The sequence below is a fragment of the Perca flavescens genome, chromosome 14 (assembly GCF_004354835.1).
Source record: "Perca flavescens isolate YP-PL-M2 chromosome 14, PFLA_1.0, whole genome shotgun sequence".
In the NCBI taxonomy this organism is placed as follows: Eukaryota; Metazoa; Chordata; class Actinopteri; order Perciformes; family Percidae; genus Perca; species Perca flavescens.
Window position 1 is genome coordinate 2,473,779 of NC_041344.1, and position 55,819 is coordinate 2,529,597.

Consider the following 55,819-nt stretch of genomic DNA (forward strand, 5'->3'; position numbering starts at 1 on the left):
TCCACCTTTTACTCCTGTTTTCGTGTCAGTCAGCAGTACTCGTGTGTTTCCATCAGAGATAACTTTGTACTGTGTGTGAGTTGTGTTGCCAGGGAAACGCTGCACAATGCCGTGTGACATTTCACCGTTAATGAGTCCAGATCAAAGTCGGAGCGAGGCCACGATATGCACATCAGACGGAGGAAAGGGCACACCGACGCACGCTTCTCCTGCGTCATCGACGGCACAGTTGCATGATGGGACACTTCTGATACGCTGAATCCTTAGGCCCTGTTTACACGTACATGGTTATTTGTTTTACAAACGGAGACAATTCCCTTCGTTCGTGCCCTTCGTTTACACGCAAACGGAGAATTCGGCTCTGAAACCGAGTCTTTCTAAGTTTGAACTCTTCGTTTGCGACTCCAAGCGACTACAAACGACCACAAAGACAAAACAACCTAACAAATGGACTTCAACCGACCACAAAGACACAAAACAACCTAACAAATAGACTTCAAACGACCACAAAGACACAAAACAACCTAACAAATAGACTTCAAACGACCACAAAAACACAAAACAACCTAACAAATAGACTTCAAACAACTATAGGCACAAAACAACCTAACAAATAGACTTCAAACGACCACAAAAACACAAAACAACCTAACAAATAGACTTCAAACAACTACAGGCACAAAACAACCTAACAAATAGACTTCAAATGACCATAAAGACACAAAACAACCTAACAAATAGATTTCAAACGACCACAAAAACACAAAACAACCTAACAAATAGACTTCAACCGACCACAAAGACACAAAACAACCTAACAAATGGACTTCAAACGACCACAAAAACACAAAACAACCTAACAAATAGACTTCAAACAACTATAGGCACAAAACAACCTAACAAATAGACTTCAAACGACCACAAAAACACAAAACAACCTAACAAATAGACTTCAAACAACTACAGGCACAAAACAACCTAACAAATACACTTCAAATGACCATAAAGACACAAAACAACCTAACAAATAGATTTCAAACGACCACAAAAACACAAAACAACCTAACAAATAGACTTCAAACGACCACAAAAACACAAAACAACCTAACAAATAGACTTCAAACGACCATAAAGACACAAAACAACCTAACAAATAGACTTCAAACAACCACAAAGACACAAAACAACCTAACAAATAGACTTCAAACGACCACAAAGAAAAAACAACCTAACAAATAGACTTCAAACGACCACAAAGACACAAAACAACCTAACAAATAGACTTCAAACAACCACAAAGACACAAAACAACCTAACAAATAGACTTCAAACGACCACAAAGACACAAAACAACCTAACAAATAGACTTCAAACGACCACAAAGACACAAAACAACCTAACAAATAGACTTCAAACGACCACAAAAACACAAAACAACCTAACAAATAGACTTCAAACAACTATAGGCACAAAACAACCTAACACATAGACTTCAAACGACCACAAAAACACAAAACAACCTAACAAATAGACTTCAAACAACTACAGGCACAAAACAACCTAACAAATAGACTTCAAATGACCATAAAGACACAAAACAACCTAACAAATAGATTTCAAACGACCACAAAAACACAAAACAACCTAACAAATAGACTTCAAACGACCACAAAAACACAAAACAACCTAACAAATAGACTTCAAACGACCATAAAGACACAAAACAACCTAACAAATAGACTTCAAACGACCACAAAGAAAAAACAACCTAACAAATAGCCTTCAAACGACCATAAAGACACAAAACAACCTAACAAATAGACTTCAAACGACCACAAAGAAAAAAAACAACCTAACAAATAGACTTCAAACGACCACAAAGACACAAAACAACCTAACAAATAGACTTCAAACGACCATAAAGACACAAAACAACCTAACAAATAGACTTCAAACGACCACAAAGAAAAAACAACCTAACAAATAGACTTCAAACGACCAAAAAGACAAAACAACCTAACAAATAGACTTCAAACAACCACAACGACAAAACAACCTAACAAATAGACTTCAAACGACCACAAAAACACAAAACAACCTAACAAATAGACTTCAAACGACCACAAAGACACAAAACAACCTAACAAATAGACTTCAAATGACCATAAAGACACAAAACAACCTAACAAATAGACTTCACACGACCACAAAGACACAAAACAACCTAACAAATAGACTTCAAATGACCACAAAGACAAAACAACCTAACAAATAGACTTCAAATGACCATAAAGACACAAAACAACCTAACAAATAGACTTCAAACGACCACAAAGACACAAAACAACCTAACAAATAGACTTCAAACGACCACAAAGACACAAAACAACCTAACAAATAGACTTCAAACGACCACAAAGACACAAAACAACCTAACAAATAGACTTCAAACGACCACAAAGACACAAAACAACCTAACAAATAGACTTCAAATGACCATAAAGACACAAAACAACCTAACAAATAGACTTCAAACGACCCCAATGACAAAACAACCTAACAAATAGACTTCAAATGACCATAAAGACACAAAACAACCTAACAAATAGACTTCAAACGACCACAAAGACACAAAACAACCTAACAAATAGACTTCAAACGACCACAAAGACACAAAACAACCTAACAAATAGACTTCAAACGACCATAAAGACACAAAACAACCTAACAAATAGACTTCAAACGACCACAAAGAAAAAACAACCTAACAAATAGACTTCAAACGACCACAAAGACACAAAACAACCTAACAAATAGACTTCAAACGACCACAAAGACACAAAACAACCTAACAAATAGACTTCAAACGACCACAAAGACACAAAACAACCTAACAAATAGACTTCAAACGACCACAAAGACACAAAACAACCTAACAAATAGACTTCAAACGACCACAAAAACACAAAACAACCTAACAAATAGACTTCAAACAACTATAGGCACAAAACAACCTAACACATAGACTTCAAACGACCACAAAAACACAAAACAACCTAACAAATAGACTTCAAACAACTACAGGCACAAAACAACCTAACAAATAGACTTCAAATGACCATAAAGACACAAAACAACCTAACAAATAGATTTCAAACGACCACAAAAACACAAAACAACCTAACAAATAGACTTCAAACGACCACAAAAACACAAAACAACCTAACAAATAGACTTCAAACGACCATAAAGACACAAAACAACCTAACAAATAGACTTCAAACGACCACAAAGAAAAAACAACCTAACAAATAGCCTTCAAACGACCATAAAGAAACAAAACAACCTAACAAATAGACTTCAAACGACCACAAAGAAAAAACAACCTAACAAATAGACTTCAAACGACCACAAAGACACAAAACAACCTAACAAATAGACTTCAAACGACCATAAAGACACAAAACAACCTAACAAATAGACTTCAAACGACCACAAAGAAAAAACAACCTAACAAATAGACTTCAAACGACCACAAAGACAAAACAACCTAACAAATAGACTTCAAACAACCACAACGACAAAACAACCTAACAAATAGACTTCAAACGACCACAAAAACACAAAACAACCTAACAAATAGACTTCAAACGACCACAAAGACACAAAACAACCTAACAAATAGACTTCAAATGACCATAAAGACACAAAACAACCTAACAAATAGACTTCAAACGACCACAAAGACACAAAACAACCTAACAAATAGACTTCAAATGACCACAAAGACAAAACAACCTAACAAATAGACTTCAAATGACCATAAAGACACAAAACAACCTAACAAATAGACTTCAAACGACCACAAAGACACAAAACAACCTAACAAATAGACTTCAAACGACCACAAAGACACAAAACAACCTAACAAATAGACTTCAAACGACCACAAAGACACAAAACAACCTAACAAATAGACTTCAAACGACCACAAAGACACAAAACAACCTAACAAATAGACTTCAAATGACCATAAAGACACAAAACAACCTAACAAATAGACTTCAAACGACCCCAATGACAAAACAACCTAACAAATAGACTTCAAACGACCACAACGACAAAATAACCTAACAAATAGACTTCAAACGACCATAAAGACACAAAACAACCTAACAAATAGACTTCAAATGACCCTAAAGACACAAAACAACCTAACAAATAGACTTCAAACGACCACAACGACAAAACAACCTAACAAATAGACTTCAAACGACCACAAAAACACAAAACAACCTAACAAATAGACTTCAAACGACCATAAAGACACAAAACAACCTAACAAATATATTTCAAACAACCACAAAAATACAAAACAACCTAACAAATAGACTTCAAACAACTACAGACACAAAAACAACCTAACAAATAGACCACAAAGACAAAACAACCTAACAAATACACTTCAAACGACCACAAAACAACCTAACAAATAGACTCCAAAAGACCACAAAGACAAAACAACCTAACAAATAGACTTCAAACGACCACAAAAACACAAAACAACCTAACAAATAGACTTCAAACGACCACAAAGACACAAAACAACCTAACAAATAGACTTCAAATGACCATAAAGACACAAAACAACCTAACAAATAGACTTCAACCGACCACAAAGACAAAACAACCTAACAAATACACTTCAAATGACCATAAAGACACAAAACAACCTAACAAATAGACTTCAAACAACCACAAAGACACAAAACAACCTAACAAATAGACTTCAAACATCCACAAAGACACAAAACAACCTAACAAATAGACTTCAAACATCCACAAAGACACAAAACAACCTAACAAATAGACTTCAAATGACCATAAAGACACAAAACAACCTAGCAAATAGACTTCAAACGACCCCAATGACAAAACAACCTAACAAATAGACTTCAAACGACCACAACGACAAAACAACCTAATAAATAGACTTCAAACGACCACAAAGACAAAACAACCTAACAAATAGACTTCAAACGACCACAAAAACACAAAACAACCTAACAAATAGACTTCAAACGACCACAAAGACACAAAACAACCTAACAAATAGACTTCAAATGACCATAAAGACACAAAACAACCTAACAAATAGACTTCAACCGACCACAAAGACAAAACAACCTAACAAATACACTTCAAATGACCATAAAGACACAAAACAACCTAACAAATAGACTTCAAACAACCACAAAGACACAAAACAACCTAACAAATAGACTTCAAACATCCACAAAGACACAAAACAACCTAACAAATAGACTTCAAACATCCACAAAGACACAAAACAACCTAACAAATAGACTTCAAATGACCCTAAAGACACAAAACAACCTAACAAATAGACTTCAAACGACCCCAATGACAAAACAACCTAACAAATAGACTTCAAACGACCACAACGACAAAACAACCTAATAAATAGACTTCAAACGACCATAAAGACACAAAACAACCTAACAAATATATTTCAAACAACCACAAAAATACAAAACAACCTAACAAATAGACTTCAAACAACTACAGACACAAAACAACCTAACAAATAGACCACAAAGACAAAACAACCTAACAAATACACTTCAAACGACCACAAAACAACCTAACAAATAGACTCCAAAAGACCACAAAGACAAAACAACCTAACAAATAGACTTCAAACGACCACAAAGACACAAAACAACCTAACAAATAGACTTGAAACTACAACAAAGACACAAAACAACCTAACAAATAGACTTCAAACGACCACAAAGACACAAAACAACCTAACAAATAGACTTCAAACTACAACAAAGACACAAAACAACCTAACAAATAGACTTCAAACGATCACAAAAACACAAAACAGCCTAACAAATAGACTTCAAACGATCGCAAAAACACAAAACAGCCTAACAAATAGACTCCATTCAAATACAGACATAAAACAACCTAACAAATAGACTTCCAAAGACCACAAAGAACAGCAAAAAAAGACACAAGGGACTAATCTGTGGCCATTTGTTCAGTATTCAGAAATGAACACTTTCAATCAATCGATCACGTTGGGGTGTGTGTGTGTGTGTGTGTGTGTGTGTCCGTGACTTTAAAGGATGATTGTAAATCAATAATGGGATCATTAACAGAAGAGAAACACAGGACCTTCAGCTGGGAGTTGGTCTGACCTCTGACCTTGGGACATCGGCGCCGCGTTTCCACGCCGACAGCCGGCTGTTTAATATTAACCAGTCAGACAGCTCCATCCATCACAGTCAAACGCGTGCGCACGCTGCATTATCTGATGCTGGGAGGGCGCACAAACACACCGGGAGAGGATAAATACAGGAGGGCGAGCCGAGCACCGACACACACAGACATACAGGAGAAGAAGAAGAAGAAGAGATCACACAGAGGAGAACAAGAAGAAGAAGAAGAAGAAATCACACATAAGAGGAGAAGAAGTAGCTGAAGGAGAAGAGAAAGTGAAGATTTGTAGAATATTCCTGCAGGATCTCAAATCATTTCTACGGCATTTAATCGTGAGTTCAAGCAATCGTCATCCAACCTTCATTCCATTTTTAATACTTTTCCATTTCCTTCCTAGAAATGCATTTTTTATTATTATTATATTAAATATGTGTTGTTGTTTTTTTAATTCTAAACACATGATTTTAACTTGCAACAGAGTATTTTAACAGTGTGGTATTAGTACTTTTACTGCAGTAAAGGATCTGAATATATCTCCCACCACTGCTTTTTCTGCACTTTTATTTTGTGGGTTTTTGGAAAGTGTTGTTGGTGCTGGAGAGCGTGCTTTTATTTTGTAGCTTTTTTGGAAGGGGTTGTTGGTGATGGACAGTGTGCTTTTATTTTGTAGCTTTTTTTGGAAGGTGTTGCTGGCGATGGAGAGCGTGCTTTTATTTTGTAGATTTTTAGAAGGTGTTACTGGAGATGGACAGCGTGTTTTTATTTTGTAGGTTTTTTGGAAGGTGTTGCTGGTGATGGAGAGCATGCTTTTATTTTGTAGGTTTTTAGAAGGTGTTGCTGGCGATGGAGAGCATGCTTTTATTTTGTAGGTTTTTTGGAAGGTGTTGTTGGTGATGGACATCGTGCTTTTATTTTGTAGGTTTTTGGAAGGTGTTGCTGGCGATGGACAGCGTGCTTTTATTTTGTAGGTTTTTTGGAAGGTGTTGCTGGTGATGGAGAGCATGCTTTTATTTTGTAGGTTTTTAGAAGGTGTTGCAGGCGATGGAGAGCGTGCTTTTATTTTGTAGGTTTTTAGAAGGTGTTGCTGGCGATGGAGAGCGTGCTTTTATTTTGTAGGTTTTTGGAAGGTGTTGCTGGCGATGGAGAGCGTGCTTTTATTTTGTAGGTTTTTGGAAGGTGTTGCTGGCGATGGAGAGCGTGCTTTTATTTTGTAGGTTTTTGGAAGGTGTTGCTGGCGATGGAGAGCGTGCTTTTATTTTGTAGGTTTTTGGAAGGTGTTGTTGGTGATGGACAGTGTGCTTTTATTTTGTAGGTTTTTGGAAGGTGTTGCTGGCGATGGAGAGCGTGCGTGCTGCTGTCTACCTGTCCGTCTGTCTGTCCGTGCTGACTACGTCACTCTGTCAGGGTCAGAGGTCGGCCGACAACCCGCTGCCGGCTGCACCGGACGAGCCCATCCTCCGGCTGGTGAGTCATCCGTCGTCTGCACACAGGATCTCTGCATCTGTAGTTCTCACACACAGGATCTCTGCATCTGTAGTTCTCACACACATGATCTCTGCATCTGTAGTTCTCACACACAGGATCTCTGCATCTGTAGTTCTCACACACAGTTTCTCTGCATCTGTAGTTCTCACGCACAGGATCTCTGCATCTGTAGTTCTCACACAGGATCTCTGCATCTGTAGTTCTCACACACAGGATCTCTACATCTGTAGTTCTCACACACAGGATCTCTACATCTGTAGTTCTCACATACAGGATCTCTGCATCTGTAGTTCTCACACACAGGATCTCTGCATCTGTAGTTCTCACACACAGGATCTCTACATCTGTAGTTCTCACATACAGGATCTCTACATCTGTAGTTCTCACATACAGGATCTCTGCATCTGTAGTTCTCACGCACAGGATCTCTACATCTGTAGTTCTCACATACAGGATCTCTACATCTGTAGTTCTCACATACAGGATCTCTGCATCTGTAGTTCTCACGCACAGGATCTCTACATCTGTAGTTCTCACATACAGGATCTCTGCATCTGTAGTTCTCACATACAGGATCTCTGCATCTGTAGTTCTCACACACAGGATCTCTACATCTGTAGTTCTCCCTTTGTCTCTTAAAAGTCTTTTTATTGGTCGTCAGTTCTGAATAAAAGAGGAGCTGTACTGGGGGGAGAAAAGACATAAAAATAAAGACAACAACACAGAGAAAAATGTCCATAATATAAGTCACGCGGAGACTACTAATTAATATATATTAATATGTATGTATACACATACATATATATATAATACAATTAAAAAATAACCGATAAATAAGAACATGTACATCTCAGCACAATCTTCCAAAATTATTGTAAGTGATTCACATAAGAAATTCCCATGTTCAAAAAGGAGTAGGAAGAAGTTAAAAAAAATTACTTTTCTGGTCCTACCCCCTTTTTTTTTCTATTTTTATTCTTTAGTTAAATACAAAACAATGTGATGTTTCACTTATTAATATATGTTAACATACACATACATGTACCGTATATATCTACCTACCTACACGCACATAAACACATGCACACACATTTACACAGATACATACACACATGCGTACACATACACACATATGCATACACATAGACACACATAGACATAGATGCATACACATAGACAGACATGCATACGCATATACACAGATACACACACATACACACACATTCATAGACATACAGACATAGACCCAGATGCATACACACACACACACACACACACACACACACGCACACAATGGAAGTGACATTGGAGCCCGTTAAATGACAACTACTAGATGTAAAGGAAGGTCATTTGGAGCGAATGAAACGGAGGAGAAACTGGAACATGAAAGTTACCTGATGAAAAGATAAGAGCTGTTTCTGTCTGAAAAGGTCATCGCTGTCTCACTGTCGCCGGTCTCTAAAGAGAAGGATCCATAAACCGTCTTATTTACATGAAACACAACATGTCATGTGTTTAAAGCTTCTTTAAATGGTATCTTCTCAGTGGGGTTACTTCTGTATGTTTCACCCTGGGACCCTATTTCTCATGTTTTTGTGTGAAAGTGTCTGATGGAACAACGATCTCTGAAACTGGTCCGGTATTAAAGAAGAAGAAACCGAGCTGTATTGTAACCTAAACAGGACTAATGTTCAGCAGCAGTCAGAGTCCACTACAAGTTCTGTTGTTGCTGCTGACAGACTCAGATTATTATTCTAAGAGTCTGACAACATTATGGGATGGATCCCTACAGAGATAGACCTTTTAGTTAAAGAGTAAGATCCTTTTAGTTTAATATCAAACAGCCCCGAAATCACCATCACCAAACTCCACCAGACTCCATGTAAATAATCAGGACTTTTAGCGTGTATAGAGCCAGCATATCTCCACCAGACTCCATGTAAATAATCAGAACTTTTAGCGTGTATAGAGCCAGCATATCTCCACCAGACTCCATGTAAATAATCAGGACTTTTAGCGTGTATAGAGCCAGCATATCTCCACCAGACTCCATGTAAATAATCAGGACTTTTAGCGTGTATAGAGCCAGCATATCTCCACCAGACTCCATGTAAATAATCAGGACTTTTAGCGTGTATAGAGCCAGCATATCTCCACATGTAAATGGGTGAATTAAGGGTTCATTTCAACCAAACCAGAGTGGTGATTGTTGGAACAGTGGAAAGATGAACCAAGACGGCTTTTGGTAGTTTTGTTTAATTTCTGTCCACTTTGAATGAAGTGTGTTTTATGATGATAAAAGTCCTGATTATTTACATGGAGTCTGGTGGAGTTTATCTGTAATTAGAGAATGTGAACTGCTGTCATAATATGACAAAGGTTTGTGTGTGTGTGTGTGTGTGTGTGTGTGTGTGTGTGTGTGTGTGTGTGTGTGTGTGTGTGTGTGTGTGTGTGTGTGTGTGTGTGTGTGTTCAGGCTGAAGCTCTGCAGGGTTTCCTGGATGAAGCCGACAGCAGCGCCGGTCTCTCCGTGGAGAAGAAAGCCAGCGTCATCCCCCGGGTGAGAAACAGACAGACAGCTGTCAATCATGTGTGTGTGTGTGTGTGTGTGTGCGTGCGTGCGTGTGTGTGTGTGTGTGTGTGTGTGTGTGTGTGTGTCCTGCTTGTAAAAAGTGATGAATGTTTCCTGACAGGTCTATCAGCTGCACGTTGTTTAATGTCATGGCTAACGTTATTATTTCATCGTTATATTTAGTACATTATCACACTCTTTGTATGCTGGAACATACCACTAATGGGGAAGTTTCGGAGAGAACAGTCTCTGAACAAAATGTATATACAGTTTATTACATTCCACATTTTTTATGCAATGTCTGTCTGTCTGTCTGTCTGACTGTATGTCTCTCTCTCAGTGTGATGTGGGCGAGCGCTGTGCGATGAAACACGGACCTCGTATCGGCCGACTGTGCGACTGTCTGCGAGGAGCGGCCTGCAACACCTTCTTCCTGCGCTGCTACTGAACGCACACACACACACACACACACACACACACACACACACACACACACACACACACACACACACACACACACACACACACACACACACACACACACACACACACACACACACACACACCTTGGTCTTCTGTCCTTGTGAAGACATCAGCGTTTTGTCCTGATTAAAACCTACCCATGAAAACAGTTCACTCTCGGAAGAACTAATGTCCTCACAAAGATAGAAGTACAGGAGCGCACACACACACACACACACACACACACACACACACACACACACACACACACACACACACACACACACCTGTCTCACCTGGTTGTCTTTGTTTTACAGTTTTCAGTGTCTGTCGCTCAGATTCATTTATTTTTGTTAAATAAAGATTCTCCATAAAGCTGCTGGGCTCCGACGACCTCCTGATTTGAATTGACGTCACATTTTAGGATTCTCAACTTAAAACACAGTTATTTTCATTCATAAGGGTTCATCAGTTTTCATATTTCAGAGTTGATCTTTGCCTGTAGAATCTCAGCACTAAAATAAATGTTACATAACCTGGAAATGTTCACGCAAAGTATCCAAACGTTGAACTAAAGTAAATGGACTTGGAGCACACTTATCGAAAAAACCTTTGGGGCTTTCAAGGGGAGTCGGACACGTGAGTTCTAAGAATTGGCTGCAGAACAGGTTCATTAAGTCTGGAGTGCGTCCTGAACTAACGGAAGATTAAAACTGCTGCGATAATTCTGTTCCCACATGTCTTCTTCATGGAGAACTAAACCCAGATTCCTCCTGTCTGTGTAAAAATACATTCTCAAGTTCATCCGTAGATTTGAAAACCTTCGAGTGCTGGCTCTCTTGTGTCTTTGAACGCACCATCAGGGTGAGTGACTGTGTCCAGATGTTAACGTTTAACATGAACGAAGACATGTGAAGTAGTGAACTTACGTCTGTCTGTCTGTCAGCTGATCCTCCGTGCTGTGGAAACACAACTCAATTAATAATAATAAAAAAAACACCTGGAAACAGCTGTAAAACAGCCGTGTGAATGCACACTCCTACAGCCTCATATTAGTACAAAAGTATCAGCATCAAAATGTGTTTAAAGTACTCAAACTAAAGGTCCTGATTCTGCAGAATAGCCTATATGATATTATACTATTCTAATGCTTGAGTCATTCATGTGTTGGGAACTTTAACGTTGCAGCTGGTAAAGGTGTAGCTCATTTTAATGACTTTATAGTCTGCTGGGTAACTTTCTGTGTGTGATTTTAAAGAAGCTTTTGGCTGAAGGAGTTTTCTTCTCAGTTTAGAACATCGCTGCAGCGCTCACTCAGTTCACTTGTTTTGTCTGCAGGCTGACCTCAGATCTGTAACGATGGAATAAAGACATTTTCATTGCACCAACTAAGTCTCCTGATAGTTCATCGATTCATCTTTTGTTGTGTACAAATGTGATAAAATCTGTTTTTTAATTTAGTTACGGGGAAATATGCGATGTGTATCAGTGTGATGTATGGATAGGCGACGTCTGTGTATATTGCTTGATATAAGACAGACTTTCTTCCTCCTCAGGCCACCTCCAGTGGCCTCCAAACGGCCGCAAAGGCAAAGGCGGGCGCCAAACTCAGCTACAGTTTACTCTTAAGAGTTCAGTTTCACGCGTCGCTTTCAGGAGGAATACAAAAGTAAAAACTTAAAGTAAACAGAGCAAGTGCAAAAAGAGTAGCCTGTATTTGCTTTTTTTTTTTTTTTTAACAGTAGTAGGTCAAATAATGAATAAGCTCTTGTTTAACATCCTAGCGCTTTTCCCTTTTAATCTTACAATAATCAAAAGTGCAATTTTAGCAACATATGAAATCAGATGTATCAAATAAATGCAACAATAAAACAAATTCAAATTTCAAGTCACTTTAAAGGAGGAACACACAAATAAAAAAAACTTTTTTAAAGTGCCAAAGTGCCAATTTTTCTCTCTCCTTTCTATGGGAATTATGATTTTAACCCAGTCCAGTTTACCTCCCGCTCAAGTCAGTGCAGGACATCCACCCAGAGATACGGGAGAAGCTGGAGAGTTATCTATAGGTGAGCAGAACTTAACGGTGTTTAGCTGCTGTTCTCCAGACTCAGGGATCATTTAACAAAGTCTACAGACTACCATGTTGTTGTTGTTGTTGGTATTAAGAGTAAAATACTCCCACGCTTTAGAAGACTGTGTGCGAGCCTTTTTCTTTTTTCGTGTTGTTGAACTCACGAGGAATCCATACTTTTCGTTACGTTGCGGTTATTTTTAGATTTCTACACGTCACGCGCATAGACAGTTAAAGACGCATCGACCTAAATTATTTGTGTCGACGCATTCGCAAAACATGTAGCAGCATCACTAGCGTCACTTGCTGGCCAGACAGAGAGGGGATTAAAGAGGTCAAGAGAAACTCACACACACAAACACACACACACACACACACACACACACGACTTCTTTAAATAAATACATACATTTATGTTGTTAATAAATAACAATACATTGTTGTTGCACCAGCAATGTCTCCCAGTTTTGTTTTTCACTGTTGAAATCTTAAATGTCATAATGATTTGCCAATGCAATAAAGTACCAGCACCTTTTTATCCCCACTTCAAGCACTGGCTATAAGCTAACTGAATCAGCAAAATGACTTCAACCAATGGAATTTCCCCAAAAGGAGGCTCTTTTAGACTCAAAAGTAGCCAATGGAAATGTTTCACGAATGTTTTCCGAAGGTCACTATTGGAGGCAAAAACTGGTCTGTATTAGTGTTCATGCAAAAAATGTCCTGGAAGAAATATAATTTGAAACTGTTGAACTAAAGTAAATTAAATTACTTTTTATTGGGTGTCAAGTATTGCATTCACACGAGTATATAAACATATTTTACTATGTGGTGGGACTGCATTAGCTGAAAAACGTGCAACATTGTGATGAATATCATTATCCAGATATGACATGACCGACATCGGGAAAAGAGATTTTGGGGCTGTACAATATATCGTTGTTTCTATCGTCATCACAATATCAACTGGTGCAAAAAAAACACACATCGCGAAAGGCTGTGACACATCGTAAAATACACTCAGGTTTTGTAGAGTTACAAGAAAAGTTTTCATTCTTTTTTTAGTGCTGCCTATTAATTAAATGTTCAATTAGTTCAATAAAAGAAAGTTGGAAATGATTTCCTTTCATTAGTTTTAAACTCAACAAACAGTTTGTTGTATTTTAGCAGAATCCTGAAAGCAGCAGAACTGAGAACACTGTAATATCTGATTATATAACACAAGTTAATATAGTCATCAAGATATTCAACATGATCTCATATTTCTCTCATATCGTTCAGACCTACAAGATTTTGGTTAGTTTGATTATACTTACAGACTTTTACTTTTAGTAGTTTACTGAAGGTCCGAACACTTTCTCCACTGCAGTCACGTCAGGACATGGACCCCCCGCACACCCCTCACACACACACACACACACACACACACACACACACACACACACACACACACACACACACACACACACACACACACACACACACACACACACACACACACACACACACACACACAATAACTTCACTTCAGAGTGGACTGGACTTGTGTGAGTGGACTTCCTGTAACGTGGCTGATCTAAAAATATGTTCAACAGAAAAAAACAAATCAATCAATCAAACAATCACCTTGATGGCTCCATCCTCCCTTATTAGACCCCCCAGAGAGGCTGATCGGCCCCCGAGGCCTCGTCACGCCACGGCTGACACACACAGAGCACCAGCTGCACTCAGCCGCCTTCTCACCATCAACCTCCATTTAAACACCGACCATGACGGCAGCAGCTCAGTTTAATTTAGTTTAGTTTAGTTTATTTAGCAGGACAATGTGCAGTTACATTAAAAAGATGGCTGCACCAGATTTAGCATTATGCTACTTTCCATCTGTAGTCCTCCACAATTATAATGACATAACAGAGTTGAGTTCATGACAAAAACAATAAACATAACATGTTTATACAACAAGACAGTTAAGACAATATAAATAGACTATTTACACCAAAGGTGTAACAAATATACACAATTTAATTTAATTTACAGTTTAATTTGGTTTAATTGCACAAAGAAGTAAATCAACATACAATGGATTTAAATAAGAAAGTTATTTCAGTGAAAATAAATTATAATTCCTCTACAAAATAAAACAAGCCACACAACAAACAAACAGCATCATCCAACCACTAACAAGCTGTTCTAGCTTTGCTAGACCTGATAATTCTTCTACAAAAAATTGAAAAACTAAAACAAGCAACACAACAACAAACAGAAACATCCAACCACTGAGAAACTAACATCAGCAGGTGAATAAGTTGTTAATTTTATTCTTCTTTCTTTACTTTATTTTGAAGGTTTGTTGTTTTTTTGGAGTTCTTCTACTTCCCGTCTTTTCCGTGTGTCCGACTTATTTTATTTTTGCCACCTGGGGGGAAAAAAACTTGCATTTTATTGGATTGGATCCGTCCTCCTCTGATACTGCCTCCAGCTGTGTGTGTTCTCATCAGCTTGATCGTCCAATCACAGACGAGCTGCGTGTGACTCAGAGAACCTTTGAAATCTGAGCGTCAAACAGACAGACGAGGGTTAATCGACGAGGATCACAGAGACAGGATGGCATTCAGCTCCCGGCGTCCAGAGATAAGACTAATTACAGCCTCTGACACACACACACACACACACACACACACACACACACACACACACACACACACACACACACACACACACACACACACACACACACACACACACACACACACACACACACACACGGCTACAAAACTAGCTGCTGGCTGGAGGCTCTGCCTCTCTTTTCTCCTCAGTTTGACCAACACATTTGTCTTTTGAGCGCCGTACGAAATCCTTGGCCTGCAGCTGAATGGTTTCTCTCCTGTGTGGATTCTCATGTGATTCTGCAGATGTGCCTTAAAGCCAAATCTTCTTCCGCACTCAGAGCAGCTGAAAATGTTCAGTCCTGTGTGAGTTATAAAAGAAAACAGCGTTCAGAGAGTGCCAACCTGGATGAGATTCTCTGGCTGCTCCTGGTCCCCACTGGAGCTCCACTCCTGCTGCTTCCTGATGTCACCAACACAGGAAGTAGATGGTTCCTCTCTTGTGTGTTGTTTCAGAGAGTTTAAAGCTGACTGAGGTTCTCTGGTCTCCTTCCAATCAGCACTGTCATCAGTCTCAGGATCAGAAGAGTCTCCAGTCTGGTCTTCAGTCTCTGGTTGTAAAAGTGGATGTGAGTTCCTGGCTGGTTCTGGTCCTCCACAGTCCTCTCCATCAGCTTCTGTTTCCATGTGTTGAGTTTGTCTCTGATGAAGCTGTGAGGACTGAGCTTCCTCTTCATCATCTTCACTCTTCACAGGGACAGGAGTGAATGGGAACTTGGTGATATCAGCCTCCTCCAGCCCTTGAAGCTGCTCTCCCTCCTGACTGATACACAGTTCCTCCTGTTCCTCTTTAATGTGTGGGGGGGGCTCTGGCTCCTGCTGGTCCACACTGGAGCTACACTCCTGCTGCTCCTCTTCACCAACTATCTGTTCTATGTCTGAAATATAGAAATACAATTATTATTTATTTAATAATGTTATTTAATATTTATTTATTATTGTATATTTTGAACTTTTCAATAAAAACAAGTTCCTTCCTGAGACTATTTAGCAGAGCCACCGTCGCTGCCTTCGGAGCTTAACGCAGCCCAAGATGATTGTAATTGGTTTTAAGAAATGCAAACAAGCAAGAGCGTATTTTTCTCCTATCCCAGAATGCATCCGTGGTATAAACTACGGAAGTTACTCATCTGCCAATGCAAGACTCTCGAACATAACCTGTAGGAGCCAAATATGTTGGTTTGAGTATCCAGACGTTTGGTGTCGCTGGGTTACTACTAGGGTTGGGTACCGAAATCCTACGCAAACGGTAGTATTCGGACAGGATTAGAACGCACATTTTGGTGAAATATTTTCCCTCTGTTGCTCCGGACAGGGTCAGACTCTTTTTTTCTTTCTCCCTTTTCCGCCGAGTGGCGCACGGGCCTGCTCGCGGTGTGAAGCGCGTGTCGGGGCTATCCTCCAACATTCACTCTACAATCACTGCTGATAGATGACTTTTTGTACACGCTCCGAAAAGTAAAAATATCACGCTATCGTAAATGTAGGCTACTTTAAAATGCCATATTTTCCCTCTGGGCTCACCAAAACGGACATAGAAGCATATTAACCATTCACTGCACGTGATCGCTAGTAAACATATTACACTTGTCTGCTAGTCTATCGTTCAGGACAAGAGCCTGTGGCTTGGTGGTGGGGGAGGCAGGACAGCCTCCGCAAATTGTCTGCCCTTTCATACCTGGGTGTGTACAGGCCTCTTGGACACCGCTGAGAGAGTTTTCTCCTGTGCAGGACATGCCATAAGTCAGGAGAAGTGTCCTATCTTGCCAGAGAAGGCAAATATGGTCAAAACACAATCAGCATTTTCTCAGTCACTTTGGTACATTTCTCAGTGAATCCTGACTTTCACTAATGAAGGGAGATTATGTGAAACATTAGCCCGACAGAATGGAATGTAAGGACCCCATCCCATCAGGATTGTACAATAAGAAGCATTTCCTGTGGTAACCTTTTCTATGTTGACATAGTGTTCTTTGTTCTATAAATAGGTTTGTGTTTTTCTTTTTGAATCCCAATGACACTGTAATTTGTTGAAAAACCAAAAATAAAAGCATAAATGTGAATCCTGTCTTATCTCTTGCAATCCTAATCTCATATTGTCAATGTTGTCAATAATTTCATATTGACAAAACTAAGCATCTTCTTTGTGAATAATGACACGAGGACTGAAAACGTTCTGATCGACATAAAGGTTTACTTGGCCTGGAGATTTTGAGCAAGTTACAGGCTTTTGCAGGTCATCCATTGTGTGGTGCGGTTTGTAATAATTGGTTTGAGAAATGGACTTAGTGATTTGCAAATGTCAACCCTTGTGTTTCCCTCGGGTCAAATTTGACCCGTTTTCAAAGTTTTTTATATGAGAAATATGGGTTTGTTTCAACCAAATTGCCCAAAATAACATGGATGCATGCATGTACGTTGTATTGAACCTAGATACAACATTGTTCGCAGGTGAAATTAATTTATTACTTGTGTTTTATTCAATTTTATAGCATTTGAAAACTTTTTTTTAATGGTTTCAAAACAGCATCCTGACCAAACTTTGACATGTACCAGTGTGTGGTTATCCAATCAACATCCTCTGATATTAATTAGTCAAAATAGTTCATAATTTCTGCTTTTTTTCAAACTCAAAAATTAGATATGATGTCATATAAATTAGGTTTATTGATCATGAATTAAAAAGCGTTGAGAAAAGTGACAAAAAAAACCTTTTTAAAGCATCAATAATTGCAAAAGCGACAAACAATGTTGTAAAAAGTGCCAAAAAAAAGTCAGGAAGGACATCAAGTTTATAGGTGACAGGAAGACAACACAAGGGTTAAGAATGATTCCAGAAATGTACCAAAGCGACTGAGAAAAACTGTAATCTTCCCTCTTCTTCCTCACTTCCGAATTTAAGGCAGTGTTCAATGTTGGCCAGAAGCATCCTTTTGGTTATCTTAGCCAAAAGGAAACTGGAGCATGTAAAATAACCCAATGCTGCCCTCTTCTGGCCAACATAGAACACTCCCTTACATGTACTTACCAAAAAGATATCTTTTGTACCTTCTTTTAAACTGCATTATACTTATACGTTGTGTGACTGAAGGGTAATACCGTCTCCTTGTGCCGTTTTTTACAGAAAAAGCAACATGCGGAGACTAAATATGGCTTAAAATGATACCATGAGACTGCTTCTTACAATGTCTGGCTACGGCCCTGAGCAGCAGAGAGGAAAAAAAAAAAGCCCAGAGCCGATTACAAGATCCATCTCAACCGGGACACTCTCGGTTTGATGCTGCAGACGTTTCAGGACAGTTAAATCACAGACAAAGAGACTCAAAGAGTTTTTATCCAAAAAGGTTTTTAGGATGATAATGCAGTGTATGTCTTGTGTGTCTGTGTTTTTGTGTCTTCACCTTCTTTTTATTAAATCCTATCTCTTTTATACATTCTATAGTGACTTTTAGAGGCTCTATTAGAGGCTATTTATTTATTCACCTATTTTAGCGCTGTTGCTGATGTTTTGAACTGAAAGTACAGCATCCAATTTCATTGTACATTGGCAATAAAGACTATTCTATTCAACAAAATATCTAAAAGCGATCATCATCTTACCTCGATGGTTGAAACAGTGCGAGGACGCGTGGTCACTGGGGCTCGGGTCCATGTTAAAGGGTTTCTCGGGACTTTTCTCCACCAAACTCTCTTTGAACGTAAAATCAAACGTCTGTCTGGCACCGTCCTCCTCGAGTTCTCTCCGGCCTGCACTGGAGAAAAATATATATATATATATATGCAACTCACAACGAGGTGAAGAAAGGTGAATAAATGGAGCCTGTCCATCTCTCTGAGACTCTTCACACCAAATACAAATCTTTTGGATTTCACCGTGCAGGTTTTGTTTTTTCTGAAGCTGTTTCGATTTTCGGTGGTTTTCAGACGCTGACAAGCATTTGGAGACAACAAAAAAAAAATCTTGTTTATACACGTCTGACACATACATCACATGATCATTCACACACACTGGGCATGTGCGTGGCGGTGTAAACAGGAAGCAGACTGTCTGACGTTACTCTGCAGTTGATAATCACGGATTTAGAAGTTGAAAATATAGTAAATACTTTTGGAGAAAGACCAACAACGGTGAAAAGTGAGAGCAGGGATTTATTATCTTGGAGCGAGAACGAGGTGGAACTGTTACTGAAAGGTCTAGAAGCCTATCTTACGGATAAGACTGATGGACGTGTGTCCTCATTTCCAAATGTCTCCGTCCAGATTACAAGGCCTCCTGCACACTGGCTGCGTGGCGTTTATGTTGCGTGGCGTTTGCGAGGTGTTTTCTATGTCTTTGCACACCAGAAACGTGTCTGACGCATGTATGTTTCCCATAAACATAAACATATACACTGATCTGATTACAGCAAAGACAACGCCGGCAGTATTGACGGCAGAATAGGCTCCAGAATATTTGGTTCTGTATTTACAGGTGCAATATTTGAATTTTTTTTTTTTAAATGACATTTATATATCTGCATTTTTGTCAAAACATAGAGACTTTCAAACATCAACATGTCATTTATTTATATGTATTTGTGTCTAAATGACATCTTTTCCTATTCTATGGAAGCTGAAATAAAAACGAACACGCCACGCAGCTGACACGCAAATATATATCACAAATATATTCTCACTGGTCAGAATAGTAATAAAATATATCCACAACATTCTTACTAATCCAAATTCTAGATATCTTCTATTTGAACCAGGCAAAATGTATTTTACCTATTCATAACATTGTTGACTGATTGTAGAAATAATGTCATTGTGGATATCTGACATGTTCATGTTGAATCACAGATGTCTACAATAAATACTGTATCCAGTGAACCAATACACTGGCCCACTGTTTACCATATGCACAAGCCCTCCCTCCTTCCCCCAGCCTGGACTGAGGTCTAACTTAATACTTGAACAATGGCTGTAACCTCTAATACTGACTGTTGATTTGTGTCTATCCTACGGTCTACTTTATTCCCTTATAATGTCCATATTTAATGCTGTCTGTTTTAAAACTTAATCCATGCACTGCTATAGTTTTTATATTACTATGTCTACATTATTCTCTTATATTGTCCATATTTAATGCTGGTCTCTAGACTTTATCCTTGCACTATTGGACTTATTTGCACTACCACCATGACACCCCCTCTCATAGAGCACCTTACCATGCAGACTGAGCCATAGGGTCAGTCCCTGCCCTGTCACTGCAGGCCTCTCATGCTTATACATCCCTTAGTACAGTCATTTTTTATTTAGTATCTTTTCTTTTATTGTCCATATTATTCATGTGGATTTTATCATCTGTTTATGATGTATGTGTATGTTGTTGTGTCAATAAAGTATCTATCTATCTATCTCTATCTATCTATCTATCTATCTATCTCTCTCTCTCTCTCTCTCATTGGTGTAGTCTACGTGATACGCAAGTTTACGCAGCATACCCACTAAGAAATCTCCGGGACTTCCATATGCCCACTACACTACATTAGACTACACCACTGATCCATCAATCTATTAAATGTTTAAACATTTTGCCGTACTCTGTGGCAGCTTGTGAAGCAGAAGTAATCAAATAAAATCAATGAAGAACAAAGATAGAGCTTTACAACTAAATCTACAAACCATTCAGACACAATAAAGAATACATTATCCAACAAAAATAGACTCCTGGGGCTTTTCCCAGGAAACCTGCCGCTGATCTGAGCCCTGCTGGACTCAGTCCGGTCTAATGAAAACCACAGCAGCATTTCTGTTTCTCTGGAGCAACCCAGCCTCCACAAACATGGCCACATAGTGACTTGTCTACGGTATAACTACTCCTAACGCTACAGGACATCACTCCTGCCTGCTACCATTAAACTCTATAACTAAATATAATAATCTGCCTTTAGAGGACGACTATTAAGTCTCCATTACCTCAGCAGTACAGATTCATTACTCAAATGTGTATCCCTCCTTTTTGTGATTATAGCTCACCTGGTGCAACAGCTGCATGGTGGTTGTTGCCATGACAACACGCTGGCCATATGGTATGTTCCTTTCTGTAGGAAACCGAACACTGCGCGCCTTCTGCTTCGGAAGCTTCTTTTTCTTCATCTTCTTGGTGTTTTTTTGGAGGATTGAAAAATCACCGTCTGCACCGGAGAATTCTCGCAGCAGTTCATCTCGCCCTTCAAAATAAAAGCTCCTGAATATTATACATTGATAGAAGAGAGTCTTTGTCATTGAGTACTCTACATGCACACCAATATTCCACTATAATAATATTATTTTGAATATGACAATATTATGAATTTGATACAGGTCATTTAAACAGCATATTTCTGCCTTTTTTGAATCCCAGTTAATCAGTAAGTACTTATTAACTAACCAGTCGTTACTTGTTTGTTCCCCATTCGGTAAGGTACACAAAAATGTAGGTAGTTACTGAGGAACGAATAAGGAACAACTGGTTAGTTAATGAGTAGTCACTGATTAACTGTGAGTCAAGCACCAGTGATTAGTTACTGGTAAACAGACTGGGAGTTATTGTATTAATGAATCATTAGGAAATCAGTTACTCTGTTCACGGGATTTCACAAGTAAAAAATGTAGACATGACACAGGATGACTCTCATAATATATTTCAATAATGATATTCACAACACATTTACATTCACATCCAAGGTATATTCGGTATCGGGTTGCAAAGGGGCGGAAACTGACCGGAAACTTTAGATGGAAAAATTAGATGGGAAATTTTGGAAACATTCCAATTTGGAAACTTTCATATAAACTCCATCTTATACGAACATAAATATAAACATTTTGTTTTGAAATAAGCAGACTGGCATATACAGTGAATACAAACGTTGAGTTATTTGTCAGTAGAACTTTGATATTCTTTCGGTGAACAACAATAAGCCGAAAGGCATGCAAGCAAATAAAAATGTGAAAAAAAAACACACGGAGTTATTCGTCAGTAGAACTTTGATGGGCGCGCGCGCGCACACACACACACACACGCTTAAAAGCAATTGTACGCTGCTGCAGGGCACGCCTTAATTCGGCCACCCTTGGTTTCGAGTGCTGTTGAGCGGTAGTTAAGGACCAAAGCTGGCTCGGTTAAAATCCAAATAATGCTAATTCATATATATTACTCATAAAAAAGTCACCTTCAACTGCTTTTATAGTTTAAGCAAACATGAAAAGATTTAACAAATAATACATAGAGCTGCCAACTCTTAGTCGATTAGTTGACTAATCGGTAGTTTTGGTCTTAGTCGACTAAGATTTCTTTAGTCGATTAGTCATTTTTTATGCTTATTCATGCTTAATTACTTATTTCCAAGAAACTTCTGAGCACATTTATGGTAAACACAAGATTTAAAGTGGTGCTTTTGCAGGATTAATTGTGGAGAAACTCAGTTTTACAGATGGTTAATTAACTACATTCATATTGTGCTTTTCTAGTCTTAACCACCTCTCAAAGCGCACAGCTCTGTCAATTAAATCAACTAATCGATTAGTCGACAAAATCGTATAAGTGTTAGTGGACTAAGAATTTCTTTAGTCGAGGACAGCCCTACTAATACATAAACTGAACAATTTTCACAGACATGTGACTAACAGAAATGGAAAAATGTGTCCCTGAATAAAGGGCGGGTCAAAATCTAAAGTAGCCCTCACTATCTGGTGTGGCCTTCAGCTGCATTAAGTACTGCAGTACATCTCCTCCTCATGTACTGCACCAGACTGGTCAGTTCTTGCTCTACCTGTCCCGCAGGTGTGATATTCAGATGTACCGATCCTATGCAGGTGTTGTTACACGTGGTCTGCCACTGCGAGGACAATCAGCTGTGCTTCCCTGTAGCTCTATCTAGGCCACATCTGCTGTCCTCAGGCCTCCTTGCACCATGCCTAAGGCACATTCACGCATATTAGCAGGGACCCTGGGCGTCTTTCTTTTGCTGTTTTTCAGAGTCAGTAGAAGTGTCTCTTTACTTCCCTAATTTCCCCTCTAACTGTGACCTTAATTGCCTACCGCCTGCAAGCTGTTACTGTCTTTTTGACCATTCAACAGGTGCATTCTCATTAATTGGTTATGGTTCATTGAACAAGCATAGAAAATATTGTTTAAAACCTTTACAATGAAGAGCTCTAAAGTTATTTTGATTTTTACAAAAGTATCTTTAAAATACAGTGCCCCGAAAAAGGGCGGTTTCTTTATTTTGCGGAGATTATGTCTTTTCTTTATGACAGAATATCAAACTTGATTATTAAGAAAGCAAAAAACTGAACAAAGAAATCATGGCAACCGCTGCGTCTCTTGGTAGACGAACATTGGTGCAGTCCAACCTTCCTACCCAAATCACAAACAGAACAAAATGCTAATTGAGTACATTTTAAATGTTAACACATCTCCACCCTATGCCGCAGCGCTGCGGAGGAAGGTCTGGCTAGTTCACACAGCATTCCTGGATGGGAGAACAACATGCTCTGGTTTATTGGCTTTTCTTTAAACCAATCACAATCATCTTGGGGGCGGGGCTAAGCTCCGGACGGAGTCACGGTGCCTCTGCTAAATAGTCTCGGGAAGGAACTTGTTTTGGTGGAACATCTGTACGTTCAAAAGTAGTTATAGTCGTGAAACAGAAAACTCGGATTGGACAGATAGTCTAGCTAGCTGTCTGGATTTACCCTGCAGAGATCTGAGGAGCAGCTAACCATAGTCCTCACAAATCCACCGGAGGTTAGAACGCCCAACACAAAGACAGAGGAAAAGGGACGGACATCCGGCCGAAATGAAGGACATCCGGTGGAATTTCCAGGGCAATCCTGGAAGTGGAAGGTCATGGATATAGACTACATACTGGATAACCGCTGAATTTACCGAGTTGACGGATTATAGTGTTCAGAGAGTTCAAACCTGACTGAGATTCTCTGGCTGCTCCTGGTCCACACTGGAGCTCCACTCCTGCTGCTTCCTGATGTCACTAACACAGGAAGTAGATGGTTCCGCTCTTGTGTGTTGTTTCATGTGTCTCTTTAAATGTTCCCTCTGTTTGAAAGATTTCTGACAGATTGAGCAGCTGAAAGGTCTTTCTCCTGTGTGGACTCTCATATGTCTTTTCAAACTCGTCCTGCAATCTAATCTTTTCCTACATTCAGAGCAGCTGAAGGGTTTATCTCCTGTGTGAGTTCTCATGTGTTTATTTAAATGTGCCCTAAGTTTAAAATATCTATTGCAGACTGAGCAGCTGAAAGGTTTCTTTCCTGTATGAGTCATCATGTGTGTCTTCAGACTTGAGCTTTGACTAAATCTTCTCCCACACTCAGAGCAGCTAAATGGTTTCTCTCCTGTGTGGATTCTCATGTGTTTCTGTAAACAGCCATTAAGTGCAAAAGATTTCCTACACACTGAGCAACTGAAAGGTTTCTCTCCGGTATGGACCGCCATGTGTCTCTGTAAAGTTCCACCCTGACTAAAAGTCGTATTACAAACAGAGCAGCTGAAAGGTTTTAATCCTGTGTGAGTTCTCATGTGTCTTTTTAGATTTCTCCTGTCGCCAAATCTCCTCCCACACTCAGAGCAGCAGAATGGTTTCCTACATGTTGAATCATGTTTCAGAGAGTTTAAAGCTGACTGAGTGCTCTTCTGCCAATCACCATCACTGACTTCAGTCTCTGAAGAGTCTCCAGTCTGGTCTTCAGTCTCTGGTTGTAAACGTGGATCTGAGTTCCTGTCTGGTTCTGGTCCTCCACAGTCCTCTCCATCAGCTTCTGTTTCCATGTGTTGAGTTTGTCTCTGATGAAGCTGTGAGGACTGAGCTTCCTCTTCATCATCTTCACTCTTCACAGGGACAGGAGTGAATGGGAACTTGGTGATATCAGCCTCCTCCAGCCCTTGAAGCTGCTCTCCCTCCTGACTGCTCCACAGTTCCTCCTGTTCCTCTTTAATGTGTGGGGGGGGCTCTGGCTCCTGCTGGTCCACACTGGAGCTACACTCCTGTTGCTGGTCCACACTGGAGCTACACTCCTGCTGCTCAGGGGGAACCTCTTCTTTAACCACCAACAGCTGCTCAACATCTGCAGGAAAGACACAGGGACGTTACAGAGAAATGTTCTTCATTTAGGGAAGGCGTAATGAAATATGAAATGTGGGATCTCGTCACACCTTTCCACTGACATAGGAAGACAAATCAATACTAGGGCTGGTATAAAATGATCAAATCTCAAACTATATCTTTGAGTGATCTGATAACGATTAATAAAATCCAAACATTGATCTTTTAATATCAGCTTTTTTTTACCATGTAAATATAAGTAAAAAGTCAGCTTCCTCCCACTAATCAGTTTTACGGAGTTTGAATCAGTCGAGCACCCTATTTTCCTATGTTTTTATGTCTAAGTGACTGATGGGAATCGTTTAGTTCACATGCTTACCAATCACCAGTTAGCCTTATCCTCCATAATGTTCCTACAGTAGCCTACAGTCTCATAATAGTCTCCAAAATACTGTAATACTTTTATAGTATGTCCCAAAATACTAGGCCTGTAGTGGCAATCTGTCCACAAAAAATGCCACTGCAGGGAATTTGAAGCCATTTCCAACTCTTGCTGTTGCAAAAAATGAGGTCCGCCATCGCCGTATAGTTAATTCTTTATTGTAGAAATGTATTTAAAAACACATACAAAAAACTGACTTGCAAGATTAAAAACGAACAGACGAGATCTAAAAACCATCACTATCGCACAGCTGAGGTTGAAAAACTGTGTGGCTTCCCAGACTAGATTCTCCCTCTGGCTCACCTGTGATTCCCTTACTACCTTGGCTAATTAGCACATACACACAGGTGCGCAGGTGACGTAACGATCAAACCATTCCCACAAACCTACCACCCACACACACACTATCCATGCACACACACACATCCAAATTGGCTGCAACAAGGCCTATAGTAGCCTATTTCTATAACATTACTATAATATTGTTCCAAAATTGGCCTACTATACAATTCCTATAATTCTTTTTCATCATGGTTTGTACAGCCTAGGCTAAAATGAAAAATTCACGTTTATAACAAAGAAACAATATACAGGGTAACCCCAGGATCCTGAATTTAAATTCAAAGCTTTTTAAGACCTTTTTAATACCATTTCAAATTAAATTCAATCCAACTTTGTACCCATTCCAACAGAGGTATGAGGGGAAAATTTAAAATCTGTATACATTTTAAACCTTAGAAAATAATGAAGTACAAGTAGGCTACTTGAATAAAATAAAACATTTTATTTAAATCATATTTAATACATTTAATTGGATCATAATATAATCCAATAAAATAAGATATATTACACTGCAAAATGAGCACTTTTACTTTTGGCAATTTAAGTATATTTTGCTCGCTCTGTTTGTTATAAGACGCACACCGAGCAAATGAATGCGCTCACAGAGCCAATCTTTGCAGATAATAAGCTGTTAGCACGTTAGCTCCGCTCAGTTTAACCACTAACCCCCCGTTACCGGTCAGAGAGGCGGGTTTACTTTGTGTCTCGGTCCTCCGGTGCGTCCAGCGACGGGCTCCGGTCAGTTTTTAATTAGCCTACATTAGTAACAGTTAATTTTTTACGGTATGAACTTAATCCTAGGAAAGGGAAAAAAATATATAAGACCTTTGTAACGAAATCCAAGACTGAGACGGCTACTGCATGTCAACCGTCAACAAATGAACTCAAAGCAGTAACTTGATTTTTGTGTGGTTTAAAGTGATGGTTGGGAGTAATTTCACCCTAGGGTCCTTTGCACCATGACCTCGAGCCAAACACCCCCCCAGAAGCTTTTTTCACCTGGGTCTAACATTGGACGAGTTAGCGTAGAGTAGCGTTATCAGCTGAATAGCTTAGCGCAGGGGCTAATGGATCCAGTGATGTATCTCTTAACATTACCCCACTAATAATGCCCGAAATGATACCAAACGTCTACACTAGTACAAATAGGTTATGTACTCATAAAACGATGGATTGTAAAGTTTGTGAGTACACCAGAAGTTTATGTAAATAACACTTGCCTGCTGGCTTCTTGTCGCTGCTGCTGCTGCTACCTGCAGTTAGACGAGTGCTTAGGGACCGTCTACAAATTACTACACCGAAAAGAGATACAACAAAAATATTTATTAATTTAATGATTAAATAAGGTAATGTCTCCAAACTCACCTCAATTATAACTTGTCTCCTGCTAGTTATACTACAGCACTTACTTAAAAAAAAGTTTAATTAATAAATATTTTTGTTGCATCTCTTTTCGGTGTAGTAATTTGTAGACGGCCCCTAAGCACTCGTCTTACTGCCGGCAGCAGCAGCAACAGCAGAGAGCAGAAGCCAGCAGGCAAGTGTTCATAAACTTCTGGTGTACTTACAAACTTTCCAATCCATCGTTTTATGAGTGCATAACCTATTTGTACTAGTGTAGAAGTTTGGTATCATTTTGGGCATTATTAGTGGGGTCATTTACGAGATACAAACGTGGGTCCATTAGCCCCTGCGCTAAGCTATTCAGCTGATAACGCTACTCTACGCTAACTCTCCCAATGTTCGACCCAGGTGAAAAAAGCTTCTGGGGGGGTGTTTGGCTCGAGGTCATGGTGCAAAGGACCCTAGGGTGAAATTACTCCCAACCATCACTTTAAAGTGGCAAATCGAATCACCGTATTTTGATGTCAAAATGCGTATCTACTACGCAAAATGGGTACAGGTTGGCAGGTCTGCCTACTACAACCTGCCACGCCCTACTACACCATGCTACACCATGCTACAACCTGCTACACCATGCTACACCATGCTACAACCTGCTATGCCCTGCTACACCATGCTACAACCTGCTATGCCCTGCTACACCATGCTACAACCTGCAATGCCCTGCTACACCATGCTACAACCTGCTACACCATGCTACACCATGCTACAACCTGCTATGCCCTGCTACACCATGCTACAACCTGCTATGCCCTGCTACACTATGCTACAACCTGCTATGCCCTGCTACACCATGCTACAACCTGCTACACCATGCTACAACCTGCTGTCAAGAAAATCTTTATTTTTATACCACCTCAATTTTCAGATTTGAACTTATTTAACGTTAAGGGTTGGAATCTCATAATTTATACAGTAAAAATATTAGATTTTCTCTATGTTTGTAGTCAGAGATGTCAGTCATTGTCTGAAATTATGGAGCATTGTCTTTTTATAGCACTTTCAGTTTTAGATTTGAAGTAATTGTCTGAAGTGTTTCCCATACAACTCCTACATTTCATTTCAACTGAGGAGCAACTGGGAAAAAGATACTGTTATGCCTTATTCTTACTAATCAAATGAACTGGACTTTGTTTTCAGATGCGAAAGCCCCCTTCCCTTAAAGCATTATACCATTCAATTTAAAAATTTTAACTGTTACCTGCAGAATTTTGTATAAAAATATTTGCAGTACAATTAATATAAGAAGTCTGCACCTCTTTCCCTACACGTGCACCCTGGGTCAGCTACCACCACTAATATAATCTAATTCTGTGGGAAACACTGGTCTGGAATTATTGTTTTAACAGCAACCAAACAAAGAATACATTTCTGTCACAATTTTGTCATATTTACTCTTTTAATGTATGAAGAACACAGGCATTTACATACAACATAATCCAAAATATATGCAATCCAATAGCCTAATCTAGTTTTTTTTTAATATATACTATATTTCTTTGTAAATACTTCGCATGAGCTTACTTGGCACCTTATTTTGAAAACCGGACGTAGTCTCACATGTATCAGTCCGCTAACTTTGCTAAGACTGTCGCTGGCTAGATATGGGCCGTTTGGATTTATCTACCATAAATGCTGGTAGGCCTGTATGAGTGCACTACAGCTTTCAAAATCAAACTGTTTAACGAACAAACATGCTGTCAGTATAAACAGAGAGAGAACAGAGAGAGAGAGAGGAAGAAGTAAAGGGACCAAACCTGCTCTGTGTAGCCGAAGCTGAGGGTTGTAAACAGCGTCCAGTAGCTCCCGTTGTCGCTCGTTCTCCTCTTTTGAACGACAAAGTTCCTCCTCGTACTCTGCTATCGTTCTTTCAAACAGCCCAAATATCTCTTCAGCAGCCGCAGTTAGTCGCTGCTCCACCAACGCTCTCAGCATCTGGACTTTACACATTTTACCTCTTTCTCTACACAACAAAGACACTCTGCTAACACGCGTTTCTGCTAGACGCCATCTTGTTCAAAGTGTGAAGTCAGCCGCAGTGATGACTACAGCTTCCGGTGCAGATTAGTTGCTGAGCTTCAAAATAAAAGTCCGGAACTGTCTCAGACTTTCAGATCAAAACATAAGATATTCAGATCAGAAGATAAGATAACACCTGCTACTCTTTACTTTTTTAACCAACTTAGTTTGCAGAACGACAAATGTTTTTAATACATTTTCAGGACTCTAAGATAAACAAATTCAGAAGATTGAGGTTTGTTTCCAATTTCTTGGTTTTATGAGAAAAGTGCAGGACCTGGGACTGCATTTAGTTTGACCTGTTCCCTACCCAGGCCAGCGCCAAAAAATGAAATATACTTTAAGAAAAAACAAAGGGTTTGATAGTGCTTTAATGAACTTGTGATACAGCACAAGAAAAATCACATGGACAGTTGTGCAAAGAGTCTGTGTGCCAAGCTGTAAGATATAATGTAACAGCTAGCCTTTAAAAAGGGGAATAATAACAATGTCAGTCCGTCTTTTAGTGTGAAAACTGTTCCCCACAGGAAGTGGACCCAGAGTGTCACTCCTGGTTTCTGACACTAGAGGGCAGAACAATAATAGGAAATGTGAACACATAAAAGTCTTAATATCGGAGTTTCTGCAGGTTTCAACCAGTCACATTTTCAGACTTTTAAGACCTTTAGGTATTACATTTGAGACCTTTATAAAAATAATATTAAAAAGGAAGAATTCACTTATTCTCATGTGTTTGATGTGGTCTACATAGGAACAAGAACAGGGAAATCACAAATAGAAAAAAGCTTTCACAAATCTTAAACTGTGTTTTTAAGAATCTTTAGCCTCTCTGGGATATTTTGGTCCAGATTTGACAAGTCTAGGCATGTGGTTTTGGATCTGGACCTGGTCTAATGTGGCCTACACCTGAAAAAAAAGTGAAATCTCCCTTTATTGTGTTCTCATAAAGACAATACAGCTTGGATTTAAAAGTGTATTTTAGACATAATTAATGAAAATATCTATCTATCTATCTATCTATCTATCTATGCTAAATTGCAATGTATGTCCCTAGATGGACCCTTTAAATACAATAAGTCAAGACTTACATAAAAGACAGTAAAGAACACAAAGTCAACAATAGAAACAAACCCCACAAGCAAATACAGGCAAAACAATACACAACATTGGCTAATACAATACACCATACAACAGGAGCACCAGATTATTCATAGTCTTAACTTTTAGTTCACAGGAAACACAGAGAGGTTACAGGGTTTAACAATGTTGTTAAACTACATCTTATTACCTGGGGGCACGTTTCCTTGGAAAGGTGCGCAACGGCTTGGAGATGCGTTTTCTCTTGTTTTTTCCATTCCAGGGTCCTATCTCGCACCCGGCAAAGCGCAGAGCCCGACCCAAGTGTCTTTGCTACTCGAAGACCAACGCAGTGGTCAGTTTCCCGTCCAGCGCCCATCTCGTTTAAACAGCAAATGCACCTGCGCCCATCTGTGGCCCATGGGCGTGCTGGTCTTACAGGGAGGTGTGTTCAGGTACATTCTGGGCCTATTGCTATCTTGAGGCAGCGGAGGGATTATGCCGGGGTAATTCAAGTTATCATAATAATAATGTAATAATCTATATTTATTAATTCCGCAAGGGGAAATTATAATAAAATATAATATAACTCTGTGGCTCAATTTAGCCTGGATTTGGTTTCACAAAAGCAGAGGCACCTCCTTACCATGGAGATTTAGTCTGTGGTGCTAGCCTGGTCCTGACCAGGCTAACAGCCAGGCTAACAGCTAGCCTGGTCCTGACCAGGCTAACAGCCAGGCTAACAGCTAGCCTGGTCCTGAGCAGGCTAACAGCCAGGATTTATTCATCCTGGAGCCTTCCCTGTTCACTCGGCAGTGGTTTTACCTTATTGTTATCAGCCTGCATTAAAATAAAATGGGTGCATATTGTTGTTCATTTGTTCACTGTTATAAGTATTATGTAAGTTGTGACCATTATTTATTATTATTATTCCTGTGACAGTCATTGTTACCGTTATATTGCTGTATGAAGACTGCTGTTCATATTATTGTTAGAAGTTTAATGATTATATTACGGCAGTTGTTGAGATAATTAGAAAAGGCTGATAACATTTCAAAAGTGATTTAAATGAAGTCTGTTACTAATAAGGGCAATATTTAAAGTGCTGTACATGTGTGTTCCCATAGTGGACCAATGCACCTTAAATTATTTTAGTTGATTAATTTTTTTTGTATTCTTTTACGACTATAATTTGGGAGGATTGTACATTTTTAAGAACATATCCTAATTGTACAACCAAATTATAGAATTAGTTCACTGGACCAGTAACTATCTAGTGATGTAGGCTACTGTACATTCATGTAACAACAGGAAGAGGACACCTCGATGGTTTTTGACCTTATATTTTGCTGGGGGGAAATAACTGATAAATATCACTCTGTTACATTCATGTTTACAGTGTGCATGAAATCTATCACTTCATAATAGTTTCTAGATTTTAGAGTCTTTCTTTTCTATGTCCATATATATGAGGGAGCAAAGCATATCATATGTAAAGAAGGACCGACTGATTGATAATCTAGCAAGCAGTGGAAGTTAATATGACTTAGGAAAAATTAATATTTTAGACCATGAGAGAGAGAGGAAGAAACAGAGTGAAAGAGATATTTACTATTCTAGCGTTGTAGAAAATTGAGCTTTATAGTAAATTTCTTGAGTAACATTATCTTCTGCGTACGTTTAAGGCAAAGAGTACAACGGTTAATTTGTGCAAATGATTAGTAGCCTAATCCTTGAATGGTACGATTATGACCGTTTCAGTTCAGAGCAGAGGTCAGTTAATGTATACGTTTAGGCTACAATTACACAATCAGTCGGTCCGCGATCAACTGCTACGCTTTCTCTCGCTGTTTCACGTTATCATACTTCCACAAGAAGCTGCTCTGTATAAAGTATGAACAATGCATATACAGGTTTCTCCATTTTAGCATTGATAAATCTGTTACCGACCTAAGGAAAGCCGCAAACCTGCATCTATCCGAATTCCTTCAGCCTGGCTCGACCTTCGTGAAATACACCAAGTCAGGCTGCAGAGATTAGACTAGGTCAAGCCTCACTTTATCAGTTATCCTGGATTTATAAATTCTACTTTTGTGAAACAGGCCTCCAGGAAACACTGTGAAGGGAACCAACCAATCAGGGCTTATACTGAAGTTTATACGTTACCATGGCAATGGTACACATAAAAATGGCTGCCACTCTGACCATTATGCTACGTTGATTTGAATGGAAATGGCCTTTCTATCCATTTTATTTCTATGGTTCAGAGAGTTCCAACCTGGCTGAGATTCTCTAGCTGCTCCTGGTCCACACTGGAGCTCCACTCCTGCTGCTTCCTGACGTCACTAACACAGGAAGTAGATGGTTCCTCTCCTGTGTGTTGTTTCATGTGATATTTTAAATGGTTACTCTGTGTAAAAGCTTTCTTACAGACAGAGCAGCTGAAAGGTTTTTCTCCTGTGTGAGTTCTCATGTGTCTCCTCAGATTTGAGATCTGGTTAAATCTTTTTCCACAATCAGAGCAGCTAAATGGCGTCTGCCCTGTGTGGATTCTCATGTGTGCCTTTAAACTTCCTCTCTCTGTAAAAGATTTATTACAGACCGAGCAGCTGAAAGGTTTTTCTCCCGTGTGAGTCATCATGTGCGTCTGCAGATGTGTTTTGTAGCAAAAACTTTTTCCACACTCAGAGCAACTGAAGGGCGTCTCCCCTGTGTGGATTATCATGTGTGACCTTAAATTTGCACTGTGTGTAAAAGATTTCATACAGAATGGGCAGCTGAAAGGTTTCTCTCCTGTGTGAGTTCTCATGTGACTCTTCAGATTTTCCTTGCGGCCAAATCTTCTCCCGCACTCGGAGCAGCTGAATGTTTTCTTACATCTTGATTCATGTTTCAGAGAGTTTAAAGCTGACTGAGGTTCTCTGGTCTCCTTCCAATCAGCCCTGTCATCAGTCTCAGGATTAGAAGGATCTCCATCAGCTTCTGTTTCCATGTGTTGAGTTTGTCTCTGATGAAGCTGTGAGGACTGAGCTTCCTCTTCATCATCTTCACTCTTCACAGGGACAGGAGTGAATGGGAACTTGATGATATCAGCCTCCTCCAGCCCTTGAAGCTGCTCTCCCTCCTGACTGCTCCACAGTTCCTCCTGTTCCTCTTTAATGTGTGGGGGGGGCTCTGGCTCCTGCTGGTCCACACTGGAGCTACACTCCCGCTGCTCAGGGAGAACGTCTTTTTTAACCACAGACAGCTGTTCAACATCTGCAGGAAACAGAATGAAACAGACACATTACTGACCACCACTCAAACTAAACTCAAACCAAACTATGAACCATTAAAACGTTCAATCCTTGCTTAAGACCCACTATTATTCATTGGCTTTCAATTGAAGTTGAGCTTTGATACCTTGACCTTTTTCTACGGTTGGTTATTTTTGTATTGTATATTGTGTATTGTTTGTGTATATTATCTCTTTGATTTTTGGAGCTTGTTAAGCACTTTGGTCAACTATGGTTGTCTTTAAAACGTGCTATATAAATAAAATTGAACTGAGAGGTAGTTTGTATCGTCACAGATATGAAAACTTACAAATTTAGTCTAACAAAGTGATACAAAGTAGCACAGCATAGCTTGTTAAGGTCAGCTTGCTAAAACAAGCCACAAAATGGAACCATTTAGGGCTGTCCCTAACAATTATTTTTGTCATTGATTGATCTAATGATTAATTTGCATTCTTCTAAAGATTTTTTAACTGAACTTTGGAGAATCAGTATTTTTACTTACATACATAAAACTTAAAATGGCTATGACATGAATTTATTTCATCACTGGAGTACTATGAAGTTAAGATAATCACTGGCAAATGTATTTTTGCATCAGTGTGGGGCAAGGAAAATAATTGAAATGCAGGGCTCCAGCATACGTAAATGGCCTGAAGTTTATACTTGTTGGTGTACACGTTGGTGTGTGCGTCAATCTCTTCAAGAGAATAGCGTATGTGTGTGTGTGTGTGTGTGTGTGTGTGTGTGGTAGAGCGAATCAGAGAGTGATGGTGATTAACTTCAGAGTGAATAGTGACTCTAGAGTCATAGTGAGAGAAACAAAGTGTCTCCTCTGTTCTTTCGGACCACGGTGGGAAATCTGTAGCAGGAAAAGTTAACCCTCTCCTTGATTTCATGTTGTTTATGGAGAAGGAGAGTCGGGGGAAATGCAACTGGACGTCGGGACGACGCACTTTGCTCTGCCGGGACTAACTTCTCCCACTGTTGTCAGAAAGCACAGCACTGTATCTCTCAGTATGACTCCAGAGTCACTACTTACTCCGAAGGTAAACTGCTGATAATATGTTTGGGAAATGGAAAATAGAACGAGAACAAGTGCATGTCGTGCTATGTGAGGTGTCCTGTCTCATGTTGCCGTGGGAAAGAGAATAGTTGGATATTTCATGCACTCCCAGCTAGCATACAGTGCTACAGCTGGAGGATGTACAGAAAGAGCTCAGAATGTCGGTAAAACGACTTCAACAAGACGTCGCTACCAGATGGAATTTAACATTTTATATGATGTGAAGCTTGGTCGAGCAGAAGAGGGCACTAGGGGCTTATCCCGCTGATTTTGAGCTGCCTGCAACTTTGACTATAAGTTCTGCAGAGGCCTCTGCTGGTGACGTGATCCCCGCGGTTGCGGCACCGACAAGACTGCTTGGCCGGCCAAGTGACACGGACAGAGGCGTGCAACACTGATCTGTAGGGCTGGACCCGAATATTCGTTCGGTGGGTTGGTATTCGAATTGAAAATTTGACATTCGAATATTCATTTTTTTTTATTTATTTTGGTTTATTTATTTTCTGCATTTATCTCTCGTTCACACTCCAGTCCAGTTGGTGGCGGTAATGCACATTTAAGTTGGTTTGCCAACAGCCAATAAACTACAAAGAAGAAGAAGAAGAAGAAGAAGAAGAAGAAGAAGAAGAAGATACTGTCGGCACAAGATGATGCCCACTTCGAGCATTTAGCGAGCTGGGTTTCTCGTTTTTCCGTTATGATTCGGCCAGAAACTTCAACATTGTGAGGCGAAGAGATGGTTTTGGAATATAAAGCTCGGATATTACATTTCCTCGGATTCTTGGGGATTTATGAAAATCAAGTTTTGGTCAAAATACCACTTTGTTGCTGAAAGGACAACAAAAACAGGTATGCATGCACTCTCAGCTGCGCAGATTACGGCTAAATTGTTTTATTATCTTTTACTTTGTAACAGTTGTGTACATGGCTGTATATTTTGAAGATTTATTAAAAAAAAACGCTCATGAGTGGAAGTTTTATCGAGGTTACAGCGACGTCACAAAGTGTCCTGTTGACGAGACGGTGATCCTCGAGAGGTTAAAAGTTTATTAATTCTGAACGTGTCTGGCCTGTCTATCTGTATTGCACCAAATACGACACTGCTGCACTCCCTTGTGAAGTCGTTTGGATGAAAGGTTCTCAAAATAATCAAAATGCAAACAAACAGACACAGAGATTCCTGCCTTTATGAGAGATAATATGTTCAGCCCCCTCTCTCCGAAGCTTTGAATATTCAATGCTCATTACTACCGAAGCTTCGAAGCTCAAAAAAATGGTATTCGGACCAGCCCTACTGATCTCAATAAGTGGCCTACGCATGACACGCCAATTCATATGCCATTTTGGCATGTTATCAAGATGCATAATCGCTTTTTAGCGTGCTTATCAATGCAGTTTGGCCTCGATTGACTTAGATTACCTTGTGCGTAGACATACAAGCGGATAGCTCAAAATGCATACAGATAACACACCACTTGGCTTTAGAAAGTGGTGTGTATGTTTTTTACAAAGTCATGATGTCACGTTGGGCGTGCAGACCACCAAAACTACCATCCTGGAAGCCGTCAATCATCGCTTCAATGGTGTGCAGCGTGAGCACTTCATTCTGTTGCAACCATGCTTGATGCCCGCTACAAAGACCAGTGCTTTGACGTGGAAAAAAAAAAAAAAAAAAAGTGCAGATGCCAGCACGGAGGACCCCCCCCCCCCTAGAGAAGAGGACCCGAACAGGATCACTGCAAGAAATTCTGGAGGAGGATGTCATGTTTAAAGGAACAAGACAAGACCAAGGCCGGGTCACAGGTAAGCATCAAACACACACGTGTAGGTTATTTTTTTAATATTTCACTTTAGGACCAAAACCATCATAATTAATAATGCAACTTTCTCGATTATTATTCTGCAATGCAATAACATAGATAATAGCCTATTCATCATAATTTGGCCTATAAATAAAAGGCCTAAAATGCCCAAAAACGAATCTTCCAATAATAAACGTACAACTAATAAATCATATGATAAGTAAAAAAATCTGTAAGTGATATTTCGGTATTCTGTTACTTCATAGGTCATCTCATACCTGGCCGAACCCACAATTCCCAGGAACGACAGTCCATTGGAGAACTGGAAACGCAACCAGGCCCATTTCCCTGCCCTCGCTGCACACAAATAGCCTACCTGTGTGCGCCCTGCACAAGTGTTGACAATGAACGGCTTTGTAGCACAGCCTCTGATGTGATAGACGAAAAAGAGAAATTGAGTGGACGGTGAAAAAGCAGAGATGCTCATTTTTGTCAAGAAAAACCTACCTCTGGTATTAAAAAGAAATAGCTCAACAAAAGCCTACCGGTCAGCTGAAGTTGTCACCCTAGTTAGTTGGACTGAAAAGGTTTGCAGTTGCACGACTCAAGTTCAAGTGAAGGATAAAACATCCTTGGCTCACAAGACAATATATGGAGCTTGGTTGTAAGTTGGATAAAGTGATTTAAGTTTAAAGTGGGTCCTAAGGACTGAAGTGCAGGTCACTTGACCACTGTAAGTTTCATTACAAAGTCAACTACTATGTCAGAGAAGCATTTGGCAGACCTGTTCAAGTAGGAGACGATGTACATTTTATTTATTTTATTCCTAAGGACTGAAAAATAAAGTGTGGCACTGGCATATCATTAATTCTCCTCCAAATGAAATAATGTAACTATTTTTCAGGAGTGAATGTCTGTCTACATTTGTAAAAAAGATATATTTATGGTAGAATCAAATGTTTGTCTTGTGTACTGCCTTATCTACAGTGTTAGGCAAGTTACTTTCAAAATGTAATACATTATAGATTACTAGTTACTGTCATTTGAGAGTAATTAGTTATATTACAATATTACTGTCTCTGAATTGTAATGCGTTACACTACTTTTGAGTTACTTTCACCAAAATAATAGCGGAAGTTTGAGTTGGCAGCTAGCTTGTGAATTTCACCACCGGATCAATAAAGTCTCCTTTTTATCCACTTTGATACATCACAGATTATTCATAATATTTTGTATAATTAATATGGACATGCAAAGTAACTAAAGCTATAAAAAATAGATAAGTAAAACGTACAATATACAAGTAGGAGAAAATGAAAATACTATCTTATCCATATATCTTATGTTTGTATTGAAGTACGGCATTGTTGTAAAATGTTTGTTTAAAGCACTTGAATAAGAAATTCATGTTTAGTTTAAAACAGTCTAAAGGAAATGGTCAATTATAGTGTGATTAAAACTAACTATTTACATTATTTACAGTACTTGATTTACAGCTGATATGTGAAAAGGTCCACACCCTTATTTTTTTTTTTTAACAGTAATATAGTTTTACTGCGAACCGTCACAGGAAGTGCTTTTATTTTGAAGTAGCCTACACGGAAGTTGTCTGTTGTGTACTCTTGCTGGCTTACTGAGATGCAACATGTCCGTCAAGCTAAGTTGCTCACTTTCTTGTTTGTAAAACTGCAACTGTAATAATTACTACCGTTCATGACAGAAACGTATTGAACAGTAAATGGTCACAGTAGAAGACGAGTGTTTTTGGTCGTCATTCGAAGCAGTTCCACTACAGGCAGAGTTACTCTCCACGGCTGATAAACTGCAATGATTTACGTGTAACAAGCTAAACATTAATTCCCGACATGTTTAAATCTGTCAGCTGCTCGGACACACTGCTGTCCGAGCTGACGTACCGTCACCTGTTGGGACACAGATGTTATGAAATAATACTCACGGCTTTTTTTTTTCCTGTGAACAAATGCTTCGCGGTGTTGGGAAATTCTTAAAAAATGTTGCGTTAAAATGCGTTGTAACTCGCGTTACTGAGATTGTAACGGGTAATAATATTACCGAAATTTAAATTAGTAATGCGTTATATTACTGCGTTACAGCAAAAAGGAATACATTGCTGTAATTGCGTTACTTTTGTAACGCAATTACTCCCAACACTGTTTATCTACAACACGTAAGTGTAATAAGTAGGGCTGAAACGATTCCTCGAATAAGTCGATTACAAAAAAAATCCTCGATGCAAAATGACTTGCCTCGAAGCTTCGTTACAATCAGCGTTACCGACGTTATATGCTGACGGACGGTGTTTCCGCACGGATCATTATTACTGTCGCACACCAGACGCTGCTCAGTCTGCTGCTGGCGACACATGCTAGAGCGTAAATATTGAGGGAGGGGCTAAGAGAAGAGACGACAGAAAGTGTCCAAAGTTTGGAATCAGTTCAAACGTAATTAAAACTAAAACTCTGTTCAGTCAGTGTCTACTGCAAAATCAAACTAGCTTAGCACGATAATAGCACGACGTCAGTGCTTCAGCATCTCAACAGAAAACACGGAGTCTAACTTAATCATACATTCCACGAAGCGGAGTTTAAAGTGACAAATCGTATCACCGTATTTTGATGTCAAAATGCGAATCTACTACGCAAAATGCGTACAGGTTGGCAGGTCTGTACATATAGGCCTATATACAGATCAGACTCAGGTTGAAACTGAAAGTTAAGTTGCACAACTTAATGTAATGTTTATGTATGTTTAATAGGCCTATGACTTAGTTTGAGGTTGATATAATTTGAAAAAATGTTTTTAAAAAAAAAAAAAAAAAATCTAATATATGGCACTTGAATGCACTTAATATGTTTAGTTTTTTAAAATATATGATATTGTAAGCAATGTAGGCAATACAAATGTATTTTTTTCTGAAAGTTTAACCAAACTATTGTTAATTATTGCTCTTCAATAACACAAAAGTATTTCTTATCCGATTAATCGATGGAATAATCGGTAGAATACTCGATTACTAAAATAATCGATAGCTGCAGCCCGAGTAATAAGGTAACGGTAGTACAGGAGAGCAATACCGGCATATCCAATATCGTGCATCTCTAGAGAATATCACCACCCAGCAGCTTTAAGCCATGTTTCTGTTGTTAGCTAGCAGAATACGCGATACAAATCAACGGAGAGAGAAGAGTTGTTTTCCCCTTCTGTGGGGGCGGGACTTAAAGGGATATTTCACCATTGGAAAGATGAATATATCTTTAAATCAGGTCACTTATTTTACTTGGTGGCTTCTAGGCCAAAAAAAGCCAGACAATATGTTTTTGGCTCATGTGGATGAAAAAAAATCGTTGTTTTACGTCATCGGAAGATTTTTTTCCAGACACAGACTTCTCGTCTCAGAGGGGACATGAATAAGAAGAACTATATTCTCAGGCGGAAGAATATAGTACTTGGGCGGAATGATTTGCTTTGCAGCAAGTCTGTCTGATAATATAGTTCCCGGTTTTGTTTAGGGTTAGAAGATGGCGGTGTCTCATGTTACGTTGTTATTTGTACACGCTGTGACTCTATAAATCACAACATGTATCTAGTCACAATTCGGAGCAGTAGGCTAGTTGGAACCAGTTACCTGCATGTTGTGTGCTAGGCTAAGCTAATGCTGGAGCCGTCAGACAGCGTTACAGCACACACTGAGATGAGAAGGGTATGTATGGACTTTTACTAACTCTGGGGGTTACGATGAATAAGCTAAATTCCCAATTAGTCGGTGTGTTCCTTTAAATGTGCTCTGTCTCTATCCAATCCTTTATCCACGTGCCCAAAAGTGAAAAAAAGTTGTTTCTGCCCCAAAACGAACGATGATACATTTCAGACAAACTGTATTTGAGTTCAGGACATTCTCTGACTACACCCGTAAAAAAAAAAATCTTTATTTTTCCAGCACCTCAACTTTCAGGTTTGAAGTTACTTAAATGGTTTTTAAATCTTATATTAAAAAAATATTAGATTTTCTGTATGGTTGTAGTCGAAGATGTTAGTCATTGTCTGAAATAATGGAGCATTGTCTTTTTTTCAATTTTAGATTTGAAGTCATTGTCTGGAATTATTGTTTTAACAGCAAACAAACTAACAATGAATACATTTCTTTCACAATGTCGTGAAAGGGGGGGGCAGATATATATATATATATATATAACAGTTTACTTAGACTTTCACTGGCTAGATGTGGGCCGTTTGGATCGATCTACCATAAATGCTAGTAGGCCTATATGAGTGCACTACAGTTTTAGAGAGAAGAGAGAAGCTAACGAGGCTTTTAAACGTCGACAGACCGAATGTTTAACGAACAAACCCGCTGCTAGTTTAACCAGAGAGAGAGGAAGAAGTAGCGGGACCAAACCTGCTCTGTGTAGCCGAAACTGAGTGTTGTAGAAAGCGTCCAGTAGCTCCCGTTGTCGCTCGTTCTCCTCTTTTGAACGACAAAGTTCCTCCTCGTACTCTGCTATCGTTCTTTCAAACAGCCCAAATATCTCTTCAGCAGCCGCAGTTAGTCGCTGCTCCACCAACGCTCTCAGCATCTGGACTTTACACATTTTACCTCTTTCTCTACACAACAAAGACACTCTGCTAACACTCCTTTCTGCTAGACGCCATCTTGTTCAAAGTGTGAAGTTAGCCGCAGTGAAGACTACAGCTTCCGGTGCAGATTAGTAGCTGAGCTTCAAAATAAAAGTCCTCCAAGTGTCAGACTTTCAGATCAACACACCTAAGATTAATGAGAGATATCTCTTTGGGAAACACTTTTTACTTATTTAACCAACTTATTTCCAGAACAAATATTTTAATACATTTTCAGGGCTCTGAGAAAAATAATGAACCAAATTCAGAAGACGAAAAATGAATAAAGTTTTATAAGAAAGTAAGAAAAGAAAAGCGCGGAAGCCGAGACTGCTTTTATTTTCACCGGTTCCCTACCAAGGCCAGTTCCAAAAATCGTATATACTTTAAGAAAAAACAAAGGGTTTGATAGTGCTTTATTGAACTTTTGAAACAGCTGTACATAAACTGCAAATTGTATTTGGTCGAGCGAAAGGAAGAACTACAACAAGAAAAAAAACATTTCAATGGCAGCGTAACATGAACATAGGAAAATGTAAGACTTGTTTGAAATTATTAAAGACCTAGAACACAATTCTTTTGCGAATATAAGACTTTTTAAAAGACTAAAAAATGTGAATTTTTCAAGACCCCACAGAAACCAGCCTTAATATCAGAGTTACAACAGGTAACACTGTCATCTTCACTTAATATTTCAACTGAACCAAAATATGAATTGATATTAATTAGTGGTGTCAACAATAATTGATTTGGCAATGCATTGCAACGCGGGGCATGCACGATTCAGCATTGATGCGGCAAAGTGCCATAATCGATTATGTCACTGTTTATTTTCTGGCCTTGAGTGGACAATAATGTTGTGAACAGGGTACCCCCAGGATCCTCCAACTTAAATTCAAGGCTTTTTAAGACCTTTTTAATACCATTTCAAATGAAATTCAATGCCAACTTTGTACCCATTCCGACAGAAGTATGAGGGGAAAATGTCAAGTCTGTATAAATTTTAAACCCTAGAAAATAATTATGTACAAATAGGCTACTTGAATTAAATAACACATTGTATTTAAAGTATCAGTCATTTAATACTATTTATTGGATTATAATATAATCCAATAAAATAAGATATATTACACTGCATAATGAGCACTTTTACTTTTGGTGTTTTAAGTACAGTATATTTTGATAATACTTTTGTACTGTTACTTAAGGACAATGTTGAATGCAGGACTTGTAACTGACAAGTAATTTGTAACTCTACAACACAGTTTTTTCTACTTTTACTGAAATACATGATGTGAGTAAGTCTCTGGAGATCACCAACAACAGTCGTGCATGAATAGCTGTGTTTAACACTGAAAACACACAGCTCAGTACAGCATTTACTCAGGGCTCTTAAGTTTTAAGGACCGGCAAGAGTGACAACTTTTGTTGAGGAAGAAACCTCCTTTAATGTGCATATGACAATTATTCACCTCAATGATACATTCATTTGTTTTAATGAATTAATACACCCCTGGACTGTAATATTTCAGATGTGTTTTGAGAAAGATTTCTGCTCATGTTCAAAACTTTGTGCACATTCAAAATATATCTGTGTTCTCTGAGATTTGGAGGAGTCGTGATATTTTGAAAAAAAAAAAAAACTATAAAATAATCTACCTGCATCATAGTCTGCTGTGCGTTACGTGATTGCTCTGCTGATACGGTAGATCTCAGACCTTCTGACAGACTCAGAGCCCTGTTCGGGAATGTTTAGGGAAGTCTCTGTACGCTGCTCCATGCTTTTTTCTCATTGGTTGTTGCGTTAAATCTTACCCAGATACAATAGTGCTATTTTCTGATTGGCTATTGTGTTGCCCCTTTCTTTTTCTTTTGATTGGCTGATAAGTGGCAGGCTTGACTAAGAGCTCCAGGGGAGCCACGCTTGATTCCTGTCAGTTCCATAGTGAGAAAAAACTTCTGGGCGCTGCGGCATATTAAATATGTTATAAATAGTTTTTCCGCGTGAGAAATACATTGTGTGGTGGGAGTGCGTGACAGTCACGCTCAATGTGGGACACTTGAGAGCCCTGGTTTACTTGCAGCTCCGCTACAGTAGCAGCAAACCTTTAACGTTACCCGTCTCAGTCCTCCGGTGTGTCAAGAGACAGGCTCCGGTCAGTTTTTAATTAGCTTACATTAGTAACAGTTAATTTTGTTACGGTATGAACTTGATCCTAGGAAAGGCAAAACAATAGAAGACCTTTGTAACAAAATCCAAGACTTTGTATACCAAATTCAAGGCTTCTAAGGCCTTAATGTGCGATTATCAAATTTAAGAATTTTTCAATGCTTTTAAGACCCCGCGGGCACCCTGTGTGAAGTTTCAATTACTTCTGTATCAAAGATACAGGAGAGTGATAATACACACATACAGTGAGGAAAATAAGTATTTGAACACACTGCTATTTTGCAAGTTCTCCCACTTAGAAATCATGGAGGGGTCTGAAATTGTCATAGTAGGTGCATGTCCACTGTGAGAGACATAATCTAAAAAAAATAAATCCAGAAATCACAATATATGATTTTTTAACTATTTATTTGTATGATACAGCTGCAAATAAGTATTTGAACACCTGAGAAAATCAATGTTAATATTTGGTACAGTAGCCTTTGTTTGCAAGTACAGAGGTCAAACGTTTCCTGTAGTTTTTCACCAGGTTTGAACACACTGCAGGAGGGATTTCGGCCCACTCCTCCACACAGATCTTCTCTAGATCAGTCAGGTTTCTGGGCTGTCGCTGAGAAACACGGAGTTTGAGCTCCCTCCAAAGATTCTCTATTGGGTTTAGGTCTGGAGACTGGCTAGGCCACGCCAGAACCTTGATATGCTTCTTACAGAGCCACTCCTTGGTTATCCTGGCTGTGTGCTTTGGCTCATTGTCATGTTGGAAGACCCAGCCTCGACCCATCTTCAATGCTCTAACTCAAGGGAAGGAGGTTGTTCCCCAAAATCTCACAATACATGGCCCCGGTCATCCTCTCCTTAATACAGTGCAGTCCCCCTGTCCCATGTGCAGAAAAACACCCCCAAAGCATGATGCTACCACCCCCATGCTTCACAGTTGGGATGGTGTTCTCGGGATGGTACTCATCATTCTTCTTCCTCTAAACACGGTTAGTGGAATTATGACCAAAAAGTTCTATTTTGGTCTCATCTGACCACATGACTTTCTCCCATGACTCCTCTGGATCATCCAAATGGTCATTGGCTAACTTAAGACGGGCCTGGACATGTGCTGGTTTAAGCAGGGGAACCTTCCGTGCCATGCATGATTTCAAACCATGACGTCTTAGTGTATTACCAATGGTAACCTTGGAAACGGTGGTCCCAGCTCTTTTCAGGTCATTGACCAGCTCCTCCCGTGTAGTTCTGGGCTGATTTCTCACCTTTCTTAGGATCATTGAGACCCCACGAGGTGAGATCTTGCATGGAGCCCCAGTCCGAGGGAGATTAACAGTCATGTTTAGCTTCTTCCATTTTCTAATGATTGCTCCAACAGTGGACCTTTCTTCACCAAGCTGCTTGGCAATTTCCCCGTAGCCCTTTCCAGCCTTGTGGAGGTGAACAATTTTGTCTCTAGTGTCTTTGGACAGCTCTTTGGTCTTGGCCATGTTAGTAGTTGGATTCTTACTGATTGTATGGGGTGGACAGGTGTCTTTATGAAGCTAACGACCTCAAACAGGTGCATCTTATTTAGGATAATAAATGGAGTGGAGGTGGACATTTTAAAGGCAGACTTCTAGCTGATAGACAGGTGTTCAAATACTTATTTGGAGCTGTATCTTACAAATAAATAGTTAAAAAACCATATATTGTGATTTCTGGATTTTTTTTTAGATTATGTCTCTCACAGTGGACATGCACCTACGATGACAATTTCAGACCCCTCCATGATTTCCAAGTGGGAGAACTTGCAAAATAGTAGGGTGTTCAAATACTTATTTTCCTCACTGTAGCAGCCAATAAAATCTGTTGTTCAATATCTGACTGCTTGTATTGCCTCATGACTGATTGCCTTATTGCGTGCAGTAGATTTTTGATGCATCGCAATGCATCGTAGAATCGAATTGAATCGAATCGTTACCTGGTGAATCGTAATCGAACTGTGAGGGCAGTGCCAATGCACACCTCTAATATTAATAATAAAATACAAACCGATGAAAATGAAGAGGGACACAGAGCTATAGCCAAGCGAGTACAGTACAGATACATAAATAAGTAGTATACAGTGGTGTAGTCTAATGTATTGTAGTGGGTATAATATATATATATATATATATATATATATATATATATATATATATATATATATATATATATATATATATATATATCCAGCCAGCTGGAGAACAACTTGTTGTTTGGCTAACATTAGCTTGTTAACTCCGCTTTAACGTCACCAACTCGCCACATCGCTCACAGAAAACGAGCCCAATAAAGCGGTTACTCGTGGCGATAGCAGTGTGCTTTGTGTGGATGAAGCATGAAGTTAATGTGACTCATTTAGCCTCAGCTCCGCGACTCGCCAGAAGTTGGCTTATGCTGAAGTTTATACGTTACCATGGCAATGGTACACATAAAAATGGCTGACACTGACTATTATGCTACCTTGATTTGAAAGGAAATGGCCTTTCTATCCATTTTATTTCTATGGTTCATAGAGTTCAAACCTGGCTGAGATTCTCTGGCTGCTCCTGGTCCACATTGGAGCTCCACTCCTGCTGCTTCCTGTTGCCACTAACACAGGAAGTAGATGGCTCCTCTCCTTTGTGTTGTTTCATGTGATAATTTAAATGGCTAGCACTTATAAAAGATTTCTTACAGACTGAGCAGCTGAAAGGTTTTTCTTCTATATGAGTTCTCATGTGTCTCCTTTTAGCTTCACTGTGTGTAAAAGATGTATTACAGACTGAGCAGCTGAAAGGTTTCTCTCCTGTGTGAGTTCTCATGTGTCTCTTCAGGTTTGTCATGCAGCCAAATCTTTTATCACAAACTGAGCAGCTGAAAGGTTTTTCTCCTGTATGAGTTCTCAAATGTCTCCTCAGACCTGAGTTGTGGTTAAATCTTTTTCCACACTCAGAGCAGCTAAAGGGCGTCTCTCCTGTGTGGATTCTCATGTGTGTCTTTACACTTCCTCTCTCTGTAAAAGATTTCTTACAGACCGAGCAGCTGAAAGGTTTTTCTCCCGTGTGGATTCTCATGTGTGCCTTTACACTTCCTCTTTCTGTAAAAGATTTCTTACAGACCGAGCAGCTGAAAGGTTTTTCTCCTGTGTGAGTTCTCATGTGTGTCAGCAGATGCTGTTTGCGGACAAATCTTTTCCCACACTCAGAGCAGCTGAATGTTTTCTTATGTTTTAAATCATGTTTCAGAGAGTTTAAAGCTGACTGAGGTTCTCTGGTCTCCTTCCAATCAGCACTATTATCAGTCTCTGGTTGTAAAAGTGGATGTGAGTTCCTGGCTGGTTCTGGTCCTCCACAGTCCTCTCCATCAGCTTCTGTTTCCATGTGTTGAGTTTGTCTCTGATGAAGCTGTGAGGACTGAGCTTCCTCTTCATCATCTTCACTCTTCACAGGGACAGGAGTGAATGGGAACTTGGTGATATCAGCCTCCTCCAGTCCTTGAAGCTGCTCTCCCTCCTGAGTGCTCCACAGTTCCTCCTGTTCCTCTTTAATGTGTGGGGGGGGTTCTGCCTCCTGCTGGTCCACACTGGAGCTACACTCCTGCTGCTCAGGGGGAACCTCTTCTTTAACCACCAACAGCTGCTCAACATCTGCAGGAAACAGAATGAAACAGACACATTACTGACCACCACTCAAACTAAACTCAAACCAATAATAATAAACAATGAGGTAGTTTGTATCATCATAGATATGAAAACTTACAAATTTAGTCTAACAAACTGATACAAAGTAGCATAGCTTTTTAAGGTCAGCTTGCTAAAACCCGCAAATGAGATAAAATCTCCCAGAATCTGGAGCGAGACCACACACTAGACTAGAGAGTGTCTGTGTGTGTGTGTGTGTGTGTGTGTGTGTGTGTGTGTGTGTGTCAGGATACCCGCAGGGTCTTAAAAGCATTGAAAAAGTCTTAAATTTGATCGTCTCAAATTAAGGCCTTAGAAGCCTTGAATTTGGTATACAAAGTCTTGGATTTCATTTCAAAGGTCTTCTATTGTTTTGCCTTTCCTAGGATCAAGTTCATACCGTAACAAAATGAACTGTTACTAATGTAGGCTAATTAAAAACTGACCGGAGCCCGTCTCTGGACACACCGGAGGACCGAGACACAAAGTAACCACGCCTCTCTGACCAGTACAGGGGCCTTTAACGGTTAAACTGAGCAGAGGCTGTGCAGAATGTGTCGGTGTGTCGAGCCTGGCTGGCCACTCGGCGCCTTCAGACAAAGCTCAAGATAACAGGCTAACGGATTATTAGCTAGTCAAACACCGAGCGGCTTCATATTAATCTGCTCGGTGCGTCTTATAACAAACGGAGCGAGCAGCCGCCGGACTCTAACATCTGTTGATCCGTGCAGGACTTCACTGTGAGCCGACTGTTTAGAGACCATGTGACCGGCAGGTAACGTTAACCCCTTAACGCCGACTGTCGCTAATTTGCATCAAACCCCTTCCATTCCGACTGCAGGCGAGATAGCGTGGGTGTATTCCCCCCAATGCCGGTTTGTTTACATGCGATACATACCTACGAACCTTTTGCATGCACTGGTTTCTCGTAGGACCGGTCGGAGTGGGAGATACATCCGGTTCACGGAAGCGAAATTAAACCTAACCCTACCCCTAACCCCGCCCCTAACCCTGCCCCTAATCCTGCCCCTAATCCCGCCCCTAACCCTGCCCCTAATCCTGCCCCTAATCCCGCCCCTAATCCCGCCCCTAATCCCACCCCTAACCCTAAAGAAACTACTGTCAATGTTGGGGAGTAGGAGAGTGTTTTCTTTCTTGCCGTTGTCAAGATCCATGTATTTGTCATTTACAGTTTAGAAGTTCTAACAACTTTGTGACATAAATGAAATGTGAAAAATGAAAAATGTGTTTTATTAATTTTACCATTTTGTAAAGAAGTTTACCATAATGCCTGTTGTCGCTAATTTGCATCATACCTAAATTTATATCTATTCCATTTGCTATAGACAAATTAACAATCTCAACTTAATTTAGCATCAGCTTGGAGCCAGAAACACACATAATATTTTGTTTATATAATTGTGAATAAATTCAGGCGTCAAGGGGTTAAAGGTTCTCTGCTACTGTAGCAGAGCTGCAAGTAAACCAGGGCTCTAAAGTGTCACACATTGAGCGTGACTGTCACGCACTCCCGCCACATATTGTATTTCTCACGCGGAAAAACTATTTATTACATATTTAATATTCTGCAGCATCATTCCTAAGTTTTCTGGCGCACCACTCTCACTATGGAACTGACAGGAATCAAGCGTGTCTCCCCTGGAGTTCAATTCAATTCAATTTTATTTATAGTATCAAATCATAACAAAAGTTATCTCGAGACACTTTACAGATAGAGTAGGTCTAGACCACACTCTATAAATTCCAAAACCCCAACAATTACAGTAATTCCCTCAAGAGCAAGCATTAGCAGTGGCTATTGCGACAGTGGCGAGGAAAAACTCCCTTCTTATGCTGCGTTCATGCCACCTCGGAATAACAGGCACCGCCCCCCCGGCGGTTACGTTGTTTTTCCGACTGGCAGCATTCACATGGTCGGGATGCGTGTTCTTCTTCTTCTGTTATATTGGGCCTTTGGCATAACAACTTTTTGCATGACTGCCACCAACGGTTGGCCGTAGCCGAGAGCATCAGGTGGGTGAAAACATGGAGGCCACAATAACAGAAGATTCTCTGCTGTTTTCTTACGCGAGCCTCCAAACAGCACATCGCCAGGTGTTTGTTTGTGTTATCTGCAGGACAACGAACGGGAAAAGACACAGATAATGTGTTGTTTTTTTTATACATAGGCCTATTTATGAATAATTTTAAAACATATTATTTCTGTGTATGTTTACTGGCAGAGGAATTTGTCCACAATAAACTGTTTATTATCATTGAAATATGTACAGTGAACTAGGGCTGGGAGATATGGACCAAAGGTCATATCCCGATATAGTTTGGCTGAATATCGATAAATATCCTGATATCTTTTCCGCAAAATGAGAGCAAATGTTCAAATATGACATGTCACATGTAGTTTCATAGAAACCGGCTATTTCAGTGAACAGTTGCTAAATCAAATGAATAAATAATAAACAGGTTTCTTCACCTGGTTCAATGCTCAGCTGTTCAAATAACAATAAAATGTGAACATAAATACTGTATAACAACAGGAGTACCTTTTATGAAATCAAAGCGCCATAAGGTTTGTGTTAGTTTTTTTTCCAACGTTTTAAATTGTTACATTTTTTCTTCTACACATTTTCAGCGCTTATTTCTACGTCCCATATTTTCTGATATAGGGCTGGGCGATATAGAGAAAATCAGATATCATGATATTCTTGACCAAATACCTCGATATCGATATTGCGCGATATATTCTAGAGTTGACAGTTGGTGCTCTCGCAAAAATATCTTCACGCTTAGATTTTAGATAAATAATCATTAATAATAAAACAGCTAGAACAGTAGTAGTATAAAGGTGGTGGGTTCGCGCGTGCATGTGTGACGTCATCACACGCACGCGCAAACCCACCCTGTAATCTGGTCATATGAGCGTGCATGTAACGTCGCGGGTGCCCGTTGGTACTCGCGGTCGCCATCTAGTGGCCGAATGTGGTACTGCATCTAATCGTTGCTGGTACTCGCGGGCGCCATCTAGTGACCGAATATGGTAGTGCATCTAATCGCCGAAGCTGCGGCGCGCATACATGACGTAACGTAATGATGTCGCGGTCGAACGTCGGCACACTGCGGCGCCATCTAGCGGCTGAATATGGGAGCGCATCCCGTCGTCGAAACTGCGTGCGCATCTAGCGGATGTGATGACGCAGCGGTCGAATGTCGGCACACCCGCGATAGCCATCTAGTGTCCGAATATGGGAGCGCATCTCGCGAACGTGGTGACGTATGTAGTGTGGGCGGCCGCTTCACCACTACAGGGGTCTGGTGCACTTGAGCGGAGGCGGATTCTCACAGACGAAGCTATACACGACGGAGGACATTCATAGTGCGTGTAGCACCCTTTTTACCACGCTTGCGTTTTTCCGCAACAAAAGGTCATCTGGAGTTTGTCTTATGTTTTGGTGAAAAACAACTAGGGATCGTTTCTCAGCAGTGCCCTCTTTAGCCTTTTGTTTACTGCTATTTAGCTCTTTTAGATGTTTTTTTAGCTAGTCTGGTAACTAGCTTGTTTCCACGTTTTTTTCCACATCAAAAAGCCCTCTGGTGTTTCACTTTTTAATTCTTTTTTTTCATCGCTACCTACAAGTGGTAAGTAAAGCTTGTGTTTAAGAATGTTCAAAGCTATTTAATTCATTCAGTCATTCATGAATTAGCTAAAACTTTGATCGTGTGTTCGTAATGCTGGTGGGTTGTACCACATGACGCTAGTGTTAAAAAAAAAAAAAAAAAGTTGTGTTAGACCAGTAGCTAGCTTGTAAATGTGGGGTCTTTTGTTGTGAGTGTTAAATCGTCATAAAGGGGTTTGGTTTGTGGTGTTTAAAACCCCTTGTTTCAAGACGGGTCTGCTCACTTTTTACCTGCATTTTGTAGCTACGTGGCTAGCTAAAACTTTCCCTCGTTTTCTCAACAAAGTCCTCTGAAGAAAGAGGATTCGGTTCTACAGCAATGGCTGCATTTGGTGAGTATATTTAAAAAAAAAAAAAGAAGCTTATTGTAAGGTATTTAATTCATTCAGACATTTGTGACTTAAAAACGTTTTTTTTTTTTGTTTGTTATAATGTAGTTTGCATCATTAGGTGATCGTGCAAAAGAGCTGGGATAACGTGGCTGTGTTAGTTGACGAAACTATTAAACCACAAGGTAAAAACTTATAAATATATTATACACTACAGCATTAATTGATTTAGTACTGTGTTTTCATTCATTTTGTTTTTTTTTTTTAAAAAGCTCCGTGTAGCCCATTCCTACAGACCCCAACACGCCAGAACATTAAACCAAAGGCCACTCTAATAAGGAATAAGAACACAGCAAACAGGTATTTACGGTTTATTTATCTCTTTCAGTATGTAATATTTATTACTGTTTAATTTATCACTGTGTTTGTAGCCATCTAATATATATATATATATATATATATTTTTCTTTGTCTAGACAATCAGCCCCTGAACAAAGGATCCGCAAGGGCGAGGGCTACTCGCTCTCCCATGTGGCTGAAATCAATCCTGTTGAAAGACCATGTGCTTCGATGCCCCTCTCTGTGGCTGCTGCTACGCCTAACGCTCGCCATCGTAAGCCTAAGAAGCAATTTATTGAGGTGAGTTTAAAAGGAAAGCAGTAAAATAGCGTGTTGTATTTTTTCTAATCTAATGCTAATTCCAGCCTGTGAAGCCATACACGACCGGTCTCCCGCCCAAAAGTAGCAGCCCTTCCTTTGTTCCGGTCTCGTCTTACCCGACCACTGTATCTTATGATAGTAACACAGCAGCTGAGGTGAGAAAACCTTTTGTAGCTAACAGAATATATTTACATAGTGTTGTAAAAAGCTTTTTAAATAAAATGTATATATTTTTTAAAAAGGCTTTTTTCCTTTGTTTAGCAACTAAAGGCGACGGAAGACTTAGTTACATTGTATTTGGCGCCTGAGGGCGATTTCACACAGTCACCCCCATGGAGCAATCACGTATGTCCACACAAGCCTAAGAAGAGATCTAGGAAGAGATCTATTGAGGTGAGTTTAAAAGGAAAGCAGTAAAATAGCGTGTTGTATTTAAAAAAAAAAAAAAAAAAAATCTAATCTAATGCTAATTCCAGCCTGTGAAGCCATACACGACCGGTCTCCCGCCCAAAAGAAGAAGCCCTTCCTTTGTTCCAGACACGCCTTACCCAGACACTGTATCGGGTGTTCCTAACACCACTGCAGAGGTGAGAAACGCATTTGTAGCTAGCAGAATATATTTACATTGTGTTATAAAAGATTTTTAAATAAAATGTATATATTGTTAAAAAGCTTTTTCCTTTGTTTTAGCAGCTAACTTGCACGCAAAGACTTGGAGTCCTTGCATCGGTCGTCGTCTAGTACACCAACGCCCTACCAGCCACCAAGTGTCTCCATTGAGAGGGAACAAAAGGATTCCCTTTACAAAAGGCACCTGAAGAGTCCTTGCATTGGTCGCCGCCTAGTACACCAACGCCCTACCAGCCACCAAGTGTCACCATTGAGAGGAACAAAAGACATCTGATGAGGTGTGTGTGCTTGTGTGTGTGTGTGTGTGTGTGTGTGTGTGTGTGTGTGTGTGTGTGTGCTTGTGTGTGTCTTTATTTAACCAAAAATATTTTGTTATACCTCTAGACAATCCATGCCATAGAAGTAGGCGGGCATCCGAAGACACCGGACTAACAGCGACAGCCCCACATCACGCCAAACAAATCGTGAAGCTACAGGCGAAGGGTCTGAAGACACAGAGCTAACAGCACCCGTCCCTACATCACGTCAGACAAATCGGGGAGCTACGGGAGAAGAGTCTGAAGACACTGGACCAACAGCAACACAGCTTACCCCACCAACTGTGTCAGGCTGCTTTGCAGGAGGACCCTGAATATAATGTAGGTGAATACCTCTTTAACTGTATCTATAGCACCGAGGAAGGCACCGATTATGTCAGCTGTATACCACACACCTCTGTTATAACTGTGGCAGATAAAAAGTGTAACAGCGCTAATACCGCCATAACCACTCCTGTAAATGTATTAGAGGTTAACGTTCCATTCCTTGATAAGCAAACAGTACCTAATTATATTACTAACAATCGGTTTGAACAAGGTGGGGCACTAGGAGGTCCTGAGCAGTTAACATTACTTGAGAGTGCAGAGTTTTTTGAGTATTGTGTTAACACATCCCCTCAACAACCTGCAGTCGCTGACCCTTATAAACAAATACAATCAGAATTAGCCGAATTACGAAAACAAAACAATGGTCTTATGAATAAATTAGATGTCTTGCAAACAGCTAACACACAATTGACCGTTTGGTCACAGACTTTGAGCTGCGCTTAGCCATTCAGGCCAGTGCTAACACGCATTTGGTTGATATGGTCACAGGCTTTGGCACAGCTATTGCCTCTCATGTCAGCTCTCTCAATTCAATGCTTGATCCTATGATAGTATGCCTTAAAAACACAATGAATATGACCCGCAGTAAAAAAAGTGTTAAAACAGTCTATAGTTTGTGCAAAATAAAAAAAAAAAAAAAAAAAAAAAATGTCATCCCCACCCAAAAAAAAAATCTGAACCCCTAGGGGAGTGTGATGCTCGTATTGATGAGGAACTAGAATGGCGTGCAAGGACGATTACACAAGAGCAGTAAACAATCCTCAGGATTTTGCACGATTGTGTGCAATGCATGCAAAATATTCAAGCATGGGCCCGAACTATGCCTCGCGCTAGACCTAGTGAAAGCAACAGTGAGAAAATACACACATCAGATAGACCTGCTCCTGCGCAGTTGTCACATAATGGTCCTTCAAGCGTATATTCCAGCAATACACAGGCCAATACAGACTCTATACAATCATCAAATACAGACCCCACAGGCATAGATCAGAGTAATAAGAGACCATCATGTTTTCCGAGTGTTCAGCCCTCAAAACGATCTTGTACAGATGAGCAGACTGGTCCCCAACCGTCCACAAGCGCTTATAGACCCCTCCATCACCCTCAGAAAATCCTCAGGGTAGTGTGCAGTGTGGTGCGGGCGGGTTTCTAAGGTAACATCTGAAATAGCATCCAGACAGATACCCCTTTTAATGCTGCTGAATTTCGTCAAGATGTTGACTTGCGAAATATTGATTTGACGGATATTGGTAGTGTTCCTGAAAGGGTGTATAGCACCCTAACAGGTTTAATAGAGAGGGCGTTGGGTAATGCAACACAGGACAGTGTTTTAAATGTTGAGTTAAGGGTCCCGCCGTAGATGTCCCTATCCAAACAATGTTGAATTCAAGCGATGGCTATAACACAGACACATTTCTGGAGCAAGTAGCACAGGCGATGCAGAGTAACGATAATTCACTGACCGAAGACTCTTTAGAATTAATTGTGACAATAGCGCGCAATATGTCGGGAGGGAATGGTGGGGGACGTCGAAAACTAGGAAAGCATTGGTTACGATCAAATATTGTCAGAAAAAGGTAATGCTTTGTATAATCCCAAGAATAACGCTGGTAACGACAATCTCTGCTTTTCTCTCTGCCTGGCACATTATGTAAACAGCAGATTGTCGCATGATGAGAAGATGAATTATGCCAAGCAGCTGCATAGTGATTTGGGTTTTGACTACACACATAAAGTTTCGTTCTCTGATGTTGACAGATTTCAGAAACATTTGAAAATGAAAATTGTGATATTCCATCATGTAGCTGGATGTAAAAACCCACAATCTTCAAAACGCATACGACAAACCCGATGTGAAAACAGCGTGGTTGTATTTGCATGACGAGCATTATTATCTCATCGTAAATAAAACGGCTTTTTTTTGGGGCGTCTTCGCTTATGAGGGTGTTACAAGACCTACCAGAACCCTCTGGGGCACCGTTGTAGTTTGGGATTGTAATGTGTGTTACACTGCTTGTATACCTGACAAGACCATTAAATGCAGAGACTGTAGACGATATGCAAATCGCAACAGTGTTTTGAAAACCATAAAAACCCGATGGGAAACACGGGCTTATACCGTGCAATACAAAAACAAATATTATGGAGTCCTGTCACGCAACATATCGTGTCGAAAAATCCACACAGCTGTAAAAACCTAAATGCCTACATTGTAGAGAGCCTTTAGGTGCTACTAAGCACTCTTGCTATATACAACCCGTAGAACGCAAAAGAAAGTAGTGATAAGTATCTCTTTTACGATTTGAAACACGTTATCAATGTTGTGCGCTCATGAAGCTAATTTTGTATGCATTA

The 55,819-nt window shown here is 39.8% G+C and overlaps 4 protein-coding genes and 2 long non-coding RNA genes across 6 annotated transcripts; 3 read left to right on the forward strand and 3 right to left on the reverse strand.

Annotated features, from left to right (window-relative positions):
* The first annotated feature begins 7,581 nt into the window (after positions 1-7,581).
* Positions 7,582-10,756, forward strand: cart4 (cocaine- and amphetamine-regulated transcript 4). The gene is made up of 4 exons (XM_028596667.1): positions 7,582-7,727; positions 10,060-10,063; positions 10,213-10,296; positions 10,649-10,756. Exons 1-4 carry the CDS (start codon positions 7,588-7,590, stop codon positions 10,754-10,756), a joined length of 336 nt encoding a protein of 111 aa, XP_028452468.1. The 5' UTR covers positions 7,582-7,587.
* A 13,581-nt stretch (positions 10,757-24,337) lies between these two features.
* LOC114568485 (gastrula zinc finger protein XlCGF8.2DB-like) lies at positions 24,338-33,090 on the reverse strand. Its single transcript, XM_028598097.1, has 2 exons — positions 33,049-33,090; positions 24,338-25,300 (listed from the first exon to the last, which is right to left on the reverse strand). Exons 1-2 carry the CDS (start codon positions 33,088-33,090, stop codon positions 24,455-24,457), a joined length of 888 nt encoding a protein of 295 aa, XP_028453898.1. The 3' UTR covers positions 24,338-24,454.
* On the reverse strand, positions 32,286-41,754 carry LOC114568486 (gastrula zinc finger protein XlCGF7.1-like). The gene is made up of 4 exons (XM_028598098.1): positions 41,443-41,754; positions 34,020-34,140; positions 33,825-33,835; positions 32,286-33,792 (listed from the first exon to the last, which is right to left on the reverse strand). The coding sequence occupies exons 1-4, from the start codon at positions 41,633-41,635 to the stop codon at positions 33,146-33,148; spliced, it is 972 nt and encodes a 323-aa protein (XP_028453899.1). The 5' UTR covers positions 41,636-41,754; the 3' UTR covers positions 32,286-33,145.
* A 4,368-nt stretch (positions 41,755-46,122) lies between these two features.
* On the reverse strand, positions 46,123-47,048 carry LOC114567672 (gastrula zinc finger protein XlCGF71.1-like; the record flags this gene model as incomplete). Its single annotated transcript, XM_028596782.1, has 1 exon — positions 46,123-47,048. A coding segment is annotated over one exon (681 nt), but the record flags the coding sequence as incomplete, so codon positions are not given.
* Positions 47,049-51,662: 4,614 nt separating this feature from the next.
* Positions 51,663-52,100, forward strand: LOC114567683 (uncharacterized). The gene is made up of 3 exons (XR_003694219.1): positions 51,663-51,715; positions 51,803-51,890; positions 52,007-52,100. It is a non-coding gene; the product is annotated as an uncharacterized LOC114567683 (long non-coding RNA).
* Positions 52,101-52,135: 35 nt separating this feature from the next.
* On the forward strand, positions 52,136-52,490 carry LOC114567691 (uncharacterized). The gene is made up of 3 exons (XR_003694226.1): positions 52,136-52,169; positions 52,235-52,345; positions 52,452-52,490. It is a non-coding gene; the product is annotated as an uncharacterized LOC114567691 (long non-coding RNA).
* The last annotated feature ends 3,329 nt before the right edge of the window (positions 52,491-55,819 follow it).

Bases quoted from the DNA above. Each gene is read 5' to 3' on its own strand.
- cart4 (XM_028596667.1), top strand. From the start codon at position 7,588: ATGGAGAGCGTGCGTGCTGCTGTCTACCTGTCCGTCTGTCTGTCCGTG. The intron at 10,297-10,648 runs GTGAGAAACAGA...TCTCTCTCTCAG, and splicing joins AAGCCAGCGTCATCCCCCGG to TGTGATGTGGGCGAGCGCTG.
- LOC114568485 (XM_028598097.1), bottom strand. From the start codon at position 33,090: ATGGTCAGAGTGGCAGCCATTTTTATGTGTACCATTGCCATG. The intron at 25,301-33,048 runs GTAACGTATAAA...GCTGATGGAGAG, and splicing joins TTATGTGTACCATTGCCATG to GACTGTGGAGGACCAGAACC.
- LOC114568486 (XM_028598098.1), bottom strand. From the start codon at position 41,635: ATGTGTAAAGTCCAGATGCTGAGAGCGTTGGTGGAGCAGCGACTAACT. The intron at 34,141-41,442 runs GTTTGGTCCCGC...TGTTTCCTGCAG, and splicing joins GTTTCGGCTACACAGAGCAG to ATGTTGAACAGCTGTCTGTG.